At 38.6% G+C, this 72,089-nt stretch overlaps 3 protein-coding genes and 1 long non-coding RNA gene across 12 annotated transcripts; 1 reads left to right on the forward strand and 3 right to left on the reverse strand.

The window, feature by feature from the left end:
* Positions 1-13,400: 13,400 nt before the first annotated feature.
* LOC110930999 (40S ribosomal protein S15) lies at positions 13,401-25,806 on the reverse strand. 5 transcript variants are annotated; one of them, XM_035987796.1, is made up of 4 exons: positions 20,185-20,302; positions 19,957-20,105; positions 19,831-19,888; positions 13,401-13,888 (listed from the first exon to the last, which is right to left on the reverse strand). In XM_035987796.1, exons 1-4 carry the CDS (start codon positions 20,185-20,187, stop codon positions 13,640-13,642), a joined length of 459 nt encoding a protein of 152 aa, XP_035843689.1. In that variant the 5' UTR covers positions 20,188-20,302; the 3' UTR covers positions 13,401-13,639. The 5 variants fall into 5 exon arrangements, with proteins under 5 accessions (XP_035843689.1, XP_022030087.1, XP_022030082.1 ...); XM_022174390.2 differs by lacking the exon at positions 13,401-13,888 and adding an exon at positions 18,566-18,971 and having other exon boundaries at positions 20,185-20,300; XM_022174395.2 differs by lacking the exons at positions 19,831-19,888; positions 19,957-20,105; positions 20,185-20,302 and adding exons at positions 15,406-15,463; positions 15,530-15,654.
* On the reverse strand, positions 18,566-39,911 carry LOC110931000 (40S ribosomal protein S15-4). Of its 5 annotated transcripts, none has more exons than XM_022174392.2 (5): positions 39,781-39,911; positions 39,553-39,701; positions 39,428-39,485; positions 30,569-30,818; positions 18,566-18,721 (listed from the first exon to the last, which is right to left on the reverse strand). In XM_022174392.2, the coding sequence occupies exons 1-4, from the start codon at positions 39,781-39,783 to the stop codon at positions 30,570-30,572; spliced, it is 459 nt and encodes a 152-aa protein (XP_022030084.1). In that variant the 5' UTR covers positions 39,784-39,911; the 3' UTR covers positions 18,566-18,721; position 30,569. The 5 variants fall into 5 exon arrangements, with proteins under 5 accessions (XP_022030084.1, XP_022030085.1, XP_022030086.1 ...); XM_022174393.2 differs by lacking the exons at positions 39,428-39,485; positions 39,553-39,701; positions 39,781-39,911 and adding exons at positions 34,878-34,935; positions 35,019-35,167; positions 35,744-35,837; XM_022174394.2 differs by lacking the exons at positions 18,566-18,721; positions 30,569-30,818; positions 39,428-39,485; positions 39,553-39,701; positions 39,781-39,911 and adding exons at positions 33,471-33,669; positions 34,878-34,935; positions 35,019-35,167; positions 35,744-35,761.
* Positions 28,453-29,569, reverse strand: LOC110932642 (40S ribosomal protein S15-4-like). The gene is made up of 3 exons (XM_035988284.1): positions 29,468-29,569; positions 28,660-28,808; positions 28,453-28,589 (listed from the first exon to the last, which is right to left on the reverse strand). Exons 1-3 carry the CDS (start codon positions 29,567-29,569, stop codon positions 28,493-28,495), a joined length of 348 nt encoding a protein of 115 aa, XP_035844177.1. The 3' UTR covers positions 28,453-28,492.
* Positions 38,045-38,362, forward strand: LOC118490276. The gene is made up of 2 exons (XR_004888976.1): positions 38,045-38,109; positions 38,169-38,362. It is a non-coding gene; the product is annotated as an uncharacterized LOC118490276 (long non-coding RNA).
* Positions 39,912-72,089: the final 32,178 nt, after the last annotated feature.

Below are 72,089 nucleotides of genomic sequence, written 5' to 3' on the forward strand. Positions count from 1 at the left end.
ACGACAATACGCCAGTGCATTTGACAGGCGCACAACTGAAGGCTCTGATTGACAATGCTGTTCAGGCAGCTCTTGATCGTCAATATACTGAGTCCCAAGGCAGAACCGTGTCAAAACCACCCTCTAAACCAAAGACACACTCCAAACCACCCTCTGAACCCAAGAAAGATGACGACAAACACTCGTCCACTGAGAACAGCGTTCATCGCGATAGAGAATATACTGATGCATCAAATGCTAAGGGTTGCACTTACAAATACTTTGTATCTTGTAAGCCCCGGGAATTTACGGGGGAGAAAGGTGCTGTTGATTGTATCACCTGGCTAGATGAGATGGACACTATTGTGGACATCAGCGGGTGTGCAGCGAGGGATGTGGTGAAGTATGTGTCCCAGTCTTTTAAGGGCGAGGCCCTGGCATGGTGGAGGGCGTTGGTGCAGGCATCTGGTAAGTCTGCTTTGTATAAGATGACATGGGAGGAATTTATTGCTCTCATTAAGGAAAACTACTGCCCTCAGCATGAGGTTGAGAAGATCGAGGCTGACTTTGTGTCACTGGTGATGACGAACCTGGACTGCCAGGCATATTTGACGAGCTTCAATACAATGTCTCGTCTGGTCCCATACCTTGTGACACCAGAACCTCGAAGAATCGCCAGTTTCATTGGGGGCTTGGAGCCCGCAATAAAGGCGAGTGTAAAGGCCTCTCGGCCGACGACCTTCAGGTCAGTTACTGACCTCTCCTTGTCTCTAACTTTAGATGATGTCCGCCTGAGGACACTAAGGAACAAGGAGGCTGAGAAGAGAAAACGTGAGGATGATACCTCACGAAGATCAGGGAAGAAGCACCGTGGGAGCGGTGAAGGCAAAAGAGGGTCGGAGGTAAAGAAGGATGGGCAAACTGGTGAAAGGCCCAACTGCAAAATCTGCAAGAAACCCCACTCTGGGAAATGCATATTTGCATCGAGCTCACAGTCGCAATCAAAGACTCCTTCCTGTGGACTATGCAAGTCCAAGGATCATAAGACTGTGGAGTGCAAAAAGATCAAGGATGCAACCTGCTATGGTTGTAATGAAAAAGGGCACATCAAGAGTAACTGCCCTAAGTATGCCAAGAAGGCGGAAGAAACAAAGAAGTCAAATGCGAGAGTTTTTCGCATGGATGCAAAGGAAGCGGTCCAGAACGACAACGTGCTTACAGGTACTTTTCTCGTAAATAATATATTTGCAAGAGTACTATTCGATTCTGGCGCTGATAAATCCTTTGTAGACCAGAAATTTTGCCAACTACTAAATATGCCTATCAAAACCCTTGATATGAAATACGAAGTAGAGTTAGCGGACGGCACGATAGAAACCGTCTCAACTGTTCTAGAAGGATGTGAAATATCCATTAGGAACCATTCTTTTCCTTTATCTCTACTTCCCTTCAAATTAGCAGGGTTTTGACATTGTGCTAGGCATGGACTGGTTATCCCATAACCAGGCCCAAATCATTTGCGGCAAAAGGCAGATAGTTTTAAAGACTCCGAGTGGTGAATCGCTTACCATTCGAGGAGATACGCAGTACGGGTTACCCGAGGACGTATCTATGCTCAAAGATTCAAGGTGTTTAAACAGAGGCTGTGTAATTTACATGGCCCAGGTGATAATAGAAGAACCTAAGCCGAAGATCGAGGATCTTCCTGTCATTTCTGAATATCCCGAGGTTTTTCCTGAAGAACTACCTGGTTTGCCACCAGATAGACAAGTGGAGTTCAGAATAGACATCATTCCTGGAGCAGCTCCAATAGCAAGAGCACCTTACAGGCTAGCTCCAACGGAAATGAAAGAACTGAGGACCCAGTTGGATGAACTGCTGGCGAAAGGTTTTATCAGACCTAGTTCATCTCCCTGGGGAGCACCAGTCCTATTTGTAAAGAAGAAGGATGGATCGATGCGGTTGTGCATCGACTACCGAGAGCTAAATAAAGTTACCATAAAGAACAGATATCCTTTGCCGAGGATCGATGATCTGTTCGATCAGCTGCAAGGAGCGAGCTACTTCTCAAAGATCGACTTAAGGTCGGGCTATCATCAACTAAGGGTCAGAGATGAGGATGTACATAAGACAGCATTTAGGACTCGCTATGGTCATTACGAGTTCCTAGTGATGCCTTTTGGGCTCACAAATGCACCGGCTGCATTCATGGATCTCATGAATCGCGTCTGCAAGCCGTATTTGGACAAATTTGTCATAGTCTTCATCGACGATATCCTTATATATTCCAAGAACCAAGCAGACCACGAGAAGCACCTCCGTTGCATTCTCGAATTACTACAGCGTGAGAAACTCTACGCCAAATTCTCGAAATGTGAATTCTGGCTACGAGAGGTTCAGTTTTTAGGACACGTTGTGAGTGAGCGTGGTATCCAAGTAGATCCCGCTAAGGTAGAGGCGGTCATGAACTGGCAAGAGCCAAAGACGCCTACCGAAATCCGTAGCTTCCTGGGGTTAGCAGGATACTACAGGAGGTTTATTGAAAATTTTTCAAGGATTGCTGCGCCCTTGACCTCCCTAACCAAGAAGAAAGAAAAGTTTGTTTGGGGCCCAAAGCAGCAAGAGTCCTTCGAAATACTGAAGCAAAAGCTAAGCAACGCACCTGTGCTAACATTACAGGAAGGTACAGATGAATTCGTAGTTTACTGCGATGCATCACACACAGGCATGGGGTGTGTGCTTATGCAGAAGGGCAAGGTGATTGCCTATGCTTCAAGGCAATTAAAGGTGCATGAAAAGAATTACACCACCCATGATTTGGAGTTGGGTGCCGTTGTATTTGCACTGAAATTGTGGAGGCATTATCTTTATGGTATTAAATTTGTGATTTATTCTGATCACAAAAGCCTCCAGCACCTGTTCAACCAGAAGGAATTGAACATGAGGCAGCGCCGTTGGATGGAAACCTTGAATGACTATGATTGCGAGATCAGGTACCATCCCGGCAAGGCGAATGTAGTCGCCGATGCCTTGAGCAGAAAAGAAAGGGTAAAACCTATTCGAATCAATGCCAAGAGCATTGAGGTCAAGAACAATTTAATTGAAAGGATTTTGGCTGCACAGCGAGAGGCTGTGTTGGAAGCTAATTATCCTAATGAAAAGTTAGGAGTAACTGAGGAGCAGTTGACTCTTAGCAAGGATGGAATCCTTAGATTGAACGGACGTATATGGGTTCCGATTTATGGAGGACTACGAGATGTTGTTCTCCAGGAAGCCCATAGTTCCAAATACTCAGTCCATCCTGGTGCAGACAAAATGTACCAAGACTTAAAGGCAAATTATTGGTGGATAGGCTTGAAAAAGTCTGTAGCCGCCCATGTAGCAAAGTGCTTGACTTGTGCTCAAGTCAAAGCCGAGCACCAAAAGCCGTCTGGCTTGCTACAACAGCCTGAACTTCCCGAGTGGAAGTGGGAATGCGTAACTATGGACTTCATAACCAAGTTACCCAAAACCAGGAAAGGAAACGATACAATATGGGTCATAGTCGATAGGCTGACTAAATCAGCTCATTTTCTACCCATCAAGGAGACGTATAGCTCCGATATGTTAGCCCAACTTTATGTTGATAAGATTGTAGCCTTACATGGCATACCTGTGTCTATTATCTCCGACAGGGATAATAGATACACATCTCACTTCTGGAAGAGTTTCCAGCAATCTTTGGGCACGCGTCTAAACTTTAGTACGGCTTACCATCCACAGACGGACGGTCAAAGTGAGCGTACTATCCAAACGCTAGAAGACATGCTTCGTGCATGTGCGATCGATTTAGGTGGTAACTGGGATAAGAATTTACCCCTGATCGAATTCTCCTACAATAATAGCTACCACACCAGCATAGAGGCTGCGCCTTTCGAGGCACTATTATGGTAGGAAATGTAGATCGCCTGTTTGTTGGGCGGAAGTAGGGGAGGTCCAATTATCAGGACCAGAGATTGTTTTCCAGACAACGGACAAGATTGTCCAGATCCGGGAACGTCTCAAGGCTGCCTGTGATAGGCAGAAAAGCTACGCCGATCCAAAACGTAAGGATCTTCACTTCGAGGTAGGTGAGAAGGTGTTGCTTAAGGTGTCACCCTGGAAGGGGGTGATGCGTTTCGGCAAGAAAGGCAAACTGAGTCCGAGATACATAGGACCTTTTGAGGTCATTGAACGTGTCGGATCAGTCGCCTATAAGTTGAACTTGCCTGAAGAGCTCAATGGAATTCACAATGTGTTCCACATCTGCAATCTCAAAAAGTGCTTCGCCGATGAATCATTGGTGATTCCACACACAGATGTGCATATATGTCACACCCCGATTTCCACGTGTCACCGGTGGGCCCGGTGTGGGGTACAGTGACGTAGTTGGCATCGTCATAGACAATCAACACAATATAATAATGCACAGCGGAAGCAGAATAGATACATTTCAACTTTAAATAAAGTGCAATAATAAATATCACAGTAGTTGAAACGGATCCACAGGCGGATCAAATACAAATAAGATAAAAAAAATAGTTCAACAGATATTTGTCGTCCGAGCTTGCGAGACTATAGTGGACGCTCTTAGGAAACAACCAGCCTATTTTCGTATAGTACCTGCACTTAACCTTTTGGGAAAAATACGTCAGTTTACACTGGTAAATACAAATCGACTGACTCATTTTGAAAATGATTGAAAATTGATTTAAATGCACAAGGCATAAATATTTTTATTAACTTGGGATAATTATATAATATAAACTTGTGAACGAATTACATGCACTTATATCTCTGGTGGCCCGGGATCTGCTGTCCGGGCTAGAGATTAAATGACACACCACATTAATGTGTTATACACGTCGGGTGTACGCCTACACCCCGTGCTCTGGTCGTGGCCATCTCGTAAGATAATGCCAAGGATATCCGGGACACGGTCAATAACCCCCCAAAGCCTTTAAGTAAGACAAAACTGTTTAAACGAAGTCGCACAAGCTATTCAAGACTGTACACCTATAAGGCGCAGGACTTGTGCGCCCGATCAAGCGGTATTTTAAATACCGTACCCCAAGCCCGTATAGGGAAAATAAGTCAAAAATGTATTTACCTGAGCAAGTATAAGTCACAAATGTTAAGTGTTGGTAGCTTTTACCGGGCCTCCTAATCTGGAACAAAGGTTTATAATTAACCTATTAGATTCCTAACGGCCTTTTATTTAAGCTTAAGCTTTGACCGGTTAGTTTAAGGAACGATACGGTTTACGCACGATTAAGCGAAAGACCGGATAGAATGTGATTTAGACCCGACAAGTTTGAATACTTGTATAATATGGGTATACTAGATACATTCTGGATTTTGAAATAAAAATGATATCGTTTGACCCGTTTCGGTCGATTTACGCAAACTAGTTACGTAAACCGAACCGAATGCGAAAAGGGCGATACGGGTAGACAAATGATTCAAATGCAAGTTCCCTGATATAATATGCTTTAAATATGATATAATATCAGTAAGTTATGTTCTATATTGCCCGGAATAATTTTAAACCCAATTTATGCCTTAGAAGGGCATTTTGGTCATTTAAAAGATTGTAAAAGAGTAAAATTAGAAATCTGAGTTTCGGGTCTGGTTCATACAGCAAATATACTTAATATAACATATTATATCAGTAGGGTATGACCCATATACCAAATTTATCATTTAAAACCAAACTATGCACCGTAGGGGTATTTTAGTAATTTCACAAGGGCTAAAAGTGCCAAAACTGGAAGTCTGAGTTCATATACTTATACTTAATGTTTTTATATGAAAATATGCTAAACACATCAGTAGGTATAGGTCTTATATGTTTAAAACAAGTATAACGCTCACTATGCGCTTAAAACGCTAAATATGCGATTTAAGGGCGTTTTCGGGTTTTCAAATTAAATCTGAGATTTTTATGTTTCCAGAATACTTAAAATAATTTATTCATCATATAAAATCAGTAGAAAAAGGTTTCGGGTCAAAAGGATGTGTAAAACTCATTTTATGGCTAAAACGGTCAAAACCGACATAAGCCGAAATGGCTAGGCGATCTAGGATCCGTTCAGCCAAAAATTAATTAAAAATCATCAAAATTCCCAGAATATTATATTACTCCTGTTGGTAAAAAGTTTCGTATCAAAACGTGGCCAGAAACGGGTTCTACGCGAAAAGGACCGTTTATGTAAATTTATAATATAGTTTTACGCTAATGGCCATAACTCAAAATCTGGACCACCAACTGATCCGAAATTTTCGGTGCAAGTTTATATATTAGAAATAAAGATTTCTATCCTTTCACTTTTCCAAAAATCCCGTTTTAAATCAAAAAGGGCAAAATAGTCAACTTTATGCATAAATCGGAAACATGCATTCGAATCGGCTAAGCATAGACTTATGACATAAAATTTCCAGAAAGTTTAACTAAAATGCCAATGGTCAAAAATGCTCTAAAATACAGATCTCACACATGCATGTACGGATCCGAACCGATAGTTTACGAAAAAGTCGTTTATTAAGACTTTCGGTTCCAATCCGGGTTTACACTAAAGATTGTCGAGTTGATCGTGGTAAAATACATTCTTATATTCATAATAAAGCTTTCTATGAAGATCAAACAGATTGCATGTCATCTATATCATTATTCATGTCATTTTTCACAAAAATCGCTTCTGTTGACTTTTTAGAAATAGGTTTGACTCGACATTTAGCATGCATGTAGTGGGAATCAGAGAGTACCCTTTAGAGGGTTTGTTTCCCATAATATTACCAACATGTATCAAGTTTCAATTCGAGAAATGACTGATTGAAATCCGTTTAATCAGAAAGTCAAAGCTTATGAACAAACAGTTTGACTTTTAGCAATAATCTAAGTAATAACGGATTAGAGAACGAATTGAAAGCTTACAAAGGTCCTATAGATGTTTAGTGAACACTAGGATTCGTCCTTGATGATCAGATTAACTCCAGAAAGTCTGCCTTGAAGGTTCTTGCAATTGAGAGCTTTTGGTTACTATGAAAATGCTCAAGAAAAGAGGTGAAGATCTGATTTAAAGCTGAGAAATGAGGGTTACTGTTGTAGTAGCCATGCATGGCATCTAATTGGTGCAAAAGGAGGCAAGAACCAGCTGTTTACAACTCATTTTCGGACCCAAATCACCCAAATACGATTTTTCTGTCGCTGGCAGCCCCACGCGGCCCGCTTGGGTCATACCAGGCGGGTCGCCTGACCCTGGTTCAGCAAAACAAGTTTTTATTTTGGCAGCTTTAGTCCCTGAGCTTGCGTGCGATGTTTCGGCTGCTTAATTTGGCCCGTAAACCCCCAAACTTGGTTTTTAAGAACCTTAGGACATTTACCAACATGGTAATGCCCTCGGATAACTTTGCGCTCAACCGAAAAGCCCTGAAATTCGACGTTGACGCTTTTAGTCCCTTAAGTACGGTTTTGGCCATAACTTTCTCATACGTTGACGAAACTTCATGAAATTTTTACCACATATTCTAGTGAGTATATTTTAGCTTCTCAAAGCTTCGGGTCTGCCAAAAGTCCACTCAGAGGTATAAATTAAACATGTTGACACTTTTGGCCCCTATAGTTCGAAATACTTCACTTTTGTGCAATTTCCGCGTCGTATGATCCATGAACCATCCGTTAAAGGTTATAAACATTATCTAGGGTTATCATAGAGCCTATTTATCCATTATTGACACTTTGGACCCTTACGTTCCATAGTTTTCACCGTTTGTCACTTTTAGTCCCTCTAAAGTATGTTTTCACATAACGGAACCTTATGACACGTGTCAAGACATTATTGGACGAAATTTTTTGAGGTGTTACAATATAGATGAGAGCCTAAAATTCATAGAAAAACCTTTGTCGATTGAAGATCGACAGGTGAAGAAACTTCGAAGAAAGCACGTACCGATTGTAAAAGTCAAATGGGATGCTCGTAGAGGTCCTGAATATACGTGGGAAGTCGAAGAAACAATGAAAGATAAGTACCCCTATTTATTTGAGTAAATCTCGGGTCGAGATTTATTTTAAGGGGGTGAGGATGTAACACCTCGAATTTTTGTGTCCAATGATGTGTTAACACGTGTCATTTGATTAAACGTGGCATCCATAATAAATAAAGGACTAATTTTGACAAACCTTGAAAGTATATAAATTCGAGGGTTATAAATGTCAACAAGGGTAAATATACTGTATAATAACCCTGAATAAATGCTTGTACCTTCAAACGAATAAATCATAAATCGTACGGAAGCGAAACGCGGAAGAAAGTGAGAGATTACGAGCTACAGGGGTTAACTGTGTCAACATGTTAATATTACCTCTGAGTGACCCTTTAACGTTCCCAAGGCTTCGTAGCAGTATTATACGCTCACTAGAATATACTATATAAATTCCGCGAAGTTCCGTCTTAAAACGAGAAAGTTATACTCGAATTCGTATGAGAAGGGTTAAAAGCGTCAACAATGAAAGTTAAGGCTTTCCAAATAATTAATAAACTAACCGGGGACTTTATAATGTGGGTAAATAACACGAGGCCCCTGTCGGTAAATAACCGAGGGCCAAACCGCAAAGTTACCCCTTCAAACCCGAAAGGTCAGGTAAATCATTACGAAAGATTTCGTTATTAATTACCAGGATTTCGTAATCATTTCAAAAGATTTTAAAAATCTGAAAAACAGGCCTCTCGCGACCCGCGTTAAGTAATCGCCTAAGTGTAGGCGGGTCGCGAGCCTCCTAAAATACGCACCTGATATTTGAATATCAGGCGACCCGCGTTAAACAAGCATGGGACTTCCATGCGGGTCGCGTAAAGTGCCCAGATGCAGAAAGTTGTAACTTCTTGCCTTTTGGAGCTTTTGAACGATCAAACAACCAATTAATGGAGCATGGGTGCCCCCTACTCGACCCATACCACTTAGGGACACCTGCCCATGATCCATGATCAAGTGTAGCATGTGTTGTAATGATCTTGAAGGTTTTTGAACACTATAAATAGCCACATTGGTTCATAACATTCACCACAACACAAACACTTCCATCTGATCATTCTAAGAGCTCTCTAGCATCCATCTCTGCTCTATAAGCAAGAACACACTTCTGTAAGTCGTTCATAACCATTTTGGTCATACCTTTCCATAGTTATAGCTCATAAACACAACCGTCGTAACTAACGGTTGTCATTACAATAACTTGCAAATGGTTCAGTCTTATGACGGATCAAAAGTAGTTTTGAGTAGGTAATTATGTGGGTAATAAACCTCTAAAAGGGTTCCCCCTGATCGCCACTCTAACTATGTCAAATATCGAGTCAAACGTGCGGTTAAAAAGTCAACAGAAAGCTATTTTAGCGATTTATGCATAATCTGTAATGTACATACTAAGAAACCTGTTTTGACACTCATAAAATATGATATTAAGTTTATAAACTTGTTTGCGCTCGTTTGAATCGACCATTTGCTATATTGAACCGGTTCGGAGCCGAATGTCGCAAAAGTTTGACTTTTGCTTTGACTTCAGTTCTGACCCGTTTTAGTGAGGTATAGATATGCCTTAGGACTCTCTTAGGACCAGGTCACATGTTGGTATAAACCTCTGTGATCGGTTCATGAGTTATCCGAGTCTTTTGCGCATTTCCGTCATTCGCCTAAAAGTTGACCGTAACGGCCTTTCGAAAATAAAACGAGTATTTCGGACACGTGAACGGACCATAACCTTGCTTAGTAAATTATAAGCATGTCCTTAAAGTTTCACGTCAATCCGAGGTCTAGAATGAGAGTTATGCTAAATGGCGCATTTAAAGTAAACTTTAGTAATTAACGGCGCAATTAGCATAACACCTATCTAAACCAAGATTTCGTCACCAAAACTTTTACCCACTGTATTAAAATAATATTTTGGGAATTTTAAAGATTTTTAATAATTTTTACCTCGCTCATAACCTGCGGTTATGGCTACGGTTCGGTAAATACCGAATATGCCCTTTTCGGCCAAAACATGAGTTCTACAAGGTCTTTTGACCCGATTCCAGTTGCTACTGGTTTTAAATAATAAATAAAGTATTTTAAGCTTTATAAGCTGTTTGGGAAACTCAGATTTCCTGTAGAACTCGAAAAGCCCTTTTAAAGTCTTTAAAATGACCGAAAACCCCTACGGGGCGTAATATTAACTTAAACTCGTTACGGGCGTCATGGGAGGTATCCTACTGATACCACAACCTCTTTAAGGCTTATTGACTTAGGAAATAAGCGTACGACTCTCATGGTTAACCGTTTCGCCTATTGAGCGCACGGTTCGGCTTATGAAACTAGTTTTCATAAATTAGCCGATACGGGTCAAATTATATTATTTGAACCCCAAAGTCCAGAGTGTGAACCATAAACCCATATAAAACAAGTCTCTGAACTTGTTGGGTCAGAATCACACTCCATTCTCGGTTTTCGCCGTTTTCGCGCGATTAAACCATATCTATATATATCGGAACCAACCGGTCTAGGCTACGGCCATTATAAAGACTCGTTAGGATTCTAAGAGGTTAATTAAAACCTTCGTTCCAGATTAGGAGCCCCAGTAAAAGCTATCGGTGATTTAATCCAAATTAAGGAAATATACTTGCAAAGGTAAATACTTTAACTTATTTCCCCTATATGGGCTTGGGTTACGGTATATTAATACCGCTTGATTGAGCATTGTATTCTTCCATCGCTTAGGTGGTTAATTAAATAATATGATCGGCTCATTTAAACAGTTTTGTTTCTTATAAGCCTTTGGGGGGTTTAATGACCGTTGTCCCGGATATCCTTGGCATCATTTTACGAAATGGCCACGACCATCGACATCCCGGTGTAGGCGTACACCCGGTATAAAGTGTCGACATTAAATTAAAAGACGTAGCCGTTGGTTTTTATACTACGGTTTTACGCAATGTGGTGTGTCTATAAATCTTTAACCCGGCACGACCCGGGCTACTGAACGCATAAAAGAACATGTAAAACGTTCACAAGATTTTATTATAATTTTCCCAAGTTATAAAAGAGTTTGTGCCTTGTGCATTCAAATCAATTTTAATAAACATTTTCAAATGTGTCAGTTGAATGTATTTACCAGTGTAAACTAACGTATTTTCCCCAAAAAGATTAAGTGCAGGTACTAGACGAAATTGGTTGGTATTAGCTGCCTAAGCATCACGAATAGTCTCGCAAACTCGATGCCGTATCTGAATGAACAATATTTATTTATTTTGATCCGCTGTGGATATATTCAACTTCTGTAATACATTTGATATTACAACCAGAGGTTGAAGTTTATATATTTATCTTAAGCTTCCGCTGTGCATTATATAATTGTGTGGTTTGACTATATTGTTGCCAACATCGTCACGGTAATCCCCCACCGGGCCCACCGGTGAAACACGTGGAAACCGGGGTGTGACACTAGGTGAATTGTTTAGAACTTAAAATGTTTAAAGCTTAATGGTGCTAGTGATTTGTCTCATAAACTGATATGATCCTCTTACACGAACTCACAAAAATATTGTTTGTAAATATTTCGTTTCTGCATTTCAATTTTATTCCTGCAATTGTGTTTTAGTCTTCATATTTTGAAAAATACAAAAAGATTTTTGACAACTGATGGAGAAGAGCCGATTTTCAAAATCCCAAGTGCTGAACATGATGAACTGGTTTGAGAGAGTGTGCATGAAGAAGTTTTTACAAGTGGTCATCAGAAATTAAATCATTTTTTAACAACTCATGCTATGAAGTTTCTAAATTTATAAAGTTTTAAATTTGAGAAGCTTATTTTGAGGTAGAGTTTATGCAGGTGTGAGCCAGGTTTCGATCTTAGAATTTGTGAAAGTGATTCGAGCCAGGTTCCAGATCCTGTGGATTAAAAATTCCAGACTGCGATCCCAGCTTATTGAAAAGGGGAGTCTGAAGACAGTCAAGATGAAGTGGTTAGAGCCAGTGTTGATCCTGGAACTATATGCATGCAAGCTGATGATGCTGATAAACTTAAGGAATCAAGAGACCTGATCAAGAGAAGATAAAGCCAGGTTGAGATTCTAGAAGGAAGAAAAAAAGACGTTGATAGAGGACGCTTATAATGGATAATCTTTGGAGAGAACGAGAAGACTGATAAAGACTGAAGGGTTGATAACCGGAGACTCGATACCGAAGACTTCGTCAACTTCCGATGGGGAGTCTGTTGGTGCATACGTCTGTCAACTTCGTCTTGTATCAAGTCTTGTAATAGATTAGATAGATCAGTGCACGCAAAACGAGAAATATAGATGTGAAGGTATTTCGCACGAAATAGCACACTGCTATTTCGTACGAAATCAGATGGCTATTTCGCATGAATGTCTATTTCGTGTGAAGTTGATTTCGCATGAACCATTTCGTGCGAAATCACCTCATCTATAAATACCTGATGTGTCTTGTCATTTGTAACTTTTCTGATTCCGATAGCAAAGCTCTGCCGAAGTGTCTACAGCATTGTAATCGATCTGATATCAATCAAAAGACAGTTTAAAGTGAATTCTTGTGCAATTCAGCTGAAATAACACCAATACATTTGTTTCCGCCTTTTATATTGGTTGAGGACACCTCTGAACAACTCATTTGGGTCAGGAAACGATCCTACAGTTTAGTAGTTATTTCTAATTTTAAAAGGGGATAACAAGCTTAGATTAGAACATTCGGCTAAGTTAGCAAATACACACACACACACTTGAAACAGCTCTCAACAGTTCACTTGGCGATTTCATACACATTGCACTTTAGTGATCCTTGTAACAAGCTTGTTATCATCCCGAGTTGTAACAATCATTTTTTAAATATAGTTGGTGATCGGTAGTTTCCATCACCCGAGGTTTTTTATGTCGGAGATCAACTCTTGGTCAAGGGTTTTTTCCTCGTATAAATCCTTGTGTTACTTGTTCATTTCATAGGTAACTCATTCATACAATTGTTCATTGATTCAAGCATCACACCTCACAACAAAAGATTTGGTTGCATTATCCTAGCTTGATTTTTGACCAAAACAATCATCATACTGATGATACTAGTTAGGATCGCATTGATCATATAGACTATGGGATTTGAGCATAGCTCACCCCCTTGGGCAAATAATTATAAAAGATTACAATTGCCTTGTCACGATTGGACAATATAATATAGCTCGTAGGCAAAACATCATTAAGGATGTTAAATTTAATCATCGTATTGATGACTTTTAATCATGATATCCTTGATCATATAGACTATTAGGCTTGAGCATAGCTCACTACCTTGAACAAGGGATCTTAAGGATCACAATGTCTATGTCACTAATGGACAATATATTATAGCCCGTAGGCACTTCATCACAAATGGGTTTGTATATTTTGATCATCATATTGATGATACTTGCCATGATCTAATTCGATCATATAGGCTTTAAGGCCTGGACATAGTCTAAATACCTTGACGGCTGGTGTGGTCTCTCAAGTCACACTGCCAGTAGTGTTAACATGTTCCCAGATGTTCCCAGATGTTAACAAGGATTAATCAGTCTTTGGTACCAAACATGGTTAACATAGACAGACTTGTCGAAAAAAAGACCTCACTTCAATGGAATAAACCTGGAGGAGTGGGTAACACCAATACCGGGTCTACCGTGCTTCACAGGCTTGTATGAAATAGAGAATTCAGCAAGGTAGTGGCCGATCATCTCTTGCTTGATTTCAATCTGGTTGAATGTCTTGCCATTGTAAACACCCACGACACTCCCTATCATTTCTGGAACAATGATCATGTTCCTCAAGTGAGTCTTCACTAGCTCTAGCTTCTCACCGACTGGTGCCTCACGTTTCTGTACAAATAACATTAACATTCAGCAAATGTATATAATAACATGAATGCCAATAACACAAATATTTGTCGTATTGAAGAACAAACGAACACAAATTCTCAACCATACAAGAAGCATGATATATTAACAAGATATGCTAAATTAAAGAGAACATAACAAAATTACCTAAGAAGTTCAAAACATTAAAATTCAATGATAACTTTCTATTTACATTTCGACAAATGTAAACATATTTGTTACCAATACAATAATCGCAACCTTTTAGAACATGCAAACAAACAAACACAAGTTTTCAAAAAGATACAGATTAATTACATGTTAAAAAAATAAAATAAAAATAACAAAACTACATAAACAAGCCGGAACATTATAATTCAATAATAAGTTGCACAAAGCACATTTCAAAAAGTGTAAACATAATGGTCACCAAAACAGTTATATGCAGTTTTCCTGAACAAGCAAGCAAACAAAAGTTCCCAATCGAGTAGATAAACAAAGTGGGGGGGGGGATATTCCACGGTCCTCCCAACCGCCGAGGTGATCCCACCTCGCAGACCGCCACCCAGCAAGCCTGAGTCTGGGGGTAAATCCGCTACCGTAGGGGCATTGGGAACGAGCAAGACTCGAACTCGCCACCTCCGGGTTAGAATGCGGGCTGGTGGCCATTGGGCTGACACACAATGGTTAGTATATAAACAAAGTGTTAAAATTCATAATACTCATGGCTAAGTTTATTAGGACATTCAAGGTAAATATAATCTAATAACCTACAAAATGAACATATGAAAGATAAAAAACAGAGGTAAATCAATTTTCTAGTTTTAAATTTACAATTAGAACGAGTACCAAGCACTGTATCAAAAGTCGTTTGATAACATTGCGGCTTGGATGATTTGACAAACCGGCTTGGATAACTATGTCGTACTTTTAGTTTTAATAATTAACGGGGCGTAAAGCAGTGTCAAATAGTACTAGTGTCACACAACCGTCATCGACCACCAACACTGACTCGACCTAGGATATGCGTGTTGAGACGAACCTGTCAAACATGGAAAAATAGAGGTAAAAACGTTGAACCACACATGCACGTTGCGTCGTATTAACTCGAAAAATTTAGAACTATACGTAAAACAAAAATTTGCGAAAGATGAAAAGTATAAGTGACAAAAGTTGTGAAGTTAAATTGTAAATAATGAAAAGTTTTGGGTTAAAGTTAAAAAACAAATTATGTAGGGTTAAAATTGTAAAAGGTAAAAACCTTTGGGTTAAAAGTAAAAAATTAACTTTTTTTTTAAAATGCCCAAAGCACAATGTACAACACATGATGCACATATAACTTGCTAATTTATATATGGAATAATAGGTTTCTATGGCATGCATAAACAATACAACTAGTCCTACAGAAACTCAAAAAAGAAAATGCAGAACCCTAGCTTCAAGCAATTCTATAAAATCTATAGCAAATTACTAACAAAACAAATACATTTCATTATAAAATGATTAAAAAAAAAACATACAACTTTGCGGAGCTTCTTGATTAAAGCCATAGGCTTCCTCTTCAAACCTCTCTGAAACCTATAAAACTACAAATTCAATTAAAAAAACAAATCGACGGTCATTTTACAAAAAATGAAAACAAACCTTCTGCGAGCACGAGCAGTGAAGAGCTTAACAAGCTCATCAGTAGACATATCAAGCAGAGCATCCAAATCCACACCTCTGAACGGAAACTTCTTAAACGTTCTCTTCTTCGGTGCTCCGCCTGCAACAACAGAAGAAGAGGATTATAATGATTAGATTGAATTTGAACAAGGAAATTGATAGCATTGTAACGGGGAATAGGATTACCATTGTAAAGTTGTTGAAGAAACTACTGTTGCTGCTGCTGATCTGAAAGAAATAAGAAGGCTAGGGTTTGGTTGTTTGGGTATTGTTGTATATAAAGATGGCTTAGGGTTTGGACAAGTATTGTTGGGCCTGGTTTTATTTTTTTAGTATAGTTGGTCTTAGAGTATAAGTAATACTTCGTGCTAGCTAAGGCCCAAACGACTCAACCACCACCGTATTCTGGTAGCGAATGGGCTTCCGGATAAAGTCAAAATTAATCTCCCTTCGTGTGATGGAATGCCGGGTAAGTCCGATTTTCTAAACTTGTCGTATAAATGGAAGCCTCCATGTTGTGAGATTTGTGAGGTATTTGGTCATTCAGTTGATAAATGTGGTTTAAAGGTTGATAATGTTTAAAAAAAAGATGTGAAAAATCAAGATTTTGAGCAGAAGGTTACGGGTTCTGATGTGGGCACGACCCAAAATGATGGATTTGTTGAGGTTATGAGAAAATCTAAAGCCCAAAGTAAGGGTAAAAAACCAATTTGGCAGCCCAAAAAATCAGTTTCTGGAACGAATGTGGCAGGCCCATCTGGACTTACAATTGTTTCGGACCAAGGGAAGCCCAGCGATGAGGATGCTGGGCTTCAAAAGTCTGCTGTTGAGGGATTGGGCTCGCTTCAAAATTCTGGAATAAACTTGAATGTTGTTGGGCTCCGAGATTTAGGCCCATCTGCTGGCCGTTCTTGCTTGGATCAGACGATGGGGCCCAAACCGGTTCCAAACCCGACCCGGTGGAACCGACCTGGACCCGGTTCCGGTTCCTACCCGGCTAATAGTAGAACCGGTTCCGGGTTCAAAAAACTCGTAGGTTCCGACCCGGTTCCACATCTTATAAATAAAATCGGTTCGTACCCGGTTCCTACCCGGACCCGGTGCATAACCGGAACCTGGTTCCTACCCGGAACCGGTTCCGGGTATTACAAAAAAACCCGATATGCCCATCTCTAAATTATCAATTAATGGTTTAAATAGTAACTTTATGGTATTTACCAGATCCAAAGAATGATTCATCGAGATCCAAAGAATGATTCCTCGAGTGATGTTTAAAACCAACCATTCAATCAAATACGTGAAGCAAACGAAATTGTACAGGTTATAAAAGCATAACATGATGAGATACAGATCAGTTCTACCAAAAATAAACATTAAAAAATACAAAACCAAAAATAGCAACAATCCTTATTAAACCTAAGACCTTTACAAACTGATGTTTACCACAAAAATGAGTTGACATGTGTTGTTGGTTCCGTTCGGTAGAAAAAGTAAAAAAAAAAACAGCTTTTATCGAGTAAAAACAGGAGGAACCGGTTACGTACAGTATTGACAGCTTTTTGTATTGAAAAACTAAAAAAAAAAACGGTTTCAAACAATACCCGTACCCGGTTCCAAACAGGACCCGTACCCGGTTCCATTGTACCCGAAACCGGTTACGCCGGTTCTAAATATATTGACGTGTACCCGGGTTGTACCCGGAACCGGTTCCACAGAGAACCCGGTTCCACTCACTTGTATCCATACCCGGTTCCAGTTTGGAACCGGTTCCGGGTTTTAAGAATACCCGATTATGCCCATCTCTACGATGGGCTCAGCTATGGCTGTTGGCCCATCAGCGCTGCATCATGGGTCTGGCCCATCAGTTAATCAGGAACAAAATGCGAATTTTGGAGGCCCGTCATCAGTTTTCTAAAAGTTGGGCTCGGGATTAAGGCAGGCTCGCCAAAAATCAGCCTATTTTGGATCTGGCTATGAAACAAAAAGATGTTATGAAATCTCGTTTGGGCCCAGTTGGTAGAACGGGGTTTTTTGATGCTTCAAAGGTTCAAAGTGGGCCGAGCCCAATATAATTAAATGTCACAAATAAATTTGCGAGTTTGGTTGATGAGGAGGAAGTGTTTGGTACGGAGCTTGGCATTTGGGAGCATGAAGCAACATTGGTAAAGAAATTTCTTGAAACTAATACGAGGCCACCGGATAATGTTTATAACTCTTGGTCAAGTGCTATTAAAGAAATATTTCCATGGCTTGAATAGTAAAAAACAAGGTAAGGGGGTCAAGGATGGAAGTCATGAGGAGGATGAAGTTGAAGTGGAGCCCGAGACCGATGAAACGGCACGTTTTATGAAGATGGGCTCCAAGTTTTAGCTTTATTCTTAGTTTGTTTTTTTATGTATGTTTCTCTTGTTTTGCTCTTTGTTTTTTGGCGAGTCGCCATTAAAACAATTGTGCTTTGTTTGTAATCTTCTTTTCAAATATTAATAAAAGTTTATCGGGGGTAGGAGTGAGCAAGTTTAGGTCCGGATCGAAAATAACCGAGAACCAAACCGAAAATATACCCAACCCGACCCGAACCCAAGTAAGTACCTAGGTATTTAGATCGGTTCCGACTATTCATATAAAATCGGGTCGGGTCGGTTCTCGGTTCTTTTCATGGTGAAACCCGACTTGGACCTATGGACCGGAACCGACCCTATATTTAGGTTAGTGAATCGGCTCTGTATTTTATGTTTGATCGGTTCTCGGGTCGGGTAATGGTCGGGTAGGGTTGGGTTTTCCTTTTGCTCACCCCTAATCCGGGGGCACCACGTTTCCCAAAAAAAAAACAACTGTCCATACCTACTGTAATTTTTTTATTCCTGTCGTCTGTGGGACTTCCTCCCAAGATGTTTAAAGGTTTTGCCTTTGCCAATGGACCACCACCCCATTGGTTTCACCACTGTTTTTTAACATCCTCTTTCAGATATAATCTTCCAAGCATCCACTTAAACCTTAGAAGCTTTAACAGAACAATAACTAATAAAGTATAACAAGCAATTTAAAAAGCAAGAACCTCAAAACATATGCCTTACATCTGTGATTTAAAAACAATCTACCGGATTCAGCGAACAAAAACATTTAACATTCAGTCTTCTATAACAAACACAGTTAAATGAAGAAAATCATAGCCTCACTTCAATGGAATAAACCTGGAAGAGTGGGTGGCACCAATACCGGGTCTACCGTGCTTGACAGGCTTGTATGAAATCGAGAATTCAGCAAGGTAGTGACCAATCATCTCCGGCTTGATTTCGATCTGGTTGAAAGTCTTACCATTGTAGACACCCACAACACTCCCGATCATTTCTGGGACAATGATCATGTTCCTCAAGTGAGTCTTCACTAGCTCTGGCTTCTCACCAGCTGGCGCCTCACGTTTCTATACAAATTTCATTTGAGTTTCAGCAATTGGGAAAATAAAAATTACATATACAAAGGTTTGCAGTCATGCAACATCAGCTTACAATCAAACAAAAAAGATATAAGAAAAAGATGTTTGAATTAAATAACAAATAACTAAATTACATAGTCAATTCAGATATTTATTATATTCAATGCTAAGTTTATCAAGACCAATATTAAGCAATAACATATAAAATCCATTACTGCTTTGGTTGACCACATAATCCAATTTTGTGTGCATCTCTCATAGAAGATAAGCAAAGCATAAATGTATCATTTTTTCTAACTTTAACTTGCCAATGAGAAAATGTTTCTCGTAACCGTATATAATTTAAAACAAACCTATATAGCGACGAGCTACCTGTATGCTATGTAGCGATAGCGACGAAATAAAAAGAGTACCAGATGTAAACTAGTGAAGATAGAGGGAGATTAAGTGTTTAAATCCACTAACTAGTTTTACACTTTTATGTAAAATATTTCAACTTTTAGAGACTAAATGTAAACTACTGAAAGATAGAGGGGTTAGATGTTGAAATACCAAAAGTAATTTAAACCTAAAAGCCTAAAACACGCTTGTTACGCAGCGCTGCCTTCTCCAGCTTCTTCTTCCTGGTTTCTGACAAAGAGCAGCACCTGCTTCGCCGTCAGAACTCGCTATCTGGCCGATATGTGGTCGCGAATTACCTTATAGCGGCATAAAGCTGCCACACGACGCTATTTGCTATAGTGGTCCCTATGGTCGCAATCAATAACTATGGTACTCATCTGGCAAACATATAAATGATAGTAATATACACACAATTTCAACATAATAAAAGAAACTAGAAACATACAGCTTTGCGAAGCTTCTTAATCAAAGCCATAGGTTTCCTCTTCAAACCTCTCTGAAACCTATCAATCCACAAACTCAATTAAAAAAACAAATCCAAAAAATCATTTCACTAAAAAGAATAACAAACCTTCTGCGAGCACGAGCAGTGAAGAGCTTAACAAGCTCATCAGTAGACATATCAAGCAGAGCATCCAAATCCACTCCTCTGAACGAAAACTTCTTAAACGTCCTCTTCTTCGGTGCTCCGGCTGCCGCAACGTCAACTTCAACTTCCGCCTGCAACAACATAACATTACGCTCAGATTCATAACAATAAAACAAACAAATTCAAACAGAGAAAAGAAATTAGATCAACCATAGTTTGTTGTTCAAGGAACTGCTGCTGGCTGATTGAGACGAAAAGGGGCTAGGGTTTCGGGACGATCTATTTGTGTAGTAGGAGGGCTTTGGGTTTGGATCATTTTTGGTTGTTGGGCCTAATTTTAGTATCGTTTGGGCTTAGAAAGTCTCAAATAGTAATTTGGCCCACAATGGCACACATCCTTATTTTGTATACAAACTAGTTTTTGTCCCGCCCGCGTTCTAAGCTGAATATTTATGTACTCATAACATGTACATATGTGTTTCGGTTACTTGTACATACTACTCATAACACGATCTCAAAAAAAATTCATTGAGTTAACAAATTAAAAAAAAAACACCACCATACTTTTGCTATAAAAAAGCTGAAACGATGGAAAAACAATAGTTTTAAACTGGGGACAAAATTGTAATTTTTTAGGACAAATGAGCATGTGTCAGGCAGTCGTTTAGCACAAATAATATTACACTTAGTCTACAAATTAAAAACAAAACACTGACTTAGTTTTGTCGGGGAAAAAAACTAAACGTTGGCTTGACTATAATTTTACACCTGGGGCAAAATCGTAATTTGACTGGAAAAAAATGATAAAAGTGTAAATTTGAACTGAGGGCAAAATTGTAATTTGGGTAGAAGAGAAAAAAACGAAACTAATGGCAAAACTGTAAATTTAACTGTGCAAAATCGTAATTTAGCTGGACCGATAGAAAAGTGTCATGCAGCTCCCTAACACTATTCCCCTTCATGTAAATTGTATAGTATATATAAACTAGAGGTGTACAAACCCGTTTTAGGGTTGAACACCCCAACCAACACAAACTTATTTAGGGCGGGTTCAAAATAGGTTTTAGTGTCTAAACCGTTTTTTTTTTTTTCTCAATTTTTAGGCGGGCCTCAAACCAGTTTGGGTTGGTATCGATTCTCAACATAAAATTCCCAAACATGTATCAATCCACCGGGTCAGGGTTGACCCCCAAACTTTAAATGACTACGATTGTGCCATCAAGTATCATCCAGGCAAAGCTAACGTTGTAGCTGACGCCCTTAGTCGAAAGGAGGCAAAACCTAAACGTGTATGAGCCTTACAGCTCACTATTCACTCAAACCTCCCTCACCAGATCCGTTCTGCTCCTGAAGCGCTGAAAGAAGAAAACATTAAACCTGAGTACTTGCGGGGCATGGAAAAATGACTTGTAGAGAGATCTGATGGTATTCTCTATTGCATGGAGCGAATACGGGTCCATCTGTATGGTAACCTTAGAGACCTTGTGATGGACGAAGCGCACAAGTTCCGATACTCTGTCCACCCGGGTTCTGATAAGATGTACCAGGACCTCAAAGTCTTATATTGGTGGCCAAAAAAGAAAGCTCACGCCGCGACGTATGCGAGTAAATGTTTGACTTGTGCGAAAGTCAGGGTGGAATATAAGAAACCATCTGGTTTGCTTCAGTAACCAGAAATACCCATGTGGAAATGGGAGCAAATTGCTATGGACTTCGTCACTGGTTTGCCTAGAACTCAAAGCGGGAACGATACATTTGGGTGATCATCGACCGTCTCACGAAATCAGCACACTTCCTGATCGGAGTGTCGCGCTCCGGTCAAAGATAATATTTATAAGCCCAAATTACCCTTAACAAATAGTTAGTGGTAGCAAGGGGTCGAACTACGAAGAGTATGTGGTTTGCGTGTGGATTCGATTGAATTAGAACAATTGTCACAATTTATGAAGCTTGCCAGATATTTTTGTATTTTTGTTTAGTTGAAAGATGCGAATTTAAACTAACGGAAGTGGTTCAACTGATTAACAACTACTAATTAACGAATGCAAGAAAGATTGATTACTAAACAATAATACGAAAAAGGGTTCACACACGGTTTCGGTAATTGCCAACCTAGGGTTTCTACAAGTTTTTAGATTCAACTCAATTGTATACGATTAGCGGATTTAGTGTACCGTGACTTAGGTGCCAATAACTATCAACGTTTCAAAGAATGGACAAGAATGAACTTTGTAATCAACACAAGTAAAACCTAACCAAGACAATGCATAACTACACATAACCATTTCGTAAAGTCATAACTTTTAACATCGTTCGACAATTTACGAATACGAAACAAATGTAAACTATTGTCAAAGGTTTCAAAAATCAATACAAGTTGTCACAAAGTTGAATCAAGAACAATTCAAAACCCTAAATTTAACAACTACCTACACCGGGGTGAAACCAAGGTGATTAGCCGCTCATGATTGAAGAAACTTGATCACCGGATGATTGAAACATGGATTGGACCATCTTGAAGCTTGGATGATGGAGAAATGGTGAATGGTTAGGGCTTTGGTGATTGATGATGGTGGCAATAATGATGGTGGAAGGATTAGGGTTTGTGGATGGTTGATTGTGGAAGATGATGATAATCTTAATGATTTCGTTGATACGGGTGATGGACGTGGATTGGTGATGATGGATGATTGGTAGTCAAGATGATGGCGAACTATGGCTCCAAGAACTCTTTTTAAACCCCCAAGAAGTGTAATTTACGAGTTTATGGCCTAAGAGCCAATCAAAATCGTTCCTCACACCCTAGAACCCAAAATTCACGTTTTGAAGATCTGCAGCCCGTCGGCGACGGCCTGGGACCCGTCGGCGACGGCCTCCAAAAAAACCAGCTTTTCTCCGACGCGCTAAATCACTGGATACATGCTTCTTGGCTGACGGGTGTTTCTAGAGCCCGTCCCGGACGGCCTGGAGCCCGTCGGCGACGGCCTCTTCAGCTCCAATTCTCCAATTTCTTCATTTTGCACTCCCGGTTAATCCGTAACGCGTCCTAGTTGTCCGGTTTTCGTCCTGGTGACTCGTAAAGCTCCCAAAAAGCTCCTTAAACTTCGTCAAACCTGCAAAACACATTTTTAATTAAGAGTAGGCTATGCGGAATTAAAACCATCAAGTTACACGATTACGAACACCGGTTTTCAACCACGTATCATATCCCCACATTTGTCTTTTGCTTGCCCTCAAGCAAATCTGTCTTTCACTTTCACGTGGGTCGAACAAAGAATACACTCCCCATTCCCGAGACAAAGGTTAAGGTCAATTGTCATACTAAAGTTCAAACTCTTTACAATTTTCAACATATTTAACGGTAAAGTGCATTCACAAATACAATGGTTATCCAAGATTAACCCGCCCATGAAACCAACAATTCATGCACATCCCTCACAATGTTCTCTCCACTCGGTTTATAAATTGGCTAATTTTCATAAAGGATTAGCACTTCAAAGAATAATCGCTCAAAACCGATTAGAACATGTACCCGCATAGGCTTGTAACTCAATCATGCTCCACCACCGATCACGAATACTAAGCACAAGTCATAAGGTCTTTGTAAGGGTTGTAACGGGGCTAAGCTAAGGGTAGGAAATAGGATATTTTAAAGTGGCTAAGGTGATGAAAATTCGATTTTTATTACAAAACAACTATTCTAAACAAAACTAAACTATACATCAACTTCGGAGCAATGATGTTTGCCTTTTATTTCTCAACTAGGAACATATATTTTTTTTGTTCTTGTCTCAACAGTTTCTATTCTTTTTCGTAACATTTTCTGTTTTTTCTCCATTTTTTTATATGCAAACAAACAAACACAACTATATAAACTTGACTCTTATAATTGAATTTCCATCACACGGGTTTAAAAGAAAAAGGTTTAAGGTTATGGGTTATAGGGTGGTCAAACGAAAGGATTAGGCTCAACATTGGCTACTAAGGGATAAATTTTTGGGTAAGGATATAAAAAAGGTGTAAAATGGAAAAGGTTTGCCTAATGCCTTAATCATTCTCGTGCTTGTATTCGGTCTATGGTCTCAAACGTATTAAAAGTTGAAAGTTCTACAATACATGACTAATGGTCCACTCAAACAAAGAAACATAAGCATGTGCTCTATAATGTAAAAGTGGCGCAAAACCTCACATATGTAAAGGGTATGATATGTGACATGCATAAAATGCTAGTTTCTTAAGCGGATTATTTTCCCAAATAACCACCCGCTAAATACCCGTCATGCTATTAATTTGAACTTGACCATGAAAAAAGACCAAATGGGTCGTGCCATCCCTTGTTGACTTAGTTACTTGTGGGCATTTCCGAATCAATTCTTTGTATCGAGTGAACGCTTCATGCAACGGTTCGCTTGATATTGGCAAAAAGATCTAATTTCGTCTCTAGCGTCATCGGTCTTCGCCATCGAATAGTATTCATCAAGAAAAACTTGTTTCATCTCACCCTATGTCCGAATACTATTCGCCGGAAGTGTAAGAAAAACTTGTTTCATCTCACCCTATGTCCGAATACTAACATAAATGAACAAACATAACCGAGCAATAACCAATTAAAAAGTAAACATGAGCATCAATTTGTTGGGCTTGAAAAGAATGATGAAACTAGACTGAATTGTGGCGGCCGATATTTTAATTTCCTAAAACTAGACTAAATTGTAATGTTTCTAAAAAAAGTTAAATATATAAATGATCCAAAACAAAACAAACATAGACAAGCATAAACATAAACGAACGTACGTAAACAGTTCACAACCGTGTGACATGTGTTTATGTAATATGTTTGTTCATTTAACTATATACACAAAAAAATCTGTGCTCTAAACGAACCTTCAGCCGAACGTGCACAAACAGTTCACTAAATGATCAGATCGTTTACAAGCCTATAAAATAATGGCTAACAAGTAGAATTCAACAAATCACAGTCTCATAGACCGTGTTCATCTGTTAGGTTTTCCTAATTTAAATCTATCCTAAAACAGAACAATCAAATAACTTTTTAAATTCAATTTTCAAACCTACGCTACAAGATCGATGTAAAAAAAAGATCTTTCCAAATCGATCTCGGTATTAGATCGGTCAATTTACAAACAGAACACATCGAAATGATTGGATTATCTTAGAGGAGAAAACTAGGGCAGCTGCGGCACCGAGAAAGCCAACAAACGGAGCTGTCTCATCGCCGGAGAATGTTGAAGACCCCTATCGACGTATGAGACAAACTAGGGCTAGTTAAAAACCCATCCTAACACATCTTTACTAAATCCCCCCCCCATTCTGACTTATTTTCTTTTTTAAGGAGACCCAAAATATCATGGTTGGGTTTTTGTTGCCACCCCTAATTACAAACAATAAAACTAGTAATAAACAGTTTCAAATAAAACAAAATGCAGAACATATTAGTAACAGAACAAAATCATGTAATTGTATATAATCTAAAACATATTAGTAACACAATAGATAATTAAAATAACATCATCGTAAAATGGTAAAGGAAGCATACAGCTTTGCGGAGCTTCTTGATCAAAGCCATAGGCTTCCTCTTCAAACCTCTCTGAAACCTATCAAACCACAAATTCAATTAAAAACAAATCGATTCAATTTCACAGTCATTTTACAAAAATGAAAACAAACCTTCTGCGAGCACGAGCAGTGAAGAGCTTGACAAGCTCATCAGTAGACATATCAAGCAGAGCATCCAAATCCACTCCTCTGAACGAAAACTTCTTAAACGTTCTCTTCTTCGGTGCTCCAGCTGCCGCAACATCAACTTCAACATCCGCCTAAAACAACAACAGAAGATGATAAGGATTAGATTGAATTGGTGGAAAGAAATCGATCGCATTGTAACGCGGAATAGGATTACCATTGTAGACATATCAAGCAGAGCATCCAAATCCACGGGGTGGTTACTTGTCCACGGGGTATGGCGGGGCGTGGGTTGGGCTTGGGTTGGGCGGGTGGCTATGCCATCTCAACAATTAATTTTAATATATATTTATATTTATAATTATACAAAAAATAAACATACATAATTTAAAAAAAAATACATAAACATACATAATAATTATCAAAATAAAAGACAGTCATTCTTCGTCGTCTTCGTCGCTTTCGAAACCAGGAATCGTTGAAACGTGTTCCACCAAATCAGCTCGAAGGTTCTGATGTATATCCCTTGACTTTATTAAAAATTCATTTGCCGCTTTATCTTCGTCTGTTACGTTACCTGGTTGGGGTCATCGTCATCATAGTATGTAACGATCGCTTTACCTTCATCCTCCAAAATCATGTTGTGAAGAATTATACATGTGTACATAACGTTTCCAATCTGATCCTTGTCCCATAGTCGACAAGGAATTCCCAATATTCGCCACCTTTTCTTTAAAACACCGAATGCTCGTTCGACGTCTTTACGTGCAGCCATCTGGACCCTGTTAAACTTTAATCTCTTTGGATCTGTGGTAGCGTGTTTTGTGAACGATTTTACAAAAACCCCCCACTCTGGGTAAATCCCATCAACTAGGTAGTACCCGTACACGTACTCAACCCCGTTTACAAAGAAACTTCCTTTGGGTCCTATACCATTTACCCGATCATTGAAAAGAGGCGAGTTGTGTATGATGGTAATATCATTATGTGAACCTGGCATACCGAAGAACGCATGCCATATCCAAAGATCTTGGGACGCAACCGCTTCAAGCATGATGGCTGGCACCCCGTGAAATCCACTAGTGTGAGCACCTTGCCATTGGGTGGGACAAAGTTCCCAGGGCCATTTCATACAATCTAAACTACCTATCATCCCGGGTAGCCCATGATAATCAGCGTGATGTTCCAATATTTGTTGCATGTCACTGAAGGAGGACTTTCTCAAATATCTTTTCTTATAAAGTTCTAGAATACACGAACAAAAGTTGTGAAGAGTTTCTCTAGCTACACGTGCAGACATTTTTAAATAGTCATCCATAATGTCCGAACTATTGTCGTACGCTAACTGCCTAAGTGCGGCCATGACCTTTTGCCACGTACTAAATCCTAATTGCCCGGTTACATTGGGTTTTTGTTTGAAATAATCATATTTCTCCTCAAGATCTCTAGATATTCTTAAAAATAAGTTTTTACTCATAAGAAAACGACGCCTAAACATTTTTTCATCATACTTAGGTTCCGCTGAGAAGTAATCGCTTACCAACAAATCGTTAGCGATGTGCCGTTCACGAGCGATGTACCTCCTCCTCCGTTTAGGTTGTTGAGTCTCTTCCTCATCGTCTTCGTCTTCCACGATAGCTTTCACCACAGCCGCGATCGTTTGTAGAAATATTTCCGCACCATCGTCAGATAATGATGACGATTCACTATAACTTGAAGAACTCATGGTAATATTGTGTTTTATGTGTTTGATATTGTGTGAGAAAAATGTTAAATATGGTAAGTATATATAAAGGAAAAAAGTTTTTTTTTTAAAACTAGCCCCCAACGGCTAGCCCAACGGCTAGCCAACGGCTACTTTGAATGGGCCACTCAGCAACCGCCATGTCACCTTGCTCCCCCGCCTCACGCCCGGCTTGAAACCCAAGCCCCAAGGGCCACGTCCCAAATCCAAGCCCACCCGGGGTGGTGACTTGGACGTTTTACCCCAACCCACGCCAAAACTCCCGCCCCATACCCCATGGCCTTGAACGGGTGCACATCAAAAGGTGAATGATAATAATGGGTTGACGTCATCAGAAACAGCGTATGATAGCAAAAGAGGAGTTGCCGGTGAATGAAGCGGTTCACCGAAATTCGTGAGAGGGTGGTGGTGGCAATCACGAGTGGCGGTGATTTGAGAAAATCAAGATAATTTGATGATGATTTCGCATAAATAAAAAATATTTAGTTGCAAATGTAGGAGTTTCTCAATGAATTGAAAAGGAAAAATTGGTTCTCAATGCATTGAAAAAGAAATACTTCAATGATAATTTATCCTTCGGAGCATTGAACTAAGAATGTTGAGTGGACTTGACCACAAAATCTAATCAAACGATACACAACACAATCCAGGTCCACACCACTTCAATCTTCGGTGGTGACCAACCAAGGATGGATCATTATATCTTGATCCAAATTTACTTTTAGATTTAGCAAGTGAATTGGAGTGGATTATATTATACGGTGGAAGACAAACAACAATCTAGCCGTTGAATTCATTGAATATAGTTAATTGTTAAATTCATTGCAAATATGCAAACAATCTTATTAAATTTACTTCTCTATACTTTTCATTGATTGGTTTTATGGTTTAAAGTCTTTTTACAGATACATGTAAAATAGTGTGTTCTATGGCCTAATTGATTAGAGTTGCTACAATTGATATGTTACGAAAGAATCGGAGTTGCTACAATTGATGTGTTACGAAAGAATTTATACATGCCCCTGCCGCAACGCGGGGGTGGTTGTTACTAGTTAGTAACAAAATAGATAATTAAAATAACTTCATTGTAAAATAGTAAAGGAAACATACAGCTTTGCGGAGCTTCTTGATCAAAGCCATAGCTTTCCTATTCAAACCTCTCTGAAACCTATAAAACCACAAAATAGATAATTAAATAAATTTAAATTAACAATCATTTTGCAAAATTGAAAACAAACCTTCTGCGAGCACGAGCAGTGAAAAGCTTGACAAGCTCATCAGTAGACATATCAAGCAGAGCATCCAAATCCACTCCTCTGAACCAAAACTTCTTAAACATTCTCTTCTTCGGTGCTCCGGCTGCCGCAACATCAACTTCAACATACGCCTGCAACAACAGAAGATGATAATAAGGATTAGATTTAATTGGTGTAAAGAAATCGATAGCATTGTAACGGGAATAGGATTACCATTGTAGATTTGTTGAAGAAACTGATGTTGTTGCTGATCTGAAACAAATAAGAAGGCTAGCTAGGGTTTGTTTGTTTCGTATATAAAGAGGGCTTAGGGTTTGGACAAGTATTGTTGGGCCTGGTGTTAGTTTTTAGTGTAGTTGGGCTTATGCAAATGGTGCCTTACGAATTATTAATTCACCAATGGTGTATTGTTGGGTCTGTCGGTAATAAAGAAAGTAATTGATTTGTGATCCCAGTTTTCGTGTTGAATCACGACCCAACTGGTTCACACCAAATTTAAACCAAGAAGTTTACTCATCCTGTTTTCTTTTCGGACCCACTGCTAGTGAAGGTTTGCAATCCTTTGTTATGAAGGGCATTTTCATAGTTTTTTCCTAACATTGCGGTGGAGAGCTTTAGCTTGCTCTAATATATAGTTTAATATTAATAATTAATTAATGTGTATAAAGGTGTTGAATCAAATGATAGTAGGGTTATGTAGTATTGTTCTAAATAAATGCTCTTAAGTTTTCTGTTGAGGCTGGCTACAATGTTTCATATAACGAGTCATTAATTCGCACGCACTCGTAACCGCCTCTTGCTCGACCTCCTCATTGGTGGAGTTACCCTCATCCGCTAAAAAAATTTTGTAGTAATATTTCGCAATGGACGACGAGGAGGTGGGGGAATCCATTTTTTATAAAATGGGTGAAGGTTGTATAAAAATTTGATATTTGAAGTTGTGGGTGAAAGATTTTTTTTTATTGTGGTGTATAAAATGGATGAGGGTGATAGCATTTATATAAAAGTTAAATAAAAAAACGAATATAGCCGTTGTAATCATGACTGTTACCAACGGTCATTGGCCAAATCAAGTTCTCTCTGGCGTTGATTTTAAAATGCTCCAGCCCTTTTTTTTGTTAAACAACGTCCAGGGGGAGGGGGGGGGAACACACCGTTGTGGGGCGTTTTTGAACCAAAAAATGCCCAAAAAGTTCACCACTACGGGTGGTCTTATTGTCAAGCTGGCTGCTTTAATTGATGACACTGACTGCCGTATATGTGGCTGATGGATTAGATGTCTTTTTCAACCTTACACATAATCAGAATAACATTAAAGAACAATCAACAAAGAAGATGCACCTTCAAACATCTTTATACGTGATGTAGGAGCATAACTGATACAATATGTGATCTAGGAACATACGTGATACAAGAAGACTACAAGAAGAGACATTAAGTTTGCAAAAAATAAAAAAAAATAAAAAAAAATTACAAGTGTTATTACAAGTTAAAAACCAAGCTAAAAAAACAAATAAAACAGTTCCCGTATAAACTTGAGTAAGATTTTGCAAGTATCATCATCAAGTCAAATGGCAAATGACGGGGATTTAGGCAGAGGCTCACATCACCATTCAAGAATTTTTATCACGATTGTGGAGTAATAACAATTCACTACTGTTTATACGCTTTCAGACATACGACGATGAAGCAAAAAACTAAAAAGATCTAATGTGTTTCTGTCTTGCTATAAGAGCGGTAGGTCCGAATGTTGGGATCCACCGGAACTTGAGAAGTTATAACAGAACATAAACTTAAAAACACTGAAAGAAGGTATAACAAGCAATTTAAAAAAAAAAGCGAACAAAAACATTTAACATTCGGAACACAGTTAAAAGAGTAAAATCATAGCCTCACTTCAATGGAATAAACCTGGAAGAGTGGGTGGCACCAATACCGGGTCTACCGTGCTTGACAGACTTAAATGAAATTGAAAATTCCGCAAGATAGTGACCGATCATCTCCGGCTTGATTTCGATCTGGTTAAAAGTCTTGCCATTGTAGACACCCACAACGCTCCCGATCATTTCTGGAACAATGATCATGTTTCTCAAGTGAGTCTTCACAAGCTCTGGCTTCTCACCAGCTGGTGCCTCACGTTTCTATCCAAATTTCATTTGAGTTTCAGCAATTGTGTAATTGAAAGTTACAAATAAAAGATTGAGTAAACTTCCGTAGACAATTCAGACAGTTCACAGACAGTTTTCTGTGTCCATTGCGTTTTAGAAATAAGAGAGTTTTATGTGTTTTCTGCTATTGCGTTTTAGAAAAAAAACACATTTTTAAGTGTCTTTAGTCATTGCGTTTTAGGTAAAAACACACTTTTGAAGTGTTTTTAGTCATTGCGTTTTAGGTAAAACACATTTTTAGGTGTTTTCGTTCAATTGCGTTTTACAGATAACATTTTCTTTTGTTTTTTTAGGCCATTGCGTTTTAGAAATGAGACATTTTTAAGTGTTTTCTGGCCATTGCGTTTTATAAATAAGACATTTCTTTGTGTTTTTGGTGCATTGCGTTTTAGGTAAAACACATTTTTATGTGTTTTCAGTCCATTGCGTTTTACAGAGAACAATTTCTTTTGTTTTTTAGTCAATTGCGTTTTAGAATGAGTCATTTTTAAGTGTTTCTGGCCATTGCGTTTTACAAATAAGACATTTCTTTGTGTTTTTGGTACATTGCGTTTTAGGAAAATGTCATTTTTTAGGTTTTTTTTTCCATTGCGTTTTACGTAACTGGGGGTTTTTCTATTGCGTTTTACGCAACTGGGTTTTTTAATTTTTTTTTTTAAATATAGCAATAGTATACTCGTTTTAAAGATAAAAAAACGCTCGTTTTTTTGTGCCATTTTTATAAAAAAATAATGTCATATGAAAAAGTTATTAACGTTTAAAAATTTAGGGGGGGGGGAATTGGAGGAGAGAGAAACTATTGTGTTGGATTGACTAGAATGCCCCTAACAAACTCACGCGCCTCTTTTTTTTTTGCTTCAATTTCATTAATTTAATCTTAGCCATTGATTAACTAAATAGATGGTCAAGATTACTTCCTAGCCTTCCTAGCCAAATAAACTTCCTATTGTATCTCCACCCTATATATACACACTTGTGTATGTATAATTTAATTAAAATAGCCATTTTATAAAGGCCGCTAATACCGGTATACACACAGGATGTATACCAAGTGATTTTGCGTCGTGACAATGATATGATTCATACAGTCGGAAGAACATTTTTTCGACTTTCAATACATGCCTTTGTCACATGGCCCCTATGATGTGACATGTGACATCGTATCCATTGTAAGGGGTGGTGTACGGATACAAATATGGTTTATAAAACAAACTTGAACCGATCATCCAAAATGATTAAACTCGTGTCGTGTGACAAAGATGATCATTCACAATTGATTGAGAGTTAACAACTTATTATACGTTTTTACTAAATGGTTTGTACTTCTTGCCTCGTGGATCAGTTATATGTTTTCACACATTTTCAATATTATACGTTAAATAACTATTAAAACAACACATAGTTGCAAACTTACGCTTATACTTTCTTATTTTTCTCATACCTCTCCCATTACGAGAGAGAAGCTCGGACTTTTCTCTTTGTTATCTTTTCAACTCATGAACTAGTTAGAATGAGGATTGATCATCGGCACACAGACAACTATGCTTCTTAGAAATAGTTAGAATGAGGACTTTTTGGATACGATGACAATGCTTCTGATTTCAATGATCAAAAAAGAAATAAAAAAGGAAGTTAGTTTTGTGTGTGAGGCCTAGCTAAAAATGAGATATGATTCAGCAGGTGCCAAACTGCCTTATGCATCAGCGGCATATAAGCTCTAGACAAGTCAAGAAGTACCCTCGTGAAACCGTCTTAAGTAGAGCTTCCAAGAACTCATCGATCAAACCATGCTTCGGGTGAATTGGGTTAAAGAAAAGTCTCACGGCACCCACCAGGAAGGTGGGACTGATAAGGTGGACAAAGGATACAATTGCTATCTTATTCGACACCATTTAGCTTTCCTTTAATATTCTAGTTATTTTCTTAGGGAGATTAAACACCATTTATCTTTCCTCCAATATTTTAGTTTTTTCTTAGGAAGATCAAAACACTTTCATACATAATATGTATAGATCTTAGGACGGCTTGTAGGTTCAAAAAATTGTTAAAAGTGCAAGAGGGTCAAGAATAGCAATCAGAGCTTGTATGGGTCACAGGTTCAATCCAAGGTAGAGTTTGACGGATAGATTCGGTCATAGAGTCCCATATGAGGTTATGTAGATACCCACCCCCCACCCGGCTTGGAGGATGACCATGTGTAAATCTTTGCATTCGAAAATCTTTCCAGGTCCATACTCCCCACCCGGCTTATAGTTAAGACCTTACAGATCTTTAGTGCATATTCTAATGCACTACAGAAATCATCCATATTTCGAAAAGAGTTGTAAAGGCTGTTGTTCACGCTAACCTCAAGAATTGTTGACATCCATAAACTGGAGCTTAATAGACTAAAGCAGATAAGAAATAACTTAAATACTACGACAGGGTATCACAGACGGTTTCAAAAAGATCCTTAAAAACATGTCTTAAATTTGTGAAATGAAAACAAACTAACAGATTCAGAGAACAAAAATAATCAGTCTTTGGTACCAAACATGGTTAACATAGACAGACTTGTCCAAAAAAAAAAAAGATCTCACTTCAATGGAATAAACCTGGAGGAGTGGGTAACACCAATACCGGGTCTACCGTGCTTCACAGGCTTGTATGAAATTGAGAACTCAGCAAGGTAGTGGCCGATCATTTCTGGCTTGATTTCAATTTGGTTGAATGTCTTGCCGTTGTAAACACCCACGACACTCCCGATCATTTATGGAACAATGATCATGTTCCTCAAGTGAGTCTTCACTAGCTCTGGCTTCTCACCGGCTGGTGCCTCACATTTCTGTTTAAATAAACATTTACATTTCAAAGATAGTAAAAATATATGCCATCAACACAAATATTTACAGTCTTGAAGAGCAAAAAACACAAGTTTGAATCAAACAAAAAACATGAGATAGATACAGGAGTTTAAATTAAACAAAATATACAAAACTACAAAAAACTATTCAAAACATTAGAAATCAATCTTTATAATTCAGTAACCGTTAACGTGAACGTAAACAAACTAGCATAAATGAAAAAACATAACCGAGCAATAACCAATTAAAAAGTAAACATGAGCATCAATTTGTTGGGCTTGAAAAGAATGATGAAACTAGACTGAATTGTGGCGGCTGATATTTTAATTTCCTAAAACTAGACTAAATTGTAATGTTTCTAAAAAAGTTAAATGAATATATAAATGATCCAAAACAAAACAAACATAGACAAGCGTAAACATAAACGAACGTACGTAAACAGTTCACAACCGTGTGACATGTGTTTATGTAATATGTATGTTCATTTAACTATATACACAAAAAAATCTGTGCTCTAAACGAACCTTAGCCGAACGTGCACAAACAGTTCACTAGACGATCAGATCATTTACAAGCCTAAAAAATAATGACTAACGAGTAGAATTCAACAAATCACAGTCTCATAGACCGTGTTCATCTGTTAGGTTTTCCAAATCCAAATCTATCCTAAAACAGAACAATCAAATAACTTTTTAAATTCAATTTTCAAACCTACGCTACAAGATCGAAGTAAAAACAGATTTTTCCAAATCGATCTCAATATCAGATCGGTCAATTTACAAATTGAACGCATCGAAATGATTGGATTAACTTAGAGGAGAAAACTAGGGCAGCTCCGGCACCGAGAAAGCCAACAAACGGAGCTGTCTCATCGCCGGAGAATGTTGAAGACCCCTATCGACGTATGAGACAAACTAGGGCTAGTTAAAAACCCGTCCTAACCCATGTTAAAATTTAGATTGATATTTTAAAACCCATCCTAACCCATCTTTACTAAATTCCCAGCCCATTCTAACTTATTTTCTTTTTTAAAGAGACCCAAAATAACCCTAAACAGTTTCAAATAAAACAAAATGCAGAACATATTAGTAACAGAACAAAATCATGTAATTGTATATAATCTAAAACATATTAGTAACAAAATAGATAATTAAAATAACTTCATTGTAAAATAGTAAAGGAAACATACAGCTTTGCGGAGCTTCTTGATCAAAGCCATAGGTTTCCTCTTCAAACCTCTCTGAAACCTATCAAACCACAAACTTAATTAAAAACAAATCGATTCAAATCAATTCAAATCCAAAACAATTTTACAAAAATGAAAACAAACCTTCTGCGAGCACGAGCAGTGAAGAGCTTGACAAGCTCATCAGTAGACATATCAAGAAGAGCATCCAAATCCACTCCTCTGAACGAAAACTTCTTAAACGTCCTCTTCTTCGGTGCTCCGGCTGCCGCAACATCAACTTCAACATCCGCCTGCAACAACAGAAGAAGATGATAAGGATTAGATTGAACTGGTGGAAAGAAATCGATGGCATTGTAACGGGTAGGGGTGCAAACGAGCCGAGCCGAGCCCGAGCTCGACCAGGCTCGAGCTCGACCAGGCTCGAGCTCGAGCTCGAGCTCGTTTAACATGTGAAAGCTCGAGCTCGAGCTCGGCTCGAAGGTAATTTTTCAAGCTCGAGCTCGGCTCGGGCTCGATTCGTTTAGTATTTATTAATTAATTTATATTAATTATAATTATTATTATACATATAATTTAGTTATTTATTTATATTTATATAAATGTTAATTATTATTATATAAATATATGTTTAATATATTAATAAAAATATACATAAACAGAAAGCTCGATTAAGCTCGCAAGCGGCTCGAGCTCGATAAGCGAAGCTCGGGCTCGGGCTCGTTTAGCAAACGAGCTTGTTTTTAGGCTCGGGCTCGAGCTCGAGCTCGTTTAAGCTCGGCTCGTTCGAGCTTTTTTTCGAGCCGAGCTCGAGTAGCTCGCGAGTAGCTCGGCTCGTTTGCATCCCTAGTAACGGGGAATAGGATTACCATTGTAGAGTTGTTGAAGAAACTCTGCTGCTGCTGCCGATCTGAAAGAAATATGAAGGCTAGGGTTTGGTTGTTTGGGTATTGTTGTATATAAAGAGGGCTTAGGGTTTGGACAAGTATTGTTGGGTCTGTGTTAGTTTTTAGTGTAGTTGGGCTTATGAAAATGGTGCCTTACGAAATAATTGACCAAACAAAGTTTAAAACTCAAAAGATATTTAAAGTCGAATATATTTAAAAAAAAAGTACATTTATCTATATCTGTACTACCTTATTAAGGAAACTGAGTATTTTACCTTTATGGAAATTTTACATTGTGTACACATTTTGAAGCAACATGTACAAGAGAGCGAAACTATTTTATAGAGGGTAAACTTGTGCATTGTCCAAAAATTTAAGACACTTTAGAGGCATTTTTGGGATTTCAGCACATTTGTAACCTATAATTAAGATGACATGTGAAGAGTCTAAATTAATTGTTATTCTAAATAAATTTATGCATTGTAAAATTGATTAAATGATTATCCACCACAAAATATATGGTATTAATAATTTATTATAGTTGTAAATTATCCAAATATATGGTCACATCCAAATATATCATAAATCCAAATTATCCAAATATATGGTCACATCCAAATATAAACGAAAGCGTTGATAAACGGAACGAAAAGAAAACAAGTACAATGTTTTAAGTCGTTGAATCCGCCGCAACGCGCGGGTTTCCCACTATTATAAGAAAACGATTTTGTACCCAAATATATTAAAAAAGAAAGAGTGCATTTTTGCTTCACCCGGTATGACTTTATGATTAGTTATAACTGTGTTTGATCAAGTAAGACTGTGTTTGACCTGTTATGCCTATGTTTGACCTTTGATGCAAATAAAAAGAAAAAAGGGAGGCAAAGTTTGATTAATATAGTGACAAATGGGACATTTTGGAAACCTACAATCCCCCCCCAAAAAAAAAAGAACAGCACACCTACACAACTTCAACAAAGTTGTTCTTCAACTGGAAGAACAAGAGCTACGTACCAAGACTATGGAAAATCCAGACATGTACTTCGTGAAATTGTACTACGACTATGTTTAACATTGATTGACAAGGTATGAGTGTTGTGTTATGTTAATCGAGTCATGTTTGACATGAAACGTTTAACACGACTATTTGACTCGAACGTGAAGTTTAACTAAACATGTCATTTTGTACACTAAGATGAACGTGATCAATAAATGGGTTACACAAAATGAACATTTTGCACGATTAAATTGGTTTGATAGCACGAATGGCGTGGCACAATTTAATAAGCATCTCAACAACACCAATAAGTTTTTTTTGCGTTATACTTTGTATTCAACTTAGAAAAACACTTTATATTTACATAAGATGACACGTGTAAAATAGCTCACTGTCATGTATAACACTACGCCAGTGACGGAACCAGAACTTCTTTGTGAGGGGGTCATCATAAGACTCTCTTTTCTACCGACTACAACTAGAAAGTCTAAAACATGTTTTTTCCTAGAAAAATCTCAGATTGTACATATAAATATATTACAAATTTCTATGTCCGGGGGGTCAGCAGACCCTCTTGACCCCCCTCTGGTTCCGCCCATGACACTACCTTTTGATCTAGTGTTCATTCTCTTATACATGTTACGACACGATCTAAATTCTTGCTTAAAACATAATGGCATTTTTATTTGGTTAAAACATTTTTCACCAAAACATATTGATCTCCAAACATTTATCGCGATTCATCAACACATATATACTTTCTGGAAACATTTCATTTGTTATGCTACTATAGTTTTCAAGTTATTTTGCAATTTTAGCATGAGTTTTATTGGGGTATTGTTTATATGATTACCATTATGTATTTTGGTTAGTATAACTTTTCCTTCAAGACATAAACATTCTCCAAACATGTCTCGCGAGTTTCTTCATCAAAGGCTCAAAGCATTTACATTCTCGACGCATTTCATTTTCTTTGGTTATTGTAAATTTGTAGTTGTTTTGGATTTTAGCATGAGTTCAATTCCCGTATTGTTTATTTAATTACCAGCATATGTATTTCTTGATTCTAAGTTGACCAATCTGGCAAGAAAAAGTTACCGGACATCCATATACTGAAATGGGTTAAGCAAGTTGAACCCGTCTTACTATAAATGTATTCGGTTATTTATAAAACCACGTTGTTTTAATAAGTGTGTCGTGTCAGCCTTTTTAACTTATTTAACACGATAAGTTAAATGTATTATAAACAGGTTGAACCCATTTTGACACCTTCATAATTGTATTGGTGACCATCTTTAACCAACTTATATAAATTATTTTTTAAATTTAACTAAAAATATAAGAGCGGTAGGTCCGAATGTTGGGACCCACTGTATTTTTTAAATTTAACTAAAAATATAAGAGCGGTAGGTCCGAATGTTGGGACCCACTGGAACTTCAGAAGTTATAACAGAACATAAACTTAAAACACTGAAAGAAGGTATAACAAGAAATTTAAAAAAAAAAAAAGCAAGAACCTCAAAACATATGCCTTACATCTGTGATTTAAAAACAATCTACCCAATTCAGCGAACAAAAACATTTAATATTCAGAACACAGTTAACAGAGAAAAATCATAGCCTCACTTCAATGGAATAAATCTGGAAGAGTGGGTGGCACCAATACCGGGTCTACCGTGCTTGACAGGCTTGTATGAAATCGAGAATTCAGCAAGGTAGTGACCAATCATCTCCGGCTTGATTTCGATCTGGTTGAAAGTCTTACCATTGTAGACACCCACAACACTCCCGATCATTTCTGGGACAATGATCATGTTCCTCAAGTGAGTCTTCACTAGCTCTGGCTTCTCACCAGCTGGCGCCTCACGTTTCTATACAAATTTCATTTGAGTTTCAGAATTTACAGCATAAAAACATCAGTTTACAATCAAACAAGAATAACATTATATGAAAAAAGGTGTTTGAATTAAACAATAAAAAAAAATTCAAATCCTTTATGAAACACCATTTTTAAGAGTTTTATACATGTTTTAGGTTGATTCCAGCATTATACAGGGATTTTTTTCACCATTTTGGCTGGAAAATGCCCTGAAGCAGCGGCTGAAAGCTCACATTTAAGGGCGCTGGGCTGTGCCTGAGCATCTAAAGAGCTTTTGACAACATAGATGATATTCAATGCTAAGTTTTATCAGGGTAAACCACTAATTAACTTGCCCACATAATCCGATTTTGTGTACCGCTTAAGGAAGATAAGCATAAATAAATCATTTTTCAAACTTTAATTTGCCAATGAAAAAATGTTTCACGAAATTGTATATTGTATATAATCTAAAACGAAATTATTATATCTAATAAATAAGTAATCGGATGCGTCACATGTCACAATTATGTGAGCCCAAGTGTAGTTTTCCCACTTCTCCCATTTCGCCCATTCATATTCTAAAAGCATGGATGGCAATGGGTCGGGTTCAGGTAATCCCAACCCCAAACACGTCAGGTTTCTAGCGGGTATATACCCATTGGGTATCGGGTATACCCGTTAATTTAAAAAAATCCATCAGGTAAACTACTAATCAGTTACATTTAGTATTATTACTATAACAATAAATGTGTCGGGTTTACCCATCCCTATCTATAAGTTAACTCAAAATATAATAAAAGAAACATACAGCTTTGCGAAGCTTCTTAATCAAAGCCATAGGTTTCCTCTTCAAACCTCTCTGAAACCTATCAATCCACAAACTCAATTAAGAAAAACAAATCGAAAACAATTTCACTAAAAAGAATAACAAACCTTCTGCGAGCACGAGCAGTGAAGAGCTTAACAAGCTCATCAATAGACATATCAAGCAGAGCATCCAAATCCACTCCTCTAAACGAGAACTTCTTAAACGTCCTCTTCTTCGGTGCTCCGGCTGCCGCAACGTCAACTTCAACTTCCGCCTGCAACAACATAACATTACGCTCAGATTCATAACAATAAAACAAACAAATTCAAACAGAGAAAAGAAATTAGATCAACCATAGTGTGGTTTGGTTGTTGTTTAGGAACAGAGGCTAGGGTTTCAGGACGATCTATCGTTTGGGTTTTGATGGAAGATCGATTCCTTGTGTAGTAGGAGGGCTTTGGGTTTGGATCATAGTTGGTTGTTGGGCCTAATTTTTAGTATCTTTGGGCTTAGAAAGTTGCTCATACCACAATGGCATGCCACACATCCTTATTTATTTATTTACTACATCTACATTCTCTATGTGGTAATAGTGTTTTTCAATGATTCGGTCAAATAGGCGGCAAAGGAAATAGTGTCAGGCAGTTGCTTGACACTCCCCTATTGCCCTAACAAATTTATGATTTTATACCGCTTTAAAATTACGATTTTGTCATCACTTTAAAATTATGTTTTTACCCCAACTTAAAAAAACAATTATAAAAGTGTAAATTTGAACTCAGAGCAAAATTGTAATTTGGATAGAAGAGAAAAAAAAAAACAAAACTAATGGCAAAACTGTAAATTTAAACAGGGCAAATCGTAATTTAACTGGACCAATAGAAAAGTGCCAGGCAACTTCGTGACACTATTCCCCTTCATGTAAATTATTATAATATATATAAACTAGAGGTGTAAAAACCCGTTTTAGGGTTGAACACCCCAACCCACACAAACTTATTTAGGTCGGGTTCAAAATAGGTTTTAATGGTCAAACCGAAAGGGATGAAAATCGTACTTGGTCTTATATCACTCAAGAAGCAAATTTATGTAGAATGAAAAGAGTAAAATCATGATTTAGTTTGGTGCATTGATAACAACTGTTTACATGTAATATGTTAAATTCTTATGATTGTAACCGAGCAAATTTATGTACGTATGGATATTTCATCTAGAGATAAACAAGACTTTAGTTAAGTTACCGGTATCATTGTATTATAATCCCATTTATTTTTATCATTTAAAAGCATATTGGTAATTTAGCACTTTGTCACTTAGCTTTGCAGCCCGAACAAAAATGAGAATTTTTTATAAAAGAAAAAAAAGTTAATTACATAGTTAGTCCATGTAGTTTGCACAAAATAAAATACTTAGTTACTAATAGTTTAAAATCACCTTATAGGGTATTAACTTTTCATTTTGTAACGTTTAGAGGTATTAACTTCTAGGGTATTAACGTAGTTAGTCCATGTACTAATAGTTTAACAAACAATTAACGTTAATACCTCCAAACGTTACAAAATAAAAAGTTAATACCCTAGAAGGTGATTTTAAACTATTAGTATTTAAATATGTTATTTTGTGCAAGCCATATGGACTAAACATGTAATTAACTCTTTTTAAAAACGAGTTTTTAGGACCCGTGTGTTACGGCGGGATTGTTAAACCGAACAAAGAATATGCGTAAGACCATTGAACCATGAACATGTGGTAAATGAAAAAGTTACGTGTTGCGTGTGAAAAAAGTAGTGCATTACGCATGAAAAGAAAGTGACGTCGAAACGTTAATACAAATATGCACATATGTTCGAATCTTTTTTAAAAAACTAAAAGCTAACATTATAAGTGTTTAATAGCTGATCATTAAAATATAATGACTCTAATTAAAATAACAAAGTTTGTTAAAAACATAACCTCTAGTCTTACAAATAAAATATAGTATATCTAATTACCCTCTAGCATAAGTTATGGTTTATAAGTTATTTTATTATATAAGTTTTGTGTTTTATTATTTATTTATAAAAAGAACTAGTCTAAGTACCCGTGTAATACACGGGTGGCTAAACAACAAAAAATTTATACTTTAATGCGTAAATAATTTATTACAGGTACATTCAAATATTAACATAAATCATAGAAAGTACGTGAAATAACGAAAATACATAATAACCATAAAAATTTCACAAGTCATTGAAGATCTCTTTATATACAACATAGTTTAAGAACCCGCGAACTTCGCGGGTTGGTAAAAGAATATATCTTCATTATCATTATCACTATTGATATTAATATTAATATTAATATTGTGATGTTATACACGTTAGTTTTAAAAGCTACACTTTGTGGTCTAATGAAGTCAAATACCCGTGTGGCATATTCACTCCACTTTATATACCAACATTTATTGCTTTATTTGTAGGTTGTCATCTTTGTCTAAATTATATTATCTTCCTCTATCTCTTGCACTAACATATGGATGAATCTTTTTCCATCTGTCATATGCTACCTCTTTCAAGTGTACCATTGGCTCCTTCACACCCTCAGTTTTATATGTTCTTCAACATTCATGGTGCTACGGTCATGTTCCCTATGCAGCAAATCAATTCGATTCTGATCACCATATTGGTCTTGGTATAACTAATCCTGCACGCCCTAAATAAACACAACCATAATAAAACTCATAACATTTTTTTAACTTTAGATCCATATTAGAAAGTAAACATCCTTATCTTGCTACTCAGTTTCTAAATGAGAGTAATTAGATCATAAGAAATTGGCTTTAACATTGGAGCGGATATAGTATTCAGATCATAACACTTTGAACCAAAGTTTAGCTATTCTAATTCAAAACGTACAATGCTCAACCATTCTTTTCTTCGTGCAAACACAACCGTTTTCCATTATTTTGCTTTAATAGACTTGTAACCAACATTATATACTTCGGTAAATTGTAATAACCTTTTTTTAATTATGCGTGGCATATGGTGTGGGCAGACATGTTAAGAACAAAAGGGCACTTTCAACACTTGTCTGAGACTTCTTTTTTATTTTAAAATTAGTTGACGTATTAATATTCCTACAAAAAAATTGCTAAAAATAAAATAGAAGAAAATACCACCCGTATCCTTGCTATCTCCTGTAGTTTTGTTCCATGATCCAAGCATTGCTTGTATCCAAGGCAATTGAATAAGGACCAGTCCACGATACTTGACTGAATGCAATGGCAAAATGTGCTAGATGTAATATCATCATCCCTCATGCATCAAGAATCTACTTTTACCGTAGTGGTTAATCTTATACCACCATGATATTAAATGTATGTGCGCAAACTTGACTTTAACTCAATGGATGAAGCAATTAGATTTTTTCATCACTTTCGGTTGTAATGTTCTCCGGATCCTTAAAGGCGAAATTATCATCTCTTGGATTCTGCTCTGGCTTCTCATCACTTTCAGTGTAATCTTCTGGGGATCATTAAAGACGAAATTATCATCTCTTTATTTCATTTCTTCTGACCACATAATTTCAAATTCTTTCTGGGATTCAGAACCAGCTATAAAGAAGTGAAAGTTCACGTCTCATTGCTTCTTAACCCTCTACATTATTTACAAACCGACTTGCCTTCATATAGTAAGAAGATATCTCATCTCAAAGATTGAGAATACCACAAACTTAAAAAAGGAAGCAGGAGCGAAAGCATCAAACAGTGACTCTGCAGGCAAAACATAGTATTATTCAATTTATAAAAATGAAATGATCTTGCGAACAAACAAAAAAATGTTGGAAAACATTCTCAACTGAAGTAAAAAAGCTTACCGGCTAATATTCTGTCAAATATAGAATGCCAAATTGATAGTTTTGCAGCCCCCCTGAATGATAACCATTGTATAGTGCGACTTGCCAACCCAGGCTCGATCACGTACCACTGACATATCATACCATAACCATAAATGATAAAACAATACGGCACTACACAATTGTATTCAACACCCGAAAACCTAACTTACAACAGAAACGTTATTTCGTCAATTCATTAGTGGTTCGCCTTGCTTCATACCTCAACTCCAATCCTTTCAGCAATCTACAATACGATACCTATTTTCCTCGTTTTCAGTACCGGTACCGAACCGGTATATTCGCTTCGTGTGTAAGAAAATTGACTTGAAGAAAGATGTGTGACTAAACTTTATAGAACAGAAACCATGACATAGTTACATAGCATAGTGCGTATCTCCAAGTTCTTGTTTTATAAGATCATATCCGACATCTGCCATTTTTTTTAATTAATGTTGCGGTAACTGGTTGTTTGACCTTAAATCATCATATAGTAATAAAAAAACTGGCCACCCGTGGCACAAAACTGACCTAATGATCAGTTAACCACTGTTAAAACTTAAAACCCACAACCAAAACCCCTAGTTTGACATGACTATACATTCAAAACTGAAATCTGATTTAATTTTCCAAAGTCGAATACAAAATCAATCCATTTACGTTAAACTGAAGATTGTGACATGTAATCAACCCATTTACATAGCATGATTAAACCAAACTTCGAAAGACTTTTTAGCAGCCAATTTAACAACCCAAGTAACCAACTGACCCAATTCGGGTTAAACCCGAACACCGATTGAACCGAGCTTATTTGGGCTAGTGTTCGATTACATTTTGGAAACCTCAAAACCCAACTAACCCGACCCGATTAACACCGCTAGCACAACCCAATAAACATCTAGGGTATGTTTGGCATGAATCTTTTAGGAGCTTTTAAGAGCTTCTAGCTTTAAGCTTTTAAGAAAAAGCTCTTACTCAATAAAAAGTCTTGTTTGGTTGAAGGAGCTTTAAGCTTTTAGGTTAGGAGCTTGAAGCTTTTGGTTGAACGCTACTACTAGTAGCGTTTAGAAGGAGCTACAAGCTTTTAGGGAAAAATGACTATTCTAACCTCTAAAAATAAGGAACTTTTTAATGCACCAACTTTCTAAATTTTTAGTTATGTCCATTTTGGTAATTTTATACATTTTATTAAAAGCTCCAGCTACTCTACCAAACACCAAATATATCTAAAAAACTACAGCTACTAGCTACCAGTTACAGCTACCAGCTACCAGCTTCCAACTTTCAGCTACCAGCTACCAGCCACCAGCTACTTTTGCCAAACATACCCCTAGTATGTATATGGTGTGTGTGTGTGTGTGTGTGTATATATATATAAATATAAAGAAAGAGAGACAGAGAGAGAGAGAGCAAAAATATGTAAAGGCTAAGGATGATTACCACAATAATTATTAGCAGAGAAAAGGGTAATCAACTGCCCCTGTGCTAATCTTCATGTGTGCGTATAATTAACTTAAGTTTATTTCGCTTACAAATGTGTGATACTTTGTCAAAATCCAAAAGTAGTTATAATTGCATTATTATCCGACACTGAACAATAGAGGTGGCAAAATTGGGAGGTTGAGTAACGACTCAACACCAAAAACTTTAGATTTTTCTGGCACAGGTTGAAACGAACCAGACCATGTTTGGTTGACCCAAAAAGCTTACCCAGTTTCATAAGCAATCAATAATAATATAACTTATTGAATAACTTGGTTCAGAAGAAGGTTTTATCTAAATATTTTTTATTTTATTTGTTTGACCCGTTGGAGATGACAGTTGAAAATGCCACATATCCAGTAAAATCTTGAAAGTAGAAATCCGACTACGAATTCAAAGAAAACACTAACTTCTCATATCTTGGTTGAAAAGCTTCATGCATAGTACAAAAACGACAAAACCAAGTCAACTTACATATTGTGGATACCTGTATTGACCTTGACCAGTGAAATACTCCATCCTATGGTTATGCCCAGCCACCATCAGTCCACCACCACCACAACTTTCTTTCCCTTCCCGACCCTACCCATAGGGTCACAGGCTATGACCTTCAGCTACCAAAACCTGAAAAATAACCTAAACCCGGTTATAGTGAATACCCGTACCCGTTTTGTGAATACCCGTACATAGGTTTTTTGAATGCCCAAAATCCACATATATGTGCAACCCAGCCCCTTAAAAACCCCATCCATATCCAAAAAATATCCAAAGAAAAACCCAAAAAAGACCTGGTTTCCGAGTTTTTACCGTACCTAAAAATAAGGAATTACAATACCTAGGAATAGGGTATCCGGTTTTATGCACCTCTAATCACATCTATACTTTCCTGCATGGTTTCAACGGATCATATAATAAGCATAAAACATATATATTGTCCATTTATCATCATAAGCAACTACATTAAGTGATATATTTACTGAATTGATGGTTCACTTTAGCACATATTACATATTTAGTGCATAGGGTCTAATTACTTTGGGTAATCATAGCAATAAATAGAATGCATAGAAGAGAAATATATCCTTTACGGTTTACATACCTCGTGTAAAACCATTATGCAGGTGGCATCTAAGAATAGTCTAAGAAAAGCTTAATCGCCACTCCTGAAGAAACAGGAAATGTACCATAAGTAAGTAGACCTTATGCACTAACTAATGATAACTGATTATTGCATGCTCAAATTGAGCATGTACCAGAAGTAAGTAGACCTATATGATCAAATTGAAGGCTTCTCAATGGGACTTTCATAATCAGAATTCGTTGAACTTTTAAGATCTCTTTTGACATTTTCGTTAACAGTTCGCACCATATCGTCAGTCAATTCAGTAAATGAGAACAACCCTTGCCTTTTCTGCCTATTTTCACAATTATAAAACAATAAACCATCAAAAGGAAAGAAAAATATAATACAAACGTCTATACAATGGAAAATTCATGTTCTAGCATCAGGCATTACATATGAAGCTTAGTAATGAAATCAAAATTCAACCTTGTAATCATTGTTAATTGACCTCCTCAGATTTAAAAAGCGCGAGGCGCACCGAGGAGATAGGGTATAAAACACTGGCGCAAAGCACCCCATTTTTTTGTACGGGAGTGCAATTTGTTTAAATAATTTTATTCTCATAGGTTTCTAGCATAAGTCACCCAAAATGTAGGTATAAATAAGTACCGTATATAGTTTAATATATAAAAAAAATATATGTGCAACCTATGTACAACAACTTGAAACACAAAAGTATTCCCCTATACGAAAGGCGACATCAAGACTACGCCTTATCACGATTTTTGGTGTGCTTTTTTGCGCCGCAGGTGTGCCTTCTGTACACCCTTACCTTTTGTTGTCTAAAGCGCAAGACTTGGTGACTTGCGCCTAGACTGCGCCTTATCCCGATTTTTCTAAACCAAGATGACCTCAATAAGATGGTTATGATTTACAGTCTTTGTTATTCCCTTTTTTCGAACACTTTCTTCTAACAGAAGATTAACTCCATAATTTGTCATGTTGTTCTATGTGGTAACTATGAAATAGAAAGGAATCAAAAAGAAAAAAAAAAGACAACTCAAAAGAAAGTAAAGGTCATAAATGCATAAAATATTAACTCACTAAGGCAAAAAATGAAGTGATGAGGAGATCCATATCTAAAAAATTTAATTGGTATTGATTTATTTAAATCAATTTCATCAAAAGATTAATGAATATCACTCCATCCTTGGATGATTGAAAGTAACATATGTTTCTAATCGTATATACAATACAAAAGCCAACACATCTAACAAAATTATCCAATATAGTCAACCAAAAAGAAGAACTATGTAAATAATTTCATATCAATAAGTTACTTCTGCTAGACATATAGTCTTAGCTGATCAACTTGGAAAATGGCTTGTATTAAAAAATTAGACTAAATTACACAAATTGTCCTTTAGTTATACGTAAAATTGCACCCTATGTCCTTTTTATTCGATAAGTACACTCCATGTCCTTTATGACTAAATTTTGCACACTCCAAGTCCTTTACACTTGTAGGATCGGTTTCGACCTGAATGAGTCGTTCGGAAGAGCTCTCGTACGTTTCAGAGGCGGAAACTAAGAAACGAACTTGAAAACAGCTAGAAAATCACTTTAATCCTCTTTTATATTCAATTGACAATGTTTACAGTGAGAGGAAATACCGGCAGCACTTCGGTATCAACTGACCCTATCGTTACAACTGAATTCGTTTGAACCCTATTTATAGACTAACCCTGACCGTTTGAAACTAACATGACAACTTCAAACGGCCAGCCTTCAAACGACCACTACATGATTCAAACGGTTACATCATTACAAATGATGAGACTTCATACGGAACCTTCTAACGATTGGATATCTTCAAACAGTCTTGATCACTTCTTTCAAACACATACTTCATACAATTGGACCTTCATATAGATGCTACTCATTGGACCATTCAATTTTTGACTTCATTTGACTTAACTTTCACGTGAATGTTGAAGTCTTCTTATAATGATGATGCAATGGATGATGTCACAAGGATGATGTCACGCTTGTTCAGATCCGCACCGAAACCGAGACTCGATATTAAGACAAAGACGACAGATGACTGCACCAACAACACTAACCACTGATCGGAGTGTCGCGCTCCGGTCAAAGATAATATTTATAAGCCCAAATTACCCTTAACAATGTGTTAGTGGTAGTAAGGGGTCGATCACGAAGAGTATGTGGTTTGTGTATGGATTTGACTGAATTATAAAGACTTGTCACAATTATGAAGCTTGCCAGATATTTTTGTATTTTTGTTTAGTAGAAAGATGTGAATTTAGACTACTGAAATTGAATTACTTAATTAACAACTACTACTTAACGATTGCAAGAAATTTGGATACGAGAACAATAATAATAAAAAGGAATCACACCCGGTTTCGGTAATTGTTAACCTAGGATTTCTACAAGTTTTAGTTTCAACTCAAATGCATTTGATTAACGGATTTAGTGTACCGTGACTTAGGTGCTACTAACTATCAACGCCACGAAGAACGGACAAAAAGACACTTTGTAATCAACACAAGTAAATCCTAACAATGATAATGCACAATTACATATCACCGTTTCGTGAAGTCATAACTTTTAACATCGCTCGACAATTCACGAATTCGCAACAAATGTAACACTATTACCAATAGTTTCAAAAATCAAATACAAATTGTCACTAAGTTAAAACAAGAACAATTCGAAACCCTAAAATTAACAACTACCTACACCGGGGTGAAACCGAGATGATTAGCCGCTCATGGTTGATGCAACCTGATCACCGGAGGTTTGGAATGCGGATGGAGTCATCTTGAAGCTTGATTTGATGGTTGGTGAATGATGAAGGTTGGTGATGGATGGTGATGGTGGAAGGATTAGGGTTTGTGGAATGATTGAGTGTGTAGATGGTGATGATGATTCTTGATGATCTTTAATGATGATGATGATGATGATAGATGGAATTGGAGATGTAATGGTTGGTGAATTAGGCTCCAAGATGAAGTTTCAAACTCAATTCCCCGTGTAACCCCCGTATTCAATGCTAGAAAACCAATCAAATTCGAGATTAACCCCCAAAACTTCACAATACGCGTTGCTGATTTTGACAAGCCGTCGCCGACGGCCCTCAACCCGTCGGCGACGGGCTTTGGTTTTGTCTCCTGCTCCGACGGCCTAAATACCTGGATACGTAAAACATGTGCCTACGGGCTTGTCTGGAAGGCGTCACCGACGGTCTGGACCCCGTCGGCGACGGGCTCTCCTTTGTGGATTCTCTATTTTTCGCTCCCGACTCTCACGGTTGATCCATGACGCGTTCTGGTGCTTTGGTTTTCGACCCGGTGACCCGTAAAGCTCCCGAAAAGCTCCTTAAACTCCATCAAACCTGCACAACACATTCTTGATTAAAAGTAGGCTATTCGAAACTAAAACTTACGTAAAAACGTCAAGTTACACAATAACGAGCGCCGGTTTACAACCACGTATCACATCCCCACACTTGTCTTTTGCTTGCCCTCAAGCAAATCTGTATTTCACTTTCACGTGGGTCGAAAAACGGATACACATCCCATTCCCGAGACAGAGGTTAAGGTCTATTGTCATACAAAAGTTCAAACTCTTTACAAATTTCACATATTTACCGGTTAAGTGAACAATCACATATACTAATGGTTATCCAAGACTAACCCGCCCGTAAAACTAACAACTCATGCATATCCCTCACAATGTGCTCTCCACTCGGCTTAAAATTTGCTAACGTGTATAATGTATTAGCATTTCAACAATCAATCGCTCAAAACCGATTAGAACACGTACCCGTATAGGCTTGCAACTCAATCATTCTCCACCACCGAACACAAATACTAAGCACAAGTCAAAAGGTCTTTGAAGGGTTGTAACGGGGCTAGGCTAAGGGTAGGGAATAGGACATTTTAAAGTGGCTATGGCGATGAAAATTCGATTTTTATTACAAACCACTAAATTAAACAAAACTAAATATAAACATCAACTATGGGCAATAATCTTTCACCCTTTTATTCGACAACTACTAACACTTCTTTTTGTGTTTTTCTTCAACAATTTTCAATTCTTTTTCATAATATTTTCTTTTTTTCTCTTTTTTTTTCTCTCTTTTTTTTTCAATGCAAACAATCAAGTATAACTATACAAATGCGATTCCTATAATCGAATTTTCATCACACGGGTTTAGAAAGAAAAGGTTTAAGGTTTATGGGCTATAGGGTGGCCAAACGAAAGGTTTAGGCTCAAAACGGGCGACTAGGGAGTTTGTTCGGGTAAGGATAGCAAAATGGTTTTAAGAGAAAAGGTTTACCTAATGCCTTAATCATTCTCGTGCTTGTATTTGGTCTATAGTCTCAAACGTATCAAAAGTTGCAAGTTCTACAATACGCGACTAATGGTCCACTCAAACAAAGAAACATGTAAATGTAAATCTATGCTATATAAGTGGCTCAAACCTCACGTATAAGGGTATGATATGTGATATGCATAAATTGCTAGTTTCTTAGGCGAATTATTCTCAAATAACCACCCGCTAAATACCCGTTATGCTTATTAATTTGAACTTGACCATGACAAAAGACCAAATGGTTTGTGACATCCCTCGTTGACTTGGTTACTTGTGCTTTTGAGATTGCTTTGAAAACAAGACATTTTTGAAATTTTCCCCCATCCCCACACTTGAGGTAAACATTGTCCTCAATGTGTAGTGTTTAAATGAACGGGTCAAAATCGAAAATTTTTACTACTCCCCCATCCCCACACTTGAAGTACATATTGTCCTCAATGTGTAAGAACTAGAGTTTTAGAAATGCACAAGGGATGTGACATGACTAACCTTCCCAACTTTTCACCCCATAAATTAAAATACACATTACAATCCACTTATTCTAAACTACCAATCAAAGTAAAAAGAAACACATGCACCTGATTTTTATCGCTTGATGCTCATATCCTTCATCTCTTCATAAAAATGGTTGTCCCGCGAACCCGTTATACCTACAAATTCTAATCCTTGTGTAGAAGCATGCTTCTCACAACCATCAAAATTTGTTAGTTACTTAGTTCTACCCTTTTTATGAACACATTACCAAGCCATGCATTATCTCACTTCGATTTTATGTGGAAAATATTTTACAACAACAACAAGCCTAACTCACTTTCGTAGGAATCACGGTTGCATTTAGCGTATGCAACAAGCCCTTTTAAACCCCCCAATAGCTTGGGAGGACGAGTAGGTCTCGTGAGGGTTATATAGGGAACACACCCACAAAGTTCATTTATCTAGGCATAAATTAAATAAAAACGACAAGAAATAAAGGAACAAAATATACAACAACAACAACATAAAATATACCATACCTCTACCGCTGATATCGCTCGTTTGGATCCATTGGCGGGTTGGGTTGGTAAGGATAACCAGTGAGGGCCTCGAACATCTCCCTATAGTTATCGAGGGGACTTTGCTCCCCTTGAGGCGGTGGTTGGTATGGGATCGGGACAAAGCTAGACCCTACCGCTTCGGGCCAATGTGGAGTCAGGTCGGATGGGCCTTGCGGGTGAGGAAGTTCGGAGTAATTTGTCCACCCCGAATGCTCAGCATAGGGGAGGCCAGCTTGGTAGTCTCTTTGGTGTCGCTCCTGATCATGGAGCACCTTGGTGTTATTAATCGCCATTTGTTGAGAGACGTACAAAGCACTCCAACGGCGTCGGTTCAGTTCTCTTTCTTCCTGTTGACGTGCTGCCGCTGCTTCTTCCCATGCCCGTCTTCGGGCAGCCTCATCCTCCTGCATTTTTGCCAACTGTTCCATGTGTGATCTTTGCATTGCTTGGAACAATTCTTGTTCTTCCATAAACTTGTTCATTCTTTCCCTCTGGGCTTCTTGAGCTGCCCAATATTCTTGCATTGCGGATCCATGCGACCCCTCCCAAGTTTCCCTTCTTCGACTGTACTCCCTTCCTTCACCTATACAAGCGGAGACATTGTCATATATCTCCTGTTGCCCCCGATCAAAATTCTTGTAGGAAGGCACCCGTCTCATGGTCACAAAACCCGCCACATCTGCGTTAATTTCCCTATGTGGCCGTGTCACACCCCAACCAATGGCGGAAACATCGGGATGAGACGAAGTGTGAAGATTGCTCGAGACATCATAACGCTATTTGTGACAATAATTTAATAATCCAAATTTCATTTCCAAAATAAATTGTCAAAACATTACAAGAAAAGCAAATAACAACATTGTTCAACATAACATAAACAAAATTGATACAACACTTTAAACCTAAACGTCTAAGTGAGTATCTAGGCATCTTTGCTATCCGTTTTCATTTCATCATCATCAACCTGTAACATGTTTAAAAATACAATTCAATGCAAAAGCAAAGGCGAGTATACAAGTTTGGTACGTACATAGCATAAGATAAAAAGTGTGAACAATTCCTCATGGCATGCATATGATTCAAGATAAACATTAAATATGGCATGTGTCTAACATATCAAACCAAGAAAACGCAATATGCTCAAGACATAACCTCAAGTTTACGGGCGGGTCGTTAATCCTATAGCGCTACATATGTCAAGGTTTGGCTCGTACGAAGTTAATGATAAGTTCAACACATAAGAATAACCCAAGTTTAAAGTATCAAGCCATCACGTATACAAGCATGTTATAGGAACGTTCATGTGTTTAACAAAGTGTTCATGTGTAAGTTTTCAATAGGTAAACATGTTACACCCCAAAAGTGGTAAAAGTAAAAAGGGGGAAATACGAGTATACTCACGGTTTGCAAGTCTTTAGCTTGAGGTCCGAGAGTAAGTTGGTGGTTTAGCTAGTTGGAGCACCTTGTTCCTCTACACAAAGAAACAAAGTGTATGAGTTTGGGGGATTCGGAAGATTCGGAATTTAAGTAACATGAAAATGTAATAGAATATAATATCAAAGTATTCATCTTCCCTTCAACACTTGCATGACACTTGGTAACCACAAGGGTCTTAGTGATTTCATGAGTTGAACACTCATAAGAATCATGACAAGGTTTTAGGTCCTTAGATGATTATCAAAGGTGTGTATGTACATATATATTATTTAACTTGTAGGATATATATATTTTAAGTATTCAAGTAAGAGGTAGAAGATTTATTCTTCATTTAGGTACCTCAAGATGGGTCATAGATGTCACGTATGGGGTAGGAAGACAAGCTCCCATTTAGGTACCCCTTTGATGTTCACCACTACACTTGATGTAAAAACAACCAAGGAGGGTCATGAACTAAGGTTATAATAAGTACATTAAGTAAACTAACTATTAGAAATCATCAAACCATGTGAGGATTTTATGTTTGGAACAACCCAAGTTGTTCCATAATCACTCATGTATCAAAGCTTAAGTTTGACATGATTTGTGGGTTAAAACCCTAAATAAAACACCAAGTTTATGAGGTTTAATCCTCTGATTTTTAAGAGTCTCAACCTTGTTTTTAAGCCTAACCAACCACAAAAGTGTTGTAAGCATTAGGACATAGGAATGAGATGAGTAAACTCAAGTTTGATAAGGAATAACAAGTTGTTGAAAAATAAAATATAAAACAGAAAGTTTTGGTCCATTTTAAGGCAAATCCAAACATGATTCTTCCAAGGAAAAACCAAGGATTCAAACCTAAGGACATAATGAAGCATTAGGAAGAAGAACCAAGTGATTTGGTTAAGAAATGAGTGAGTTACACTCACTTTAGTAAAGATACAAGAAGCTGTCCAAACTCAGATTTTCTGCAGATTTGAGAGTGTTTTAGTGAAGATTAGAGAGTTGTGAAAGTGTCAAATGGGTTGGAGAAGGTGGGTATTTATAATTAGGGAGTTAGAAGGTGATTGGAGGTGATTAGAGGTGGATTAAAGGTGATTGGGTGAGATTAGAAGATTGGATTTCGTGCACAACAGCTCGAGAAGCACAAGTCTGCCGAAACAGGGGGCTCGCGTGACGCCAAGGAGCCTCGCGTCACGCGGCGCCCTTGATCTCCAGACTTTCGTTTTGTTACAATTTAGCCCCTGAAGTTTTGAGTTTGATGCTTTTAGGTGCAAACTTGAGAGTTTAGGGACTTGTTTTGACATAAAAGCATAGTATAAGATGTAATCAAGCACGATAATCATAACCGAAGTATAATTAAGCGTATAAGTTTCATAATCAAGTATTGTTTACGTTCAAAATACGTTTAATGCACAAGTTTCATGTATTTACAAGTTTCGCACATAGTTTCCAAGAATAACGATTAAACATCGATTGATTCACCAAATCGAACATACGAGCATACATAGAATGCGTATAACATAAATGTAACAAAATGCAAGCTTCATTAATGATCCAAGTCTCGGTTTGATAATGATTACAATGAAAGGAGCGATTATAAGAATACAAGGTTTCCAAAAATAGAAATCCAAGCAATGGTTTCTAAATAAGGAAATTATGAAAACGCAGGGCGTTACAGTCTCCCCTCCTTGAGGAAATTTCGTCCCGAAATTTAGGAAGACGGAAGGTTTGAAAAAAAATTTAGCAATAAGGTCCAAAAAGGTCTTCAAAACACTGAATTTCTCATGGCACGTTTTACGAGAGTTTGGTAACATGATGAAAACACTTATATATAGGAAGTACCAGCGGCGTATCCACCATGTTTTTGACCATGTGACGTCCGTTTCGTATTCGGTGTCATGTTACGTTCCGTGTCTTACCATACACAATAGTACACTCTATGGTTCTCATACGACTATCACTATAATCCCGTGTGCACCCGTGATTACATTGATCGTCTCATGATCCGCATAACTTGTACTAGTTGTGTATGAATTAAGGTATAAATAAATTCTAAAAAAAAAAAATAAGATTGCGTGCAGAGAGGCATAGCATATAAGCACGCTTGTGTTTCAAATATAACAACGTAAGCGAATCCCTCGGGTTTCGCCCGCATATAGTGCGAAAGTATAAATTCTGTGTAAAAAGCATGAGTCTAGTATAAGTTTAAATAAAGCGCATGCCAGGGGTATGAGTAAAAGTATGAGTATATATGTGGGTACAATTTTGAGCATAAACGAATGAGCGTGAGCATGAGAGTATATATATAAGTATGAGTCTATCATAAATTGTATAAATGCAAGTATAACTATGAATTTAAGTACAAACATAATTGTATTGGTATGAGGAAAATATATGGATGTGAATATAAGTTTAAGCATAGTTGTATAGGTATAGGTACAAGTAGGATATATGAGTATAAACACGAATATGAATATTAGCGCAATGTAATCGTGAGTGTAAGTATAATTGTATTACATGAATATAAACTTAGATATAAGTGTAGTGTAAATGTATAATTTGGGAACACGAGTATGGATATAGATATGATTATGAAAATTAAATAAATGTGTAAATATAAATATAGGTGTAGACATAAGGTGTAGAAATACGAATATGGATATGAGTGTAATATGTAATGATTTTGTTTATGACATGAATCGTAATATACGAATTTAAACATGAAAAGAAAGGCCAAGAAGTTTTGAGTATGAAGGTAAAATGAGTGTATAGGTGAAATTGTCGTGAGATATAAACTAAAGCACGTAAAATGATATACAATTATAGTTGTTTGAGCAAGCGTGAAATTTAATTAAAATCAAAATAGATTGAGTTGACATGAAATATAGAATCTAGCTCATAAATGTAAAGAGAGTATAAAATATCTATTGGTTATGTGTGTTATACTTTGTGAAAGAAAGGAAATGCTACCCTTGTTTTTTTTTAAAAAAAAAAGAAAATTTACATACGTTGAGGTTGGTTGGTTCCTATGAAGTTTCCTTTGTCACACCCCCAAAATCCACCTGCGGATAACACCCGCTTCGAGGGCGTGACTGACCAGGATCCAGCCACCAATTATACTGAATACTTAAGTTGTTAACAAAAGTAATACTTACCAATCATAAGCTTAGCAAATATTAAGTTCAGAGTTTAAAGTTTTAAGTTCAGAACAGTGATAAGTAGCGGAAGCATAAGTAAGGTAGTTTAAAACAAAGTTCAAGATTCAAAATATAGTAACACCCAACACAAGGGTGAACAGACACTACACGTTCCCAAGCTGCAAGCTCCTTCGTCACTGGTTACCTGCAAAGCATGCAGTAAGGGGTCAACAATAATGCTGAGTGAGTTCACTAGTTGTCCAGTTTTAATTACCAAAAACTTTGTTTCACCAGTTAATTTATCCGTTTATACATGCCCTGGGGAGCTACCCCAAAAGTTAACGACTAAACTGTTTTTCCAATACCGAACACTAGGTAACCGTTGCGTATCCGCAGGATGCCCCGATGTCAATGTTCTATCATCATTGACGGATTTCTGAGTACATTAGTTCACGACCGTCCCAAACCAGGGCACGGTGTGAGGCTGGTAAACACCTAAATAGCGCTATCAACTAATAACCCGCTCGCCTAACCCGGCGACTAATCGGTATTTGTAGTAGGGACTTGAGTGATAGAGTTTCGTTTAGTGCCGTTAGTTGCAATCCGTATAAACAGTAATTAACCAAAAGGTTTCCCAATACCCGGGAAGGAAATGTAAGTTTTGTTCCCAATAACTAGGGAAGGTATGTAAATGGTATCCCCTTTTACCAGGGGATAGGGTTGTTAGTCTCGTGTCCCAAACCACCGGGACGCATGCTTTTAAGTTGTGAACTCACCTTGGGTTGCTCGGTAGGTTTAGGTTACTTGTCAATCACGTTGGTCACCACGTCCTAACATGGTTACCGGTATGGGTCAGGTTCGGTATACAAGCATTCACGTAAAACACATATAGGCACGTAACTAACACGTATCAAGCGTATAAGTAAACAGTGGGTTACTGGGCCGGCCTAAGTAATTAAGCAGTCAACAGCAACACATAATCCAGTCAACAGATAGTCCAAGTTAAACACATATGGGCCCAGTAACCAAAATGAACAGCCCACTCGCAACTAGCTGGTCTCGAGTCGCAACCAGGTGGTTGCGGCTTGTCACGTTATGGTTGCGAGTCGCAACCGTGGTCTCGAGTTGTCACGTGTTGGTTGCGAGTCGCAACCGTCGTAGTTTCGAGTCGTAATCACGTGGTTTCGACTTGTCATGCTTTGGTTGCGAGTCGCAACGGTGTGGTTTCGAGTCGGAATGCTGTGGTTGCGAGTCGTAATCTGTCACTTTCATATACACGTGATGATGCAGATATGACAGTCCAAATTGTACCAAGAATTCAGGCCCATTTTAGGAAACAACCAATAAGGTTTCTACAAACACTTTTCCTCATTTGACCATTAAACCATATAGATCAAACTTTGCCATTTTAATTCTTCAAACCATCTTCAACTAGTTCATCAAGTTCATAGTTTTTCTAGGGTTTTACATCTAACATAACCATACATTTTTAAACCAAAACTCACATATTTCTAGCAAGATTATCATGCAAAACAAGAAAACATACATTATATAGTTGAAATCTCATATTTAACAACATCATTTTGCAAGAACAATGAAGCATTCATAGTTTTGGTTGGCATAAACATTCCTAAACTACCATTTCTAACATGTTACCACATATTGTCAAACTTTTACAAATCAACCTAAAAGTCATACAAAACTACTTGCCAAGCATATACTTGTTCATGAACATCACATAATTTCTTATGCACAAAGTAATCAACACTAACCGGTTAGGAAGGAGGAGAAAGATCCGAAATAAAGGAAGAAAATAAGAGAAGATGAAGTGTCCGAGTGATCCGAGCTTTCTTGACCGAGATCCCTTGCTTGAACCGAGAATTTGGAAGAGTTTGGATGTTGTTTTGGGGTTTACTTAGTTGAGAGAAAGTAGGAGAAGTGTGGGTGTGTTTGTGCAACCAAATGAAACAAAGTGGAAAAGGTTGGAATTTATACACCAAGCATCAAGTGGGTTAAGGGGGTTTCGGGTTGGGCTTGGGGGTTTCGGCCCAAACCGGTTTCGGCTCAACGGCCCACTCGAGACCGAGTGGCCCACTCGCAACCGCCCGGTTGCGAGTCATGGTCTCGGGTCGTGGTTTCGGCTCTCATACATATATATACATACATCACATATCATGCAAAGATCACGTTTCCATTTAATGTTTCCATTTAATAATATTTATATACACACAAAATATTACAAGGTGATTGTTCGGAAAAACCTCGAGTGTCACATTATCCCCAAGTTTTAAGAACTTTCGTCCCGAAAGTTGAAGCAGCCACTGCCAAGCTAGCGTGTTTCAACGGGGTGTCACATCATCCCCCCGTTAGTTTGGAATTTCGTCCCGAAATTCGGTTGTAGCTTCAGTGCTGGGGTTTTCGTTTGGGAATAACTGGGGATACTTGGACTTCATCTGGTCCTCCCGCTCCCAGGTAAACTCTGGGCCGCGCCGTGAGTTCCAACGAACTCGTACAAGGGGTATCTGGCTACGTTTGAGGGTTTTGATTTCTCGATCCGTGATCTCAATCGGTTCCTCAGTAAAGTGTAGCTGTTCATCAATCGTCAGTTCCTTAAAGGGAATCACAAGTGTTTCATCCGACAAACACTTCTTCAGGTTAGATACGTGAAAAACGTTGTGCACTGCACTCAGCTCTGCAGGCAGGTTTAATCTATAAGCAACCTTACCGATCTTCTCGGTAATTTCGAATGGTCCAACATATCTTGGATTCAGCTTGCCCCGTTTACCGAAACGGACCACACCCTTCCAGGGTGAGACTTTAAGTAGAACCCGGTCCCCGACCTGGAATTCTAACGGTCTCTTACGCTTGTCAGCGTAGCTTTTCTGACGGTCACGAGCTGCCGCCATGCGTTGCCTGATCTGGGAAATCTTTACCGTTGTATCTACCACTAGTTCCGGGCCTGTGAGTTGACTATCACCAACTTCCGCCCAGCAGAGAGGTGATCGGCATTTACGACCGTACAATGCCTCAAAAGGTGCCGCCTGAATGCTAGTGTGGTAGCTGTTGTTGTAGGAGAATTCCACCAACGGTAGATGCTTCTCCCAGTTCTTGCCAAAATCGATCACACATGCTCTAAGCATGTCTTCCAAGGTTTGGATGGTGCGTTCAGACTGCCCATCCGTTTGCGGGTGATAAGCGGTGCTCATGTCCAAACGTGAGCCAAAGGATTTGTGCATAGCTTGCCACAATTCGGAAGTAAAACGAGCGTCTCGGTCGGAAATAATAGAAGTTGGCACCCCGTGCCTGGAGACTACTTCCTTTAAATAGATTTCTGCCAAGGTAGAAAACTTGTCCGTTTCCTTAATGGCCAAAAAGTGTGCAGACTTAGTCAATCGATCTACTATCACCCAAATAGTATCATTCCCGCGTTGAGATCTAGGTAGCCCTGTAACAAAATCCATGGAAATCTGTTCCCATTTCCATTTCGGGATTTCGGGTTGCTGTAGTAGGCCTGCTGGTTTCTGATACTCGATCTTGACTCTTGCGCAGGTCAAACATTTGCCAACGTAGACTGCTATGTGGGCTTTCATGCCAGGCCACCAGTAAGTGGTTTTCAAGTCGTGGTACATCTTATCTGCACCAGGATGTACTGAATAACGGGACTTATGGGCTTCGTCCATTACAAGCTCTCGTAGATCTCCGTAGAGTGGGACCCAAATGCGCCCTGCCACATAGTAGGCGCCGTCCTCTTTCTGTTCTAGTTGCTGTCTCGATCCTCGCAGGGACTCAGCCCTGATGTTTTCTGGTTTCAGAGCTTCAATCTGAGCATTTCGAATCTGGGTAGGGAGACTAGACTGGATGGTAAGTTGTAATGCTCGCACGCGCCGTGGTATAGTGTCCTTTCGGCTGAGGGCGTCTGCCACGACATTGGCCTTGCCCGGATGATACTTGATGGCGCATTCATAATCATTCAGAAGTTCGACCCATCGGCGTTGTCGCATGTTTAACTCCTTCTGCTTAAAGATATGCTCGAGACTCCTGTGATCGGTGTAAATGGTGCACTTGGTACCGTACATGTAATGTCTCCATATCTTAAGCGCAAATATCACTGCTCCTAGCTCCAAGTCGTGTGTTGTGTAGTTCCTTTCATGCGTCTTAAGTTGTCGAGAGGCGTAAGCAATAACTTTCTCGCGTTGCATCAACACGCAACCGAGTCCATGAATAGACGCATCACAGTAAACCACAAAGTCGTCCGTTCCTTCAGGTAACGAGAGAATAGGAGCACTGCAGAGGTTATCCTTTAGTTTCTGAAAAGCAGATTCCTGCGCTTCATTCCACTTGTAGGTGACGCCTTTCTGAGTGAGCGTAGTGAGGGGTTGAGCAATCTTTGAGAATCCTTGAATGAATCTGCGGTAGTAACCTGCCAATCCCAAAAATTGGCGAACTTCAGTCGGAGTCTTAGGGGTAGGCCAATTCTTTATAGAGTCGATCTTAGCTGGGTCGACGTGGATTCCATCCTTGTTAACCACGTGTCCAAGGAAATGGACTTCTCGAAGCCAGAAGTCGCATTTCGAGAACTTGGCATACAGTTGCTCATTGCGAAGGAGTTCGAGGATAAGGCGTAGGTGCTGTTCATGCTCTTCCTGACTTTTCGAGTAGATCAGGATGTCGTCTATAAACACAATCACGAACTTGTCGAGGTAGGGTTTGCATACCCGGTTCATGAGGTCCATGAACACTGCAGGGGCGTTGGTCATTCCAAAGGGCATAACGAGGAATTCATAATGACCATAACGAGTTCTGAATGCAGTCTTGAAAATATCTTCATTACGGACCCTTAACTGATGGTAGCCTGATCGCAGGTCAATCTTGGAATAGTAGCTCGATCCTTGCAGTTGATCAAACAAATCGTCGATTCGCGGGAGAGGGTAACGATTCTTGATGGTAACCTTGTTCAACTCACGATAGTCAATGCACATTCGGAACGTGCCATCCTTCTTCTTAACAAAGAGTACCGGTGCTCCCCAGGGTGATGAACTAGGACGGATAAATCCTTTATCCAAAAGTTCTTGTAGTTGCGTCGAGAGTTCCTTCAATTCTGCGGGGGCTAGTCGATAAGGTGCACGAGCTATAGGCGCTGCTCCGGGAGCTAGCTCGATTTGGAATTCGACCTGACGATGGGGAGGGAGTCCAGGTAATTCCTCAGGAAATACCTCGGGGTAGTCACGCACTACTGGAAAGTCTTCAATCCTCTTCTCCTTTTCCTGCGTGTTGGTAACAAGTGCTAAGATAGCGGTGTGCCCTTTTCGTAAACACTTCTGGGCCTTCAAGAAAGAGATAACGCCAGAGATTTCTCCACTTTTGCCACCTTGTACAATGAGGGGTTTGCCAGAACGGCGGGGTATACGAACTGCTTTCTCTCGACAAAGGATCTCAGCGCGATGCTTGGATAACCAATCCATACCAACAACGACGTCGAAGCTTCCAAGAGTAACAGGGAAAAGGTCGATACTAAATGTCTGACCAGACAACTCTAGTTTGCAGCCTTTGACAACATGTGAGGCCTCGATGTTTCTACCATTAGCTAACTCGACGAGGTGAGGAGAACTTAGTAACGAAAGCGGACGCTTAAGCTTCTTACTAATACGTAGGGATACATAACTAGCATCGGCACCGGAATCAAATAACACAGAAACATAACGATCATCGAGTAGGAACTTACCCGTCACAACATTGGGGTCATTCCTTGCTTCTCCAGCTCCAATCACAAAAGCTCTTCCTCTCGCACCATTCCCAGCATCGTTGTTCTGATTGTTGTTCCCAGCTCCCTGATTATTGTTGCGGTTCTGATTCAGTTCAGGGCAATCCTTCTTAAAGTGCCCCTCAGCTCCACACTTAAAACATGCCCGGTTGTTTCCCTGCTGCTGTTGCTGTTGGGGTTGCTGCTGGTTCTGTCTAGCTGGGAACTGACTTCTACAATCCTTGGCCTCATGCCCCATTTTGTGGCATCGCTGACATTGGCCCTTCACACACTGCCCGCTGTGATGTCGATTGCACTTGTTGCACTTGGGGTGGTTTCCACGATAGCCACCCTGTTGTTGAGCGCCCTTGTTGTTTTCGGTTTTCCTTTGCTGAGCTGGGGCCTGAGTGGGGTTAGCATCCTTGCTTTGACTTCCTTCCCACTTACGCTTGCTGTCACTAGAAGTTCCGACAGTAGCACTGATCCTTTTGGGCAACCTGCCCTCCTCTACAGCCTGATCAGTAAGTTTGTGAGCAAGTCGAACGATCGGCTGAATGGTAGTGTGGTTGGCTGAAGTGACATGGCTTCGAATTTCTGGAGCCAAACCCTTGATATACAGCTCGATCCTTCGGTACATTGGTCGTGACATATTTGGGCAAAGAGCGGCATAGTCATTTGACAGCTTGGTGTAGGTCTCAATCTCTGACCCAACCATCTTGAGCTCATAGTACTCGTTCTCAAGCTTGTGGATGTCATCCCGGTGACAGTATTCATCCTTAATCATATCCTTGAAATCCTCCCATGCCGTAGCATTTGCAGTTTCCAACCCAAACATCTGAATCTGCGCCTTCCACCAAGAAAGCGCGCTTCCTTCAAGCGTAGCAGTAGCAAACTTCACCCAGTTCGCAGGGGGACACTCGCAAACAGCAAAAACAGCTTCAATTTTCTCAATCCAATGCAGAAGACCTATGGCACCCTCAGTGCCGTTGAAAGGGAGAGGCTTGCAATCCATGAAAGTTTTGAAAGTACACACTGGTGGTTGCGCAGGTGCATGCTGACCTGTTCGTGAGAAGCGAAGCGTATAGGTTTAGAGGCGAAAAGTCGATGTGGCGGTAGGATCTATACATCCTAAAACAACGAGCTTACCTAAAGGGTGAGCTGCAAAAGCCGCAGCCACTGTGTTGAGCAGGTTAGTGAACTGAGCCTGCGTCATGTTAATGTTTCCCCTTCCACGTCCACTCATTGTCTTCATAACCAGAAAACACAATATGAGTGTGACGTCGTAGTGTAGCGAGAATGAGATAGAAGAGAGAGGTGTATCTATCTAGTTTAGGCACACTAGTACGTATAGCATAACAGGAAACATAAAGCAAACAAGTAAACACTGGTCCGAGCTATGAGGTCAAATGTGTCGAGCCTTGCACTTGGAGTGTAGTGTCGTCGCGAGTCACGGGTTATAGTCTGGTTTTCTCCAAAAAGATTTTTCCCTTTTTAAAACCAAGTTCACTATAACCAATGGCTCTGATACCAATCTGTCACACCCCCAAAATCCACCTGCGGATAACACCCGCTTCGAGGGCGTGACTGACCAGGATCCAGCCACCAATTATACTGAATACTTAAGTTGTTAACAAAAGTAATACTTACCAATCATAAGCTTAGCAAATATTAAGTTCAGAGTTTAAAGTTTTAAGTTCAGAACAGTGATAAGTAGCGGAAGCATAAGTAAGGTAGTTTAAAACAAAGTTCAAGATTCAAAATATAGTAACACCCAACACAAGGGTGAACAGACACTACACGTTCCCAAGCTGCAAGCTCCTTCGTCACTGGTTACCTGCAAAGCATGCAGTAAGGGGTCAACAATAATGCTGAGTGAGTTCACTAGTTGTCCAGTTTTAATTACCAAAAACTTTGTTTCACCAGTTAATTTATCCGTTTATACATGCCCTGGGGAGCTACCCCAAAAGTTAACGACTAAACTGTTTTTCCAATACCGAACACTAGGTAACCGTTGCGTATCCGCAGGATGCCCCGATGTCAATGTTCTATCATCATTGACGGATTTCTGAGTACATTAGTTCACGACCGTCCCAAACCAGGGCACGGTGTGAGGCTGGTAAACACCTAAATAGCGCTATCAACTAATAACCCGCTCGCCTAACCCGGCGACTAATCGGTATTTGTAGTAGGGACTTGAGTGATAGAGTTTCGTTTAGTGCCGTTAGTTGCAATCCGTATAAACAGTAATTAACCAAAAGGTTTCCCAATACCCGGGAAGGAAATGTAAGTTTTGTTCCCAATAACTAGGGAAGGTATGTAAATGGTATCCCCTTTTACCAGGGGATAGGGTTGTTAGTCTCGTGTCCCAAACCACCGGGACGCATGCTTTTAAGTTGTGAACTCACCTTGGGTTGCTCGGTAGGTTTAGGTTACTTGTCAATCACGTTGGTCACCACGTCCTAACATGGTTACCGGTATGGGTCAGGTTCGGTATACAAGCATTCACGTAAAACACATATAGGCACGTAACTAACACGTATCAAGCGTATAAGTAAACAGTGGGTTACTGGGCCGGCCTAAGTAATTAAGCAGTCAACAGCAACACATAATCCAGTCAACAGATAGTCCAAGTTAAACACATATGGGCCCAGTAACCAAAATGAACAGCCCACTCGCAACTAGCTGGTCTCGAGTCGCAACCAGGTGGTTGCGGCTTGTCACGTTATGGTTGCGAGTCGCAACCGTGGTCTCGAGTTGTCACGTGTTGGTTGCGAGTCGCAACCGTCGTAGTTTCGAGTCGTAATCACGTGGTTTCGACTTGTCATGCTTTGGTTGCGAGTCGCAACGGTGTGGTTTCGAGTCGGAATGCTGTGGTTGCGAGTCGTAATCTGTCACTTTCATATACACGTGATGATGCAGATATGACAGTCCAAATTGTACCAAGAATTCAGGCCCATTTTAGGAAACAACCAATAAGGTTTCTACAAACACTTTTCCTCATTTGACCATTAAACCATATAGATCAAACTTTGCCATTTTAATTCTTCAAACCATCTTCAACTAGTTCATCAAGTTCATAGTTTTTCTAGGGTTTTACATCTAACATAACCATACATTTTTAAACCAAAACTCACATATTTCTAGCAAGATTATCATGCAAAACAAGAAAACATACATTATATAGTTGAAATCTCATATTTAACAACATCATTTTGCAAGAACAATGAAGCATTCATAGTTTTGGTTGGCATAAACATTCCTAAACTACCATTTCTAACATGTTACCACATATTGTCAAACTTTTACAAATCAACCTAAAAGTCATACAAAACTACTTGCCAAGCATATACTTGTTCATGAACATCACATAATTTCTTATGCACAAAGTAATCAACACTAACCGGTTAGGAAGGAGGAGAAAGATCCGAAATAAAGGAAGAAAATAAGAGAAGATGAAGTGTCCGAGTGATCCGAGCTTTCTTGACCGAGATCCCTTGCTTGAACCGAGAATTTGGAAGAGTTTGGATGTTGTTTTGGGGTTTACTTAGTTGAGAGAAAGTAGGAGAAGTGTGGGTGTGTTTGTGCAACCAAATGAAACAAAGTGGAAAAGGTTGGAATTTATACACCAAGCATCAAGTGGGTTAAGGGGGTTTCGGGTTGGGCTTGGGGGTTTCGGCCCAAACCGGTTTCGGCTCAACGGCCCACTCGAGACCGAGTGGCCCACTCGCAACCGCCCGGTTGCGAGTCATGGTCTCGGGTCGTGGTTTCGGCTCTCATACATATATATACATACATCACATATCATGCAAAGATCACGTTTCCATTTAATGTTTCCATTTAATAATATTTATATACACACAAAATATTACAAGGTGATTGTTCGGAAAAACCTCGAGTGTCACATTATCCCCAAGTTTTAAGAACTTTCGTCCCGAAAGTTGAAGCAGCCACTGCCAAGCTAGCGTGTTTCAACGGGGTGTCACATCATCCCCCCGTTAGTTTGGAATTTCGTCCCGAAATTCGGTTGTAGCTTCAGTGCTGGGGTTTTCGTTTGGGAATAACTGGGGATACTTGGACTTCATCTGGTCCTCCCGCTCCCAGGTAAACTCTGGGCCGCGCCGTGAGTTCCAACGAACTCGTACAAGGGGTATCTGGCTACGTTTGAGGGTTTTGATTTCTCGATCCGTGATCTCAATCGGTTCCTCAGTAAAGTGTAGCTGTTCATCAATCGTCAGTTCCTTAAAGGGAATCACAAGTGTTTCATCCGACAAACACTTCTTCAGGTTAGATACGTGAAAAACGTTGTGCACTGCACTCAGCTCTGCAGGCAGGTTTAATCTATAAGCAACCTTACCGATCTTCTCGGTAATTTCGAATGGTCCAACATATCTTGGATTCAGCTTGCCCCGTTTACCGAAACGGACCACACCCTTCCAGGGTGAGACTTTAAGTAGAACCCGGTCCCCGACCTGGAATTCTAACGGTCTCTTACGCTTGTCAGCGTAGCTTTTCTGACGGTCACGAGCTGCCGCCATGCGTTGCCTGATCTGGGAAATCTTTACCGTTGTATCTACCACTAGTTCCGGGCCTGTGAGTTGACTATCACCAACTTCCGCCCAGCAGAGAGGTGATCGGCATTTACGACCGTACAATGCCTCAAAAGGTGCCGCCTGAATGCTAGTGTGGTAGCTGTTGTTGTAGGAGAATTCCACCAACGGTAGATGCTTCTCCCAGTTCTTGCCAAAATCGATCACACATGCTCTAAGCATGTCTTCCAAGGTTTGGATGGTGCGTTCAGACTGCCCATCCGTTTGCGGGTGATAAGCGGTGCTCATGTCCAAACGTGAGCCAAAGGATTTGTGCATAGCTTGCCACAATTCGGAAGTAAAACGAGCGTCTCGGTCGGAAATAATAGAAGTTGGCACCCCGTGCCTGGAGACTACTTCCTTTAAATAGATTTCTGCCAAGGTAGAAAACTTGTCCGTTTCCTTAATGGCCAAAAAGTGTGCAGACTTAGTCAATCGATCTACTATCACCCAAATAGTATCATTCCCGCGTTGAGATCTAGGTAGCCCTGTAACAAAATCCATGGAAATCTGTTCCCATTTTTCCATTTCGGGAAAAAGTTGATTTGATTCCTAATTGAAATTAGAAGATCTCTAGTTTAAGGATATAAGATGAACCTTTTTCAATAGTTACGTTGGATACAAAATTTCATGGGCAATGGATTTATTAAACCAACTAGGTTGATAAGTAGCATTTCGTAATTTTTTGAAAATCGAGACATAAGCGTTTATGGTAAAGGTCAAGAATTTTGTGTGTATGAGCTATATAAAAATAGATTGTAGAATAAGAAATTCGTTCATATAAACAATGCATGTTGAAATAAATAGAGATTTGCCTAATGATAAACGATTTAGATATAAACGTGATCATGTTTACGTAATATAGTCTATTTAAGGAAAATATTGGTAATGATCACCTAAGTAAGGGAATCACCCCTAATACGTTGGCGAGGCCGTTGTAAGATGAGAAAAGAAACGGAGTTAGTCGTCAAGGTAAGGAAATCATTCCCACTTTGATGATATGTCTCCATTTATTGTTACAAGGGGTATAAATAAGATTATGTGAAATCATGCATGCAAATAATATATAGATGTACGATAAAGTATTTATACGATATATGCGTAGAAAATGAAATAAAAAAAAATAATTCGAATTCGAAAAAGGGAGTAGATGAGACTTGGTCATAATGTTTGCTTAAGAAAATGAAATTGATCACATAGCATAAAGGGTTCAAACTTGGTTTACATAGCAAAAAGGTTAAGACATCTCATATAGCATAATCATGAGGTTCACATAGCATAACATGAATAAATGAAAGCATCGTAAATTTAGTTTGTTCACGAGAGGGATTATCATTGTTTGTGATTGCGATAACGTGCGAAATGACTAAAACGACATTTCGAAATGAAAGAACGTTCAAGTATAAAATCACATATAAATTGAGTTACATAAAAGAGAGGCTCAATAAAACATAGGATTGTTTCGGGTAGAGAAACGTCGACAATTCCAAAGTGGGTCGAAAGTCCTTTCGATTTAGAGATATTGTGCTTTGGCCTATAAGTAAGATACTCTCGTCGAGAAGCGATTATCGGTATCTTACCCTTCCGGTTACTACACATCTCTAAATGATTGGAACATTCGGGACTTTGGCGAGAATAAAAATCAAGGAATGGGACTTAATCGACAAGATGCGGGTTTCACCCCTAACTTGACGATTTCGTACCCTAAATGTGGTTGGTACTTGTCGGCCAAAATAAAATTTTGACACTTTGACAAGGGTCCACTAGAGTTGAAATGGGAATTACCATTAAGTTGTGGATGTCACTCCTAGCTTAATGGTGAAATTTCGTGCAAAAATAGATTAAAGGTAGAGTGAGAGTCGTTTACCAAATTGTGGGTTTCACGCCTATTTTGGTAAATTCGTCTCGATAATGTATCAAGAATATATAAAATATAGCATAAGTGTATTTGTGTTTGCCTTAGGAAAGGCACATAAATTTATTAACAAGAAGTGTAGCTAGGAAGCATGTAAGATAGAGCACAAATGTTTTAAACAACAAATAAGAGACAAAGTTCCTAAAACTATAGACTAGGGCAAAAGCATGGCAATTTTCCTAATTCCCTATAGTTATGGCTCTGATACCAATCTGTCACACCCCAACCAATGGCGGAAACATCGGGATGAGACGAAGTGTGAAGATTGCTCGAGACATCATAACGCTATTTGTGACAATAATTTAATAATCCAAATTTCATTTCCAAAATAAATTGTCAAAACATTACAAGAAAAGCAAATAACAACATTGTTCAACATAACATAAACAAAATTGATACAACACTTTAAACCTAAACGTCTAAGTGAGTATCTAGGCATCTTTGCTATCCGTTTTCATTTCATCATCATCAACCTGTAACATGTTTAAAAATACAATTCAATGCAAAAGCAAAGGCGAGTATACAAGTTTGGTACGTACATAGCATAAGATAAAAAGTGTGAACAATTCCTCATGGCATGCATATGATTCAAGATAAACATTAAATATGGCATGTGTCTAACATATCAAACCAAGAAAACGCAATATGCTCAAGACATAACCTCAAGTTTACGGGCGGGTCGTTAATCCTATAGCGCTACATATGTCAAGGTTTGGCTCGTACGAAGTTAATGATAAGTTCAACACATAAGAATAACCCAAGTTTAAAGTATCAAGCCATCACGTATACAAGCATGTTATAGGAACGTTCATGTGTTTAACAAAGTGTTCATGTGTAAGTTTTCAATAGGTAAACATGTTACACCCCAAAAGTGGTAAAAGTAAAAAGGGGGAAATACGAGTATACTCACGGTTTGCAAGTCTTTAGCTTGAGGTTCGAGAGTAAGTTGGTGGTTTAGCTAGTTGGAGCACCTTGTTCCTCTACACAAAGAAACAAAGTGTATGAGTTTGGGGGATTCGGAAGATTCGGAATTTAAGTAACATGAAAATGTAATAGAATATAATATCAAAGTATTCATCTTCCCTTCAACACTTGCATGACACTTGGTAACCACAAGGGTCTTAGTAATTTCATGAGTTGAACACTCATAAGAATCATGACAAGGTTTTAGGTCCTTAGATGATTATCAAAGGTGTGTATGTACATATATATTATTTAACTTGTAGGATATATATATTTTAAGTATTCAAGTAAGAGGTAGAAGATTTATTCTTCATTTAGGTACCTCAAGATGGGTCATAGATGTCACGTATGGGGTAGGAAGACAAGCTCCCATTTAGGTACCCCTTTGATGTTCACCACTACACTTGATGTAAAAACAACCAAGGAGGGTCATGAACTAAGGTTATAATAAGTACATTAAGTAAACTAACTATTAGAAATCATCAAACCATGTGAGGATTTTATGTTTGGAACAACCCAAGTTGTTCCATAATCACTCATGTATCAAAGCTTAAGTTTGACATGATTTGTGGGTTAAAACCCTAAATAAAACACCAAGTTTATGAGGTTTAATCCTCTGATTTTTAAGTGTCTCAACCTTGTTTTTAAGCCTAACCAACCACAAAAGTGTTGTAAGCATTAGGACATAGGAATGAGATGAGTAAACTCAAGTTTGATAAGGAATAACAAGTTGTTGAAAAATAAAATATAAAACAGAAAGTTTTGGTCCATTTTAAGGCAAATCCAAACATGATTCTTCCATGGAAAAACCAAGGATTCAAACCTAAGGACATAATGAAGCATTAGGAAGAAGAACCAAGTGATTTGGTTAAGAAATGAGTGAGTTACACTCACTTTAGTAAAGATACAAGAAGCTGTCCAAACTCAGATTTTCTGCAGATTTGAGAGTGTTTTAGTGAAGATTAGAGAGTTGTGAAAGTGTCAAATGGGTTGGAGAAGGTGGGTATTTATAATTAGGGAGTTAGAAGGTGATTGGAGGTGATTAGAGGTGGATTAAAGGTGATTGGGTGAGATTAGAAGATTGGATTTCGTGCACAACAGCTCGAGAAGCACAAGTCTGCCGAAACAGGGGGCTCGCGTGACGCCAAGGAGCCTCGCGTCACGCGGCGCCCTTGATCTCCAGACTTTCGTTTTGTTACAATTTAGCCCCTGAAGTTTTGAGTTTGATGCTTTTAGGTGCAAACTTGAGAGTTTAGGGACTTGTTTTGACATAAAAGCATAGTATAAGATGTAATCAAGCACGATAATCATAACCGAAGTATAATTAAGCGTATAAGTTTCATAATCAAGTATTGTTTACGTTCAAAATACGTTTAATGCACAAGTTTCATGTATTTACAAGTTTCGCACATAGTTTCCAAGAATAACGATTAAACATCGATTGATTCACCAAATCGAACATACGAGCATACATAGAATGCGTATAACATAAATGTAACAAAATGCAAGCTTCATTAATGATCCAAGTCTCGGTTTGATAATGATTACAATGAAAGGAGCGATTATAAGAATACAAGGTTTCCAAAAATAGAAATCCAAGCAATGGTTTCTAAATAAGGAAATTATGAAAACGCAGGGCGTTACAGGCCGCATGTACCGTTGCCTTGGTCTTTGTGTACCGGAGGGTTCAACTTCCTCTTCTTCCTCCCCCATTTCTTCATCTTCTTCCTCTACTGGTGGTGCTCCAGAAGTACGGATCTCAAACTTGTTGCCCAAATCATCGGTCACAACGTACTTATTTCCCGAGAACTTAACTTCTATCTTCCAATTCTTCCTCATGTATGCCAAATTAAATTCCTCTACCGGCTTAGGAACCCATAGTGATTCCAGGGGTAAACAATTTTGTTGCACAATCATGGCGCTAATGAGGCGTGCGTACGGAATAAAACGCCTCTGGGACGACTCCCTAGTAGCCCACGTGTTCATCATTACTATATGGTGCCATGACAACGTTGGGGTTCCATAAAGCAAGGCGTGCACCACCCTACAATCGCTCACTCTAACACCTCCACGATCACCAAACCTCGCCAAGATGTTCTCAACAGAAATCCCTTGAAGAATCTTTCCCTCAAGCGACAATTGCTTTCTTTTCATTTCTCCCCCTTTATGGAACGGTAAGATAATATCTAACAGTTGCTCGGCATCGTTGTTGTTCAAATGATTATCCAAAAACTGCTCGATGGGTGGGTAATCATATGCTTGTACTCCCAAGGAGTCGAAACGAGCAATACGATTCATCGTCTCGAAGGACATTGTCGTGTTCCCTCGAGTAGTCTTTCCCACCAACTTCCACTGTGATGGAGATTCATTCTTGTTCATGAGCTTCAAGGTGGATAACCATTCACATACTTCCGACAATTATATCCTGGAGGTATTATCTTCACACCAATCAAGAACACTTTCCCATCCTAGACGTTCAAACATCTGCACAATCCCGATGTGACGAAATTCTTCTACGTTCACCACCCGTTCACATATTATCCTTGTGGGAACTGAAGTGTTCACACCGTTCACCATCTTCCACTTCCACAACTTAGCCTCCAACTTCCTGTCTTGATACCCCGACAACGGTTTGTTCTTCTCGTCATCCCAAATTCTAGCACTTTGGCTATCTCTAAACTTCGCCCACTCCCAATCCTGTCTGTATAACCTTGCATCGTTCTCCTCCACGGAGCTTAATTGCTCCCACTTCTTCGGTATTAAACCGGAAGAAGAACCAACCCCGGATGATGAAGCTTGGCCTGTAGTCTTTTGTCTCTTGCCACCCGCCATAACTACATTCACAAACAAGCAAACATCAATATAAATTCAACCTTCATTAAACTCCCAAACTTTGAACATGAGATGCAATGTTGAAATTTTTACTTAACAAGTGAAAGTAAAATTGCATTTTTAAACCCTAAAAGTCGCAAATTTTATCATGAATTTATTAATTTCCTTGTTAATCTTACAACTTCTTATAATTTCAACAATGTGTTCAACATC

Source organism: Helianthus annuus, chromosome 3 (assembly GCF_002127325.2).
Source record: "Helianthus annuus cultivar XRQ/B chromosome 3, HanXRQr2.0-SUNRISE, whole genome shotgun sequence".
NCBI classification, from domain to species: Eukaryota; Viridiplantae; Streptophyta; class Magnoliopsida; order Asterales; family Asteraceae; genus Helianthus; species Helianthus annuus.

Excerpts from the sequence above, each read along its gene's own strand:
- LOC110930999 (XM_035987796.1), bottom strand. Across the intron at positions 19,889-19,956 it reads ACTGCTCGTGCTCGCAGAAG|GTTTCAGAGAGGTTTGAAGA; the intron begins GTTTGTTATTCT and ends GTGGATTGATAG. Across the intron at positions 13,889-19,830 it reads TTAAGAAGCTTCGCAAAGCT|AAACGTGAGGCACCAGTCGG; the intron begins GTATGTTTCTAG and ends TTATTTGTACAG.
- LOC110932642 (XM_035988284.1), bottom strand. The coding sequence starts at position 29,569 with ATGGATTCCCCCACCTCCTCGTCGTCCATTGCGAAATATTACTACAAA. Across the intron at positions 28,809-29,467 it reads AGGAGGTCGAGCAAGAGGCG|GCGTATGTTGAAGTTGATGT; the intron begins GTTACGAGTGCG and ends CTGTTGTTGCAG. Across the intron at positions 28,590-28,659 it reads ACTGCTCGTGCTCGCAGAAG|GTTTCAGAGAGGTTTGAATA; the intron begins GTTTGTTTTCAA and ends GTGGTTTTATAG.
- LOC110931000 (XM_022174392.2), bottom strand. Across the intron at positions 39,486-39,552 it reads ACTGCTCGTGCTCGCAGAAG|GTTTCAGAGAGGTTTGAAGA; the intron begins GTTTGTTATTCT and ends GTGGATTGATAG. Across the intron at positions 30,819-39,427 it reads TTAAGAAGCTTCGCAAAGCT|AAACGTGAGGCACCAGCTGG; the intron begins GTATGTTTCTTT and ends AAATTTGGATAG.